The following is a 72,089-nucleotide window of genomic DNA, read 5'->3' as shown; positions in this document are numbered from 1 at the left end:
TGCCTATCAAGAAAGCTAAGTGTGAAATAGAAGGCTTAAAAGATTTTATTACAAGTCAAATGTGAAATAGAAGGCTTAAAAGGTTTTATTACATACAAAGAGGAAATGCCTTAGAGATTTCCTAGAAGCCTTCTTGGAAGTAGCACACTATTACTATAATTAACAAGACACACAAATTGATAAAGGACCTTAAAAATATACAAGAAGAGGATGTTGGGAAGACTGCACTTCATTTTGGTAAATTTTTGGTAACAACTTGCGCCCAACTCAATTCCATGTCTCTTCTCTATTTAAACATTTTAAATTTGTGCATGTATTTTTTTCCAAAGAAAATTTGTCCATATTATGAGTGCCATTGTTCTCGACATTGAATTTTAAGTGCTTCTTCATGGATTTAAATTAATAACATAAGAGATTTGTTTTAAAAAAAGTAGGATTCTTAAAAACAAAAATGTAATACTATGATTTAATACTATTTTTTGCATTCTTAGTACAACATTATAGAGTCATAAAATGAAGTTTTTCATGTGGAATGACAGTGCTAGAAAGTAAACTTTTGATTCTGAAACGATATTTTCATATAGTAAACTTTCCATTAGGGAAGGATTTTTGGGCTTTGTCCAAAGACAAAAAAAAATCTAAAAAATTAATGAAATGGGTGTAAGAACAAGATGAGTTAGAGGTTTTATGGCCGATGAGGTGAGTACCAAATTGGATTGCTATATGTTGTGTACTATGGTGGACAACCTCATGCACACAAAGAATGATCTTGCACCTTTCATTGGAGGAGCAAAGCATGGTGAGCCACTCAAATTGTTGTATTAAACCCACTTTTAAAGAGGAGCACAAATGTTGTGTAGAAAATGGAAAAATACAAGTTCAAATGTTGCAGCGGCAAGTTGCAAGCAGGCTTTATAATGGTGGAGAAGGGGGCATGCTATGGAGATTGAATTGCCATCTCTTGAAATAGGGCTGGCATGGTGTGAGATTCGAGCAATGCAATGGACTTCATGGTTATTAACTCAAGAAGATAATGGTCCATCTTACTGACAACAAATTTGGCTAAACCAAACACTCTAGCATGAGAGCAACGGTTGTATATAAAAAAGCGTTTATCTTTGTATGAGGCTACTATAGTTCACCTTACAACAGTTGGTCATTAAGGATATTATTTGGGCAAAAGGTAAACTAATTGGAAATTATTTGCTCATATTAGAACTCTAATACAATAGTGCCAAAGATTTAACAATAGGTTTCATGATGATGTACGAATTTTTACATAGAGCTCCAATTGCAATGAGACTTGAAAAAAGAAGGTTTAGGCAACTAAAGACTTTTGAACATATGAATCAAATGCTTAAGTTAGACAAGGATAGCCTTAAAATGGCTCAAGATAGAGAATAAGTTATACAAATCCATACTACAGAAAGTTGGAATTAGCAGAAAAAGAGAAAGTTCATCTTAAGGTGCTAGAATCTTCAGAAGCGCTAATAATGTATAAACTTCCAAAGTTGTCTCCTAGGTATTGTGAACCATGCCTATTACTTAAGAGAATTGGAGAACTTGGTCACAAATCAACTCTTTTAGAAGGATATAGAGTACATCCAATTTTTCATATAAAGAGACTTAGGTATGTATCTATGTGTGTGTGTGTGAAGACTCGACAAAACCCCATTTCATAGTGAAATGAAAACAATTTTGGTAATATGAGGCATTACAAAAAACTGAGAGAGGAGCACAATTTGCAAAAGACTTATAGAATGCATGACTGTATAGATAAGTTCTGCTTTGATAAGTTGTCACAGGAGAGTCTGCATACCTACTACCATCCAACAAGAAAAATGATAAGAACCATATTTTAACTTAGTTGGGAAGATAGGTGTCATAACCCCTCCCTTGTTATCAGGATCACAATAAAAATAGTTGCTCATGCTATAGACTTATAAAGCTAATTTTTGACATTATGCATTAAGTGTAAAAATAATTGGGGTGAGTTTAAGGAAAAGTAAATAAATGGTTATGTAAGGCGAAAAAACTTAGTGTATTTAGGTGCGTGAACATAAAGGAGGAGGGTAGAAATTAAGGATTAGAGCAATAAATGTAATTTTAAGATTTAGAGCATTAGGGAAGGAGAATTTATAAGAAAGAGGAGCTTAAAGGAATTTCAAAGGTATTTAAAGAATTTAAAAAAAGAAGAAATTTAAAGAAAGAATTTTTAAAAAGGAAAAGAAGGGAATTTTTGAAAAATAGGAAAGAATTAGGAAAAATAGAAAGGATTTGAAGGAATTAGGAAAAATACAAAGCAATATAGAGGAATAGAGAACAAGTAGGGGGAAATAGGAAATTACGATAAGAACTAAAGAAAAAAGGGAGGAAATTGGGAGAATAGCAAAAGAAAAAGAAAAAATCTAGAAGAAATTAGAGAAAAAAAGGAAACAATAAGAGGAAGTAGGGAGCAATTAAGGAAAAATAGGAAATTAAAAAAAAAGGGGGAAAGAAGAGGAAAAGCAAAACTTGGGAAAAAATATGGAGAGGAAAAATAGGGAGAGGAGAAGTTTGAGAGAGTTGAACTTAGGGAATTTAGAAAAAAGAGAGAGGAGTGATTAGTGAGAGGAGAAAATAGGAAAATTAGAAGAACTAAGGGGAAATTTAGAGAGAGAGAGGAGAAACATAGAGAAATATATTAAAAAGGAAATTAAACAAAATAGGGAGAAAAAATAATAGGGAAAATTTAGGAAGATTTAGAAAAAATATGAAAATTTTAGGAAGGTTTTAGAAAAATATTAGGAGAAAAAATATTTTAATTTAAAAACAGGTTTAAGATTCGAGAAAAAAGGGGGGGAGGGGGGCAAGTTGAGAAAGGGTGTGAGGGAAATTAGAAGAAAGAGAGGGGAAGGGTAGAGAGTGTGGTAGGAAGTTTCATTTGAAGAGAGAGAGAGGGGAGAGATAGTTTAAAAAGTTTTACCAAAGGGGTAACAATGCAAAAAATGTAAGTTGCATGGAAAAAAGCAAGAAAAGGATAGTGTGTGCATGTGTGTGTGTGCATGCGCGCATGCATGGTGATAGCAGGAATTCTAAAAAATCTCTATAATATGGACATAAAGAAAGCAATGTCCTACTTGGTAAACTTCATCTAGGGAAAATAAAACTGGATGTATGCCACCAGTATGGATTGAGCAATGCAATAGCAGACATGTAAAGGCCAAGTGGTGGATATATGGCCAAGATGGGCGCACAAGCTGGGTGGGTGAAAGTATGTCCCCTAGCCATAAAATATGATGCTAAGCTTTGTCATGGAGAGGGAGAAGTTTTGATTTCTAAAAGTTTACATGCAAATCAACAACAAGACCAATATAAAGATAGAGCATGCATGAGGCACGAAAGATCCCTCTCTATGTTCCGAGGCAAGAAAAAAGAATCATCAGCATCATATGCATGTGCAATCAATGGCTTGCTACCATGTATCTCCAAACCATGCAAAGCCCTGAGGCTTCTTTCAATAGACCACCTTCGCTCTCCTAAAATGCACGGAGGACTGAATATCCTCAATATACACATGCATGTTCTAGCTCACAAAGGGAAACTGATGTTGCAATTTATGCAAGGTGATCAGCCATGGATTTGTATGATAAGGCATTTGATTTTGCACTTACCTTCCTCTGCTTTTGGTCACTGGGAGCCTACTCAATGGGCCTTTTTGTTTGGCCACATTGAAGGCAAAGTAATGGGATGTTCGTTTGTACGGGCTTACTTTCTGATTGGAAGCATATACTTTCCCAACTTAAATGGAATGGGAGAGATACTCGTGCAAGAAACTCATTGCGTGCTGAGAACCTTCATTGGTCTCGCCTCCTTTGGCTTTGCAAGAACCCTATCATTCTTACTTTCATTGCTCTAAAGGAATTTCGTAGGTGAATGATGAGAATGATCCTACTGGTATGGTCATCTCTTTTCCAACATCAGTAAGACAATATGCTTTGGGACAGCACTATAGACCATTCTGGCATTTAATATCACAGATGCTCCGGGATTTTTAGCCAAGTCCATGTCTTGAGGTTGGTGATCGCCTCAAAGATTGAATTCTTTGTTCGGATAATCATGTTCGTCGTGGGGTATGGCTAGCTAACATCACGGTTGCATCTTTGTACAAGGTTTTGTTGTTGCCTCTGATTTCTTCTCATGCCAATCGTATATGGCATCTATAGCACACACCCCTCAATGCTTGCGAAAACGATTGCAACAGATATGTTTCAAAACTCCCTCTTTGGGAGAAATTCTTGTTATGGCAACTTTTGATTGGGGTTTTTCCTTTTGGACATCCTCACATTGCACCTGCCATGTGTAGACGATGTCTGTCCTTGAGGGAGTCTATGCCTCCTAGAATTGCCCTGATTGGTAGGATTTCTTGCTTCTGTTGCAACAACGGCTTCGGGTTTGTTTTTCTCCAGTGCTGCTTTTGGAAAGCATTTTTGGCTGTTTGGCTTTGACCCAGACAGTCCTAGTTGAACTCATTGAACCTGCATCTTTACTAATGAAAGATACTATATATCTAGAATGTCTAGTCAAATGGAAAGAGTTAAACATGGGGAAAGGTTAGCAATCTTCATATGACATTTTCCAATTTCGCTTTTTGAACATCAAACATAATCATGGAATTCTAGGGTTCAATTATGGTAAGATGGGGAACAATGAGGGCTTAATAGGACTTCGATAATCTAGGCAAAGACCTAGGGACATTCCTATCAATATGGATTTTATATAATGAAGGACATACTCTCCTCATCACCCCAACCAACTCTTTTGGGCGTTGAAGCTAAGGGCTAGACTGGAGTGTGGATCTCATACCCGATGTCAATGGTATCAAAGCTAGAACACATGTGGCAATGGGCAAAGGATTGTGTGAGCAACGTTAGGCTATGAATTGTACAAGCATGGAAACCTTGCAAAAGTTGGCAAAAAAATGGCTCATCATGATTGGTGGATTTGGCATGAGGTGAGGACAACTAACCCAACGATATGCAACATGCTAGAAACTAGCATTAACCATCATAATCATGTACTGTAATGTAGACACCTACATCTATCAACCTGACCCTACATGGTCAAAGTTGTTTGTAACCTGACCCTATGTGGGTAGTCATGATTTGACATGTTCTTTTTACCATGATGTAATCGGGGCCCTACTATGGTCTCATGCATCAAAAGGGATAGAGGCAACCCATGGAAATTGGGGGATGCAATAGCTAACCTTGGCGCCCACAATAGTTAGTGCTAACATAGCGTCTACTCCCTTCATATGCTTGAAAAGAACCTGCTGTTTCATTAACCTGCTGTTTCATTTTACAAACAAGCACAAGACAAACCTGCTTCTTTCCCTCAGATGCTTACCCATAATGCTTATCTGGAGCTTGGCATTTATAGGAAAAAATTGTGTCAATATTGACCAGTTATTCTAAAGCAAAAATGTCATACTAAGCCAACAAAATGCCATTCTCAGAGAATAATACCATTCTTTAGTCAGCCTTACAATCCAACTTAGACATCCAGTTCCAGTATTCAAATTTTCACCATCCCAAAGGGAAATAAGCCACCATTGCCAAACCAAAACCATTCTTTAGTCAGGCTTTCAATCCAACTTAGACATCCAGTTCCAGTATTCAAAATTTCACCATCCCAAAGGGAAATAAGCCACCATTGCCAAACCAAAACGATGCTAAAAAATGGAACAAGTCCAAGAATGTAAGTTACACAGCAACACCATTGCAAAATGCCCAGATTCGGACAAAGTCAGCATATCAAATGCTTGAATGAAGCTTCCTAGCCTAGCAAAGTAGAAATTCGAGAGCAATAGCAGACCCCATGTTCTCTCTAGCATCTTCAAATCAGAAACCGAAAGACATACCCCATGCTTCACATAGCATCCCATCGACCTATTCAACAAGTCCAAATGTTTGACCCCCCATGTAAGTAGAGACAGTACTATATCGTCAATTCCAAGGACAAGACTTGTTTGTTGTCCGCCTCGTGTGTGCCTTTAGACAAACCTGGCTGATAACAACAGACCTCAGGAAAGTTATGTACAATATTTTACAAACTAACCCTCCATCAGGCATTTAGTATCATATTGATGATTTGCTTTGACAGCTCAAGAGCTGTCCTCCATGCAGCACCAAGTATTGGCATAAATATGTGATTTGCCAGTTGCCATTCAACCACGTGCTTGGTCTGCTACTGGAAATAACCATACAACTCTAGGTAGCATAAACACAGATTCCATGGATGAGAATTGCTTGTTGTTGGCCCTGTGAGAAGTATCCGGAAAAACCTGAAAGGTATGAGAGCATGTGCACAATGAACAGGAAAGGAAGCATACTGCCCAGACTGAGAGAGAATTTCCGCATGATAATGGACCTTCAAATCCAGCCACTGCTCACCATCTCTAGACCCCTGCTGAGAAAGTGTGTACTGTCAGCACCTGCATTTACAAAGAGATCTAGAAATGAAAGTAATAAAGCTTCGACATACCTGTAGACTCCAGGATCTAATGTAGTTCTTAGAACCATCTTGTCTTATAGTATAGTGATTGCACATAAGCTGCTCACCACCCAACATTTCCTTAGAAGGGAAATATCATCAATTGCTTGCTGTGCAAGTATGTAGATATGCATCATCAAATAATTACCTGATGATCCTCCCCAAGATCAATTTTCCACCAAGCAGATGGGCGCCCTCCTTCGAAGCATGGCCCCGCAAATGAAGTGCCCTGCAATTAAAATTCAATTTTCAACTGCAAAATACCATAGGTCTGTTTCCAGTAATTAGACACATAATGATAGAAACCTGATATTGTCTTGAAACCAAGGATTTTGAATCCGTATATCGTGAAGGAGGGCTGCTGGCAATGACAGAAATATTCTGCATGAATTGCCATAGCAAAATCAACGTTCATAATGCTGTCTTTTTTCCAAAAGGGCTCCTTAGATAAACATTTGACAGGTTCCCTACTAAGAATCTGGAGGACATCTATGAATCCCAAACAAAGACATGATAGTAAAACCACATGACCCTATGACTGCCCAAAATATGTGTCAAATACCTTTAATAAAGCAGGGTTCATCCAGGGATGAGCACCATAAGATGTTCCAGCAAAATAAATGACACCATTACGATCACCATCACAGATGTACAGGAGTTCTTTCAACTTGGAAGAGCGATGGCTGAACCTGAGACTGTTCTTGGAAAATTGTACGAGCCTATCTTGTCTGTTGACACTAATGGATATAGAGAAACCCCTGCCATGTGCGATTCAATGCAGTTGAAGCAGACTGCTTGCTAGCATCACTGGCACATGATGTCATTATGCTACGTTGAGCTTTAAAAACTCTGAAAAAGATTCTGCTCTGTACCAGCTGACAGAACAGTTGGACTAGCGTTTGTATATCCATGTCAGAGAGTAACTACTACACAAGCAAGCATAACTTACTCCTGACAGCAAGTGGAGTCTTTCTCAGGTGCAAGGTACTCCAACGCCTCCCTAACCTGCAGGCCACGTGCTTATGTCAATTGGAAACTTAAAAAGAGCAAAGCCACATTATTCCTGAAAGCGATCTGTTTGTCACCAAAAAATGCTCACCAACTCTTTTAATCTGGGAACATGGAAACAGAGAGTGCAAGACTCCAGCTGAAACAGGAAGCTTTAAATGGTGAGCCTTTTTTTACAAGAAAAAGAAGAACAATATTCAAGCTGAAGACAAAACAAAATTTGTTACAACAACCCATCTTTCACCTCTTGAAGCAGTGACAATGGAAGAAGAGCAAAACGGACATAAGAAAGCATCTCATTCAAACCATCTAACCGCTCCCCAAACAAAGCAAGTACATTCTGTTCCTTGAGGTAATCACACGCCTGCCTCCATCCATTGACTTCACCAACACTAGAGGCCCACAGAACAGTAGCATTAAGCACCCTCTCTTCTGACGTTACACACAGATCTGGAGCCTGAAATTAACACACGTTTAGCCTGTGAATTTGTCAAACAAGAGAACACGGTTAACAACTTCAAAGAGCTTCAAACATAAGATTAAAGAGATCAACACACCTGAAGGATTTTCTTGAATGTTGAAAAATCCAGCTCCTTAAACTCAATAGTATGAGACAAGCACCGTTCAAAATGCTTGGCAAAAAACTCCACGCATGCATCTTGCAGTGACTCGCAAGCTTGCAAGGAAGAAGCCACCTGCAGAATTGGACACACACATTCCTGCACCGCAGAAAAGATTTGGTCAGCATTTGAGTCCTCGACTCAAATTAACACTGCTATCAGCAGTGTAGCAGTCGGCATTTTGTGGAGCTCCAAAATCTCCTCAACCAAATTTGCAGGACAAATAGGCTGGTGAAGACGTTGATTCGAGATGACCACGGCAACCCTGCAGGTTATGTAAAAAAGCACATCAAGTCAACCACTAGCAGCCATAATATGTATCGTTTGCTTCTTGAGGATTCACATTGGGGCAAACCTTAACCTGAAGCATTAAGTTACCTCAGACATTTTCCAGAAAACAAAGACATTGCAGAAGAGCTCAAAACAAGATACACCAAGCTACAGTGTCCAAAGGACACAGCTGCACACTAAATATAAGACTCCTCATTCACAACTTATCAAGTCCTCTCCATTTTGCCATTGACAGACATATATAGCAATTTTTGAGACATGTTTGTAGGATAGGTAATAAGCTCTACATCCTGTGCTCAAAAATTGCTTTTACAAACCTTAATGATAATGAGTTGGAAGAAATGACATGAAAGATGAACAAAGTCTAAGAATCTTTCATTTATGCTACAAAAGAAAAAATGAATGGACACCTCTGAGAGAAATTCAAGTAATTGCTGTGTGCAGGCCTGCTGGAGTAGAGGAATATTAAACTGATCAGCAAGTAGCAGGAGAGATAGCAACCAGGATTCAATATCATCCCTCCCACTCAAATCAAGATTAACCGTGTACATGAAGCCAAGCATAGCCAAGAACACATCTGGTTGCACATCTCTAATGTTGATCTTGGCCATGTTGCTTTCCCACATTCCATTGCTAAACATCTGCAAGGAACATACAGAAAGTAGCATCAAAAAGTAATCTCATCTCAAGATAAAGGACTAAAACTGTACAGAACAGGGCCGAAGACATGCCTGTTAAGATAAAAGAAAGGCTCATTTTGATACTACAAAGCCACTCTTTCAAGATGGCAGCAGAGCCTTGCTTTCAGCCATGCATGAGACCTTCCATAAACTTAACACAGCATGACACAGAATACATAGCTTGATACAAATTGTGGCAGCCCTGATGTCATGCTGGAAATCGCAATAACTGCATATTTTAATTGCAAAAACTAGACATCAACTTATCGTAAGACCTATAGATTGCGGCAACTGACTGAGACTTCAAATGACTAGTATAAGCCCTCCTTTGCTATCAGATTAAACTAAGCCAAGTATATTGAAAATGACAGTGTAAACCACATCTTTGGAACTTAGCCAATGACACCCCTAAGTGACAGTCTTACAAAAAAGGAGCACAAAGCCTAAGCCATTGTGCATCAATTGGATCGCAGCCTCTATCCCCATAGTAAATGTCTGCATTACTTGAAGCACTAATTGATATATCCATATCTCATGTTATGTTATGGTACAAAAGGAGAGAACTATACGACCAAACCTTATTATCCAAATTGCAACACACACAAAGTTTAAGAACACTTCTCTCATAACTTGCAATCACGTTAACATGTAGGCATAATTGCGTGATTACTTCACATACGAGTACCTTGATTATAACTAGCGATGTCGTGACACGTCAAGTTGAAATTACATAAAAACTCTACATCGGGTCTCATTCTATGTAAGTGTCAATCCTAAAGTAATCATCGTACACTGGGCGCCCTATCTTGGAAGGATCCATTCTAACCTCTACCGCCGAATATTCATCCAGCCCTCATCTCTTCAGTCACATTCTCTAAGCGTGTAGCAGACCATAACTCCCACAAAATGCTTAAGGCTTTACTCCTGAGAAAAACCATTTTAGAAGCTTCACAAAACAAGTCGTACCGGGAATCTGGATTAAAATGCAACTCATACCTTTGCAAAAGGAATGCTCCACGCACTCAGGACCAGCCTATGTGCCCGAGCGACGACATCATATCCGTCTAGAAGAATTTCGACATCAGCAAATTCTCCATTCACAAAAAGATCCCTTAGTTTTGAAGAATCTATTGGAATGTCAGCTGAAAAGCCCAATTGAGGGTCTCCGAATCCCCCAGCGGACCTGTATACAACTACTACACTGTCATCCCGTCCATTGGCATGCTCGTTCAAACTGGAAGATTGCAGCTCAGCGCATTGGGTAGCCAAAGTTTCGACACCAAATTCTTCACAAAGCTCTTGCACGGCCGCTAGATGTGGTCGAAACACCTACCCAAAAAAAATGTCGGCTTGAAACTTCTTAACAGCAAAGACGTATAAATTTCCCTGGAGCTATCGTAAAGCGAAAAGAAATCACCTGCGTTCGACCCGTGTAAAAGAACCGAAGTAAAGCGTGTAAGACGGGATATACAACTGAAGGAAGCATAATCACATCGTCCACAATCTGGAAACTTCCTGGAAACTTAGTACAACAGCAAGCCAACACAAGCCTATGAGCTGGTACAATTCTTTGATCTGTTCCTACACGGAACCGCAAATCGGAGAGCACCGGATTCTCGAGAAACTGCGCGAGCCCCGAAGTGATTGAGTGATGATCAAGCGTAGCCGAAAAGGGAACACTCCTTGCATATGGCAGCACCCTGATGTTCCTATAGCCAACATGCTTATCCCAGCTGCTGAGGCCAACGTACCGAACTTTGCGATTAGGATTGGAGTCGGCCCATTGAAAGAAGATCCCCTTGCCAGGATCGCCTTTACCGACGGTGATGAGGCCATCGAAGATACTAATCCAGAAGCGCTCGAAGTGCGAGGGGCAGACAACCATGCCGGGGACGTCGACGACGGCGGAGCCATCGACCTCGATTTTGAGGCGGCGGTTGCGGTGGCTACCGAGGACGATGGCGTAGTTGGGGCCGGAATCGGTGCGGTAGTGCTGGGAGCCGGCTTTTTCCTTGAAGACGACAGTGACATCGTTATCGGCGCAAGCTTCGAAGGCGATGCAACCACGGCTAGGTTCAGGGAAGAGGAGGTCGTCATCGACGAGCCAGGCGCATTCGAAAGGGGGGACGACGAGCAAGGTACTGGAGGACATGGCTATGGCGATTAGGGTTAGGGCAAGAGCTTTGTGTGAGTGTGAGTGATAGCACAGAGCTAAGCTTCAACAGAATGAAAAAATATATACAACAACAAAGTTTTCATCAGATATCAGATACAGGGAAGAAGAAGACGATGACCTGGCTCCCACGTGGCCTCATCGCCTTCATTGCCTTCCACGCTGGCTTACACCCTGCCTCTTCCCTTGCCTCCATGTCAGCATTCCGTCCTTCCACCAGATATGCATTCCAGCCTGGCTTCCATGTGGCTTCCCTTCATGCCCGCCTCACACCTGTCCCATCCAGGTCAACGCACCCACTTGCATCAAATATTCGCATCTGGATCTCACTACTTGAGCTTTACAGTGTATACACCATGGCCATCATTTTCTAGATCTCCCCTCCTTCCCTCCCAAGCAAACATCAAGAATCGTGGCCCCTAGAGTGACCATCGGCAACATGGATCCTTGACGAGCAAGATTGCTCGACGCCCATTTGGCCCAGATGCATCTAATGCACCATTGGCATGCAACACTGTCTAAACACCCCTAGGCTGGGTTCATCAGTTGTCCAGGAGCCGAAGCCTCCTTCTTGGAGGACTGCCACCGCCTCTATGATGCTCAAACAAGACAATCATCACTATGATGCTCAAACGAGACACATCATTTGCTTATGACACCTTTAACACGTCCTTCCAAGAGGTTATTCGCCATTGCAGTCTGCCAAACCCTCTAATTGGTTCAACGTATTTTGACCAATGGGAGGGGGGGGGGGGGGGTTAGAGACGAACTCTACTTCCTTCGGACATGTTCGAGCTCAAATAGCCTTTTGCCATGAATCGATGTAATCGATGCCCTTATGTGTCCACCTGGTCTAAACTGACGAATGGGGGAAAATCCACAACGGTTCCTATATCTATCAGCAAGTTTTAATGTATGGGGTTCATGGTCCAAGATGGACGAGGTAGTTTGGATGCCCAAGATTTAGTCTACCGTACCTTTGCGATTTTGCCTATCCTACTTTTACACATCCGAGGATATTTTGCAACGTCCGTCCAACTCCTCCCACAAACCCTACTGTCCAACTTTGGGCAGCTGGTGTGTAAACACTCTAATTCCCAAATCCCTACCTCCAACCGCCATCGCCATCCAAATTTTTATACCCCACCACACTTGCATATATCCAAGGTATCTTTCAAAGTCTATCATTGCCCCTTTGAATTTTATAGCTTTACCATGCCGAACATGCATCATTGTGTCACAACTCGCCATGCCTCCATAAAATCTAAGGTGTAACTCTACAAACGCTCCCATTATGCTTTCATTGTAGGCCTCTCTCTTGATTTTGACACTAGCGAAAGGGACATGAGTCCTTTTTGGGAAAATGGCTCACAACTTGCTCTTGACTTCCCTATTTATCTCATTCAAGTAATTCCACAAGTAAGGTAATTCCACAAATAAGCACTTAATTATGCATGATTAACGCATCTTACCTTTCAACCCGCACTATCGAATCATACTTACCTTGTTTATTTGCAAGAGGGGCATAATCATGCTTGGAATAGCTTGCTTACACACAATACCTCCAATCGCCAATGTAGGTCTATTTCTTTGAGCTGATGTAAGGCATCGTTTTGTAGAGGTAAAGGGGTTGGGGTAATACTAAATATAAATAACTCGAAGAGAGGATGGGCACCTCTTGCTTATGTTGCATAATACAATTATTTAAATTTCCATTTTTTGTTGAACTAGCACATATGTGGACCATACTTATTTTATTTGTCAAAAAAAGGCAAATGGGCCAAGAAAACACGACGAAAGGAGACATAGGTGAGCCAAGAAAGGAGACAAAGATGGGCCAAGAAAACATGAAGAAGGGAGATGACGGCAACAACAAGACCAAGGAAGGGGCAATATGAGAGCGAGAGGATTGTGTGGTTTGGGCAACTGGCAAGCCATGTGGGTGACGTTGGCAAGAAATAGGAATAGCGAGTAAGCCACATGGATCAATTAGGTGTGGGAACTTTAGGATGAGTCTCCATGCCTCTATTTTGGAGGAAGTCCATGAAATGAGAAAAATTCAATCCAAGAGGTGACCTCTTAAGTATGTCCACATCTGTCCTGTTCAAAATTCACTTCTTGATATTCATTGTGATTTTAGGTTGTTATATATGTTTCACACACACACACGCACACACACACACACACACGCACACACACACGCACACGCACACACACACGTGCACGCGCATGCATGCAAAAATAAAAATTGAAAAGACATACCAGGATACTATACTAACTTCAAAATGGTATGCAGAAAAAATGTGGAGATTGCAATGCAACTACAAAAGACCATGACCGAGTGTGTGTCATGGCATGTGAAGGATCAGACTCTACCCTATGATTTTTTGCAAAGTTCAATGAACATTTCTTATTACAACACAAAAGGCAGATAATTTTCACATTACGTCCGTTGAAAATGAAGTTTTTATTCCACAAACAATTTACGTGGATCAAATATTTACTTGAATTTTGGTGAAGTAAAAACTATGAAACATATTCTAGATGTTTAGTATTATGCCTCGCGTTCATGTATGATTTTCTTCATGTCCTTATGGGTGATGAAATTCATACAATATACCATTATCTAGTGGTTTTGTTTTTGGCAACCGTATATAAAGTTGATATAAACTTATAGAGTTTGGTGCCTTTTAAAAGGATTTAGCCTTTGATTCTTCATGGATTGATGGATTTCTTAGGCGGGCTAAGTTGTTAGCCGGAGTTTCGATAACGGTATTAAGATTTGTAGTTAAAAAGGACTAAATCGTTTGAGTAAATTCTTGATGAGCAAAGAAAGAATTTATCCCTCAAACAGTTTTTGGATTTTTAATGGGAATGGCAAGTCTAATTGCATTCCTATTTCTTTCTTTGCGATCGACGTGATAAAGTTTTTAGGGGGCTATTTTTAGAGTCGTTTCTTTAGCCATATATAGGTGAGCTTTGTGTGGAGCTTCTAATTATTACCAATGAGGTTTAAGCTTAAGACAAAGAAATTAGCCCAGAATTTCATGTACACTAGAATTGTGTGTATGACTAACTAATGATTGATTTGTATTTGCTTTTGATTTTCAATCGTTAATATTATGCATCTTTTATCGTTTAGGCAAAAAAGCAATGATCTTCTAGTTTCTTTTTAAAAAAAGTCTATGCTGTGGATCTTTGGTGAACTTCTATGTGTAATAGTAAAAGATTATGGTTTGCTCAACGTCTAGAGTGATCCAATCCCTAAGTTTCATCCAAGACATCCCAAGGGGCTTTTCATGGGAGAGTCCTAAAGGTGGTGACATGAAAATTTCGAATAGTCCTCCACAAAAACCCATGATTTTGAGTCATCTGACAAGTCCTCCATAATCCAAGCCAAGAGTATAACCATCAACCTAGGGAGCATCCACTGAGTCGTGAGGCAAGATGAGCCTTGGAACTAGAATCAGATGAAGAAGACCTACCTATGATAGGAGGCAGGTAAAAAATGGATGGAACTTGCTTGCCAATTAGGCTAGGTGCACCCATGAGACTAGCACCAATCGATGGAAGGTGAGCCCGATTGGAAGATATATTAGAGCCCTACACACCACCTATGGGTGTTCGACAATGTAGTGGTTGAGTACTAGCTTGAATAGCTAGAGGTGCATGGAGTTAATTTTCACCTTTGCTTTAGATGCTGCTCTAGAGGGGTCTAATGGATAATTTTCCCTTGACTTAGTTCGTCGATGGATAGTACATGTCCTCTCTTTGGCACATTTGATTCTGGTGGTTTGGCTGCAGTTAGGAGTGCTTAATTCTTTGCTAGGAATTAATTGGTAGGCCGGTTTGCCGTGGCTCTCTTCATGCTGCTCTATAAACGTTCATTTGCTTCAACTCATGTCTCTAGCATGTTTTGCCTCTGCTCTTGAGGTTTTGTGCGAGCTTCTTACAGGGCCCCCAGCTCTCTTTTGGTGGTCACCTTTTGCCTTTGCCCTGCTCATTTCCTGCTGAGGCAACATCCAAAGCTCCTCGCATGAGCTCTTACTTCCAAGGGGTCTTCTTTGCCTCCGAGCCTAGGCGATTACTGCTAAGTTCGTGGGTTGCTCCTTTTTCTGATTCTACGAGCTGGCATTGGTCTCCTTCTTCCCCCCCGCTGCTAGTTCATGGCACCTCATGCATCCTTCGTGTTCTCTAATCAAGCCTCTCTTACCCGACTTTACTCTTCTTTCGTCTATATACGGTTTCTTCTGGCGGCTACCCAATGGACATGATTGCGCCTTGGTTCACATTCTTCCCTAGTCTGCTCGTTCTCCTCTCCTTCTCGAGGCTAGATACCTTGTTTCCTTAGAGAACTCTCGTCGATTCTTCAAGGTGGTGGTCTGGTGCTGTGACAGCAATGCTGAAGGTTTGGTAGTGAAAGGTTTCTTCCCGCTAAGTTCTAGCAGTCCCATGCATGACTTCATCGGCTCAATAGTTGCTTGACTCTCTCCAATACCGTGGGTGACCTCATGTTTTAATTATGGTCTACCTTTCATTTTTTCTGTTTAGGTGATGTGGTCATGTTCATTTTTTCGTTGTCTGAGTCTCTCTTTCTTCAGTCCTTATTGGCGTGTCTTTCATATCTGCACCTATCTTTATGTCGTCCTTTAGGTGCTTGCATTTCATCGTGTTTTCATTTGTTGGTTTTTTGACGTGGTTAGTCTGTACTAGTATGCAACCCACGCATTGCTGCAGAAGAGAGAGAGAGAGAGAGCTCCTTTTGGCACATGCATTGATTGGTTCTTAAATTGCTAATCAATTAACCTTGCATACTTGGATTGGCTTTTGAAATTTTGGCTAAGTCTTAACCCATGGCTTTATCTCCTTCTTTAATTCCATCTCCTCCTGTAATTAATTCCATCGACCTTCCATCTCCTCCTTTAATTCCATCGGCTAAGTCTTAATCCATGGCTTTATCTCTTCCTTTAATTCCATTAACCTTCCATCTCCTCCTTCCTCCCAAAGGTGAACTTCCATCTCCTCCTTTCCATTGACCTTTTATCTCCTCCTTCCTCCCAGACTTGCCTCTTGTCTTTTCACCTCCTCCCCTCTCCCAACCTCCATCCAAGAGCTCCTTCTTTGTGACATGTGGCAACCTCTTCTCTTCTAAGCTGCCACATGTCCTTGCTTTTTTTTTCCCCTTTGTCCATGGTTAATAGGTTAAAGATGTAGTCGTTTTGGTCATTGCATGCGTACTGTTTTAATCTATTGTGATAGTTGTAGTTCCGTGCATATTTGTTGATTTTCCTATCGTTGGGCTGACCATCTCTCTTGCCCTTTAGTCATTAGTTCAAAAGATACTTTTATATGAGCATTTGCCATTGAAAATACAGTTGAACAATAGATGTGATGTCATATTAGAAAATACATCTTATCCAGTGGTGACACTACACTCACCAACTTCTAGATCAAATCAAACAACAAAATGGCATTGGACAAGGTACATTTGATGACGCATAGAATTGGGCATCCTTAGAATTATTTCATTGCAAGGTCGAATCACATGACAAGACGAAATCAAATAGATGTTCACTAGACGTAAGATCGTTATGTGTGAATTTTGTGATATTTAGTTGTGACATGGATAACGACTAGGGAGATGCATTCTAAACATTCCTATTGTTCTAACAAAATGTTATGTTGAATGATGGCAGTTTAGTGTCTCGCCTTCAATGAATATGTCAAATTTCACAAAGATTGACGAGTATAATGGGGTATTTATATCACTACTATTATTTTGATTGATATCTAGGTTTTTGGAAATTTCTTTAAAGACAGTATTAGAAAAACAAATTTACCATTCAATTGAAATACCGGATGATAATTTGAAGCATTGTATTATTATACAACGTGATGCTTAGAATTTGATTTGTATTAAATCAATAAGTTGAATTAAAGTTCAATAGTTTACATATTGGTTTGCATATTTCTTGTAAACACACACACAAAGGTTACCAACTTCATAGAGGTACCCGCTCTTGCAGTAAGACAAATGATTTTTTGAAAAAATAATAAACAAACCAAGAAACTAAAATAAATGCACATGTATGCAGTGTCATGGTTGGCATGCGAATTTGATGTCTTTGGGGTATGATACGCATTTACCGACCCCTTTCCTAGGTGTCTAGGTGTTCTTAATCTCATCATATATCAAACCTAGAGTTTCATAAGAAAGTCCAAGAGCTTGTCTTAAAAACTTTCAAAAATGACCTTGAATCTCCACTATTGCTACTTGCTCAACTAGTAGTAGAAGATGTTGGAGGTGGTGGCCTTCACCCCTCACTTGAGCATGGTTGGTTCGGAGCATGATGTATTTGAAAGGGAGCCCACGGTTGTGACACGTAGATTTAATGGGAGTAATGCCATAAGCATATGTGTGGATTGGGAGGCCTTGGATATAAAAGCCTCATTGTCCTCTCTCTCTCATACCTCTCGGGACTTTTTGGGACGAGAGAGAGGCTCTATTGCATGGCTAGGGGGCGGGGCTTAGGGACACCCTATACCCAATGAACACATGGCACCTTCTGCACGAATAGAAGATTGGTGCAAACTATGGCACTTGTATCACACAGATAAAAATCTTCACTCATAAAGCTAGTGCAAATTCAAAATCAACTTGAAGAGTTGATAATGGAAGATGAGAAACCAAAAAAAAAATTATGATTAGAACTCCCCAGTTAATGGAAAGGTTTTCCGAAAGGGCCATGGAGTAAAGGACATGGCCTCTACATATTCAAGAAAAGAGAGATTATTTGGAGACACATCTCCTTGTCCAGTGGGCACTCATAGCCTAATAGGTATGGATGATCTCACTCAAGAAGAAAGAGATATTATTACACAAATACACGATATTCCGCCACCTCTCGATGGCTCACCATTAAAGGTTAGCGGAATTCCCTATGCAAACCCTTATACTCCTGAGCGACAGATGGAAATAAATTTAGCATTGGTTAATAACAAAGCATGGAGATTTGGTCATTACTCATTCCTAGCACAATTTCTATTAACATGTGGGACTCTTCAAAAAATAAGGAAGAGAATTTAAAGATCACTACAAAGATTTAGCAAAGGTGCAAGAATACATGACCGATGAGCTTGCAGTTCTCACAACAGGCTTTAATATGAGCCATTTCAATGCTGATTGATGTGAATGTCCATATGGCATGTTCTCACGAGTCACAACTTGCAAGGTAGAAAGTGGGCAAAAAGAAAAGACATATCTGGATGAAACATCAAACTTTCTACTTCCATATATAAAGTGCCTTTGCCCAAAAACAACGAGATGCAAATCATACATTCTATGGTTTGACCCTGCAGCATGATTCTTGTTGAATAACGTGAATTCCTTGATGATATGAATCAAAAAAATTCAAAATGATGATGCTGATCATGTGGTTTGTGAATGATGCATGACCAATAGTGAAGGCATCGATAGTCTTTATGTAGTTCCAACAATTCATAAAACAAGGACTAAAAAATCTTTGTCCAGACCAACATGCAAATTTCTTTCCTGGGGTGGATGCAAACGAAATCCAAGTTATACAAAAGATCCTTATGCCTGCTAGACACATCACTTTTTTCGAGGACGACCTGATGGGAAAAGAAAAAACACCTTTTTGCCCAAAGCCGGCATACTATGGCAAGGGATATGGGAGAGCCCTTGCAACCATTGGCTGGAAATACAAACCAAAGAAAAACACTCCATCTTACATCAAAGAAATATGCTTTATCTGATGATGATGACTTAGGTCAGTGCTACAATTGTGGAAATTACTGCAGACTCAGAATGATCGCGAGGACGGAGTTAGAGGTATTATTCTTCTACCACATGGTCTTATTGGTTTTGCAAAACATGAAAAATCTCAATTACTATATTTTCATATACTATTGTGAATGGAATATTAGAAAACATCTCTATAAAGAAGTTGTTTGAAAATGTGGTACAAAAATCCAATGTGAAGAAGTACATACTTCTACCAAGTGACACAAGTAAATTTGATAAAGTGGGTTTGAAGTTTGAAAAACATGACATCATAAACACAACAAACTGGCTAATTGAAAACATGCTCATAAGTTTGGGAGATAAAGTATGGAAGCAAGTAAGAAGATTATCGATGGGATTCTCGTGCTAACCTATATGGTGTAATCTTTACCTCTTTTACTTTGAATTCACATTTAAAAAAAATTTGATGATGATTGGTAGATGGGATCTGATAAAATTTTCTCCAACATTCATTCAGATTCATTGGATGACATATGTCTGATCAATGTAGCAAATGCACTAGCACTCTTTAACAAGTTAACAAATGTATCCAAGGATAACCGTTTCTCGATATATCCAACAAACTTTATGAATATCAAATTAGAAACAACAAACTTTGCCCAGAATCAGAAAGGGAAAATCTTTGGAACTCAAACAACATTTCTAAATACGTAATTATATGTCATGTCAGTTAGCTTCAGAACATATTTTATCATGAAGTATGACAAAAAAAGATAAGTTACCATTTAAAATAACAAAATTCATATGGAAACAATCAAATCAACCTAGCTCATATTCATATAAGGTCATAATATCATAGATTCAACTAGTTCTATACATATGCAATGATGAAAGAGAGATGACAAAACAAATTTGTAAACTACTAAAAGAATTCCATACAAATGGTTCCAAATACCACGACTGGTAAAAACAATGGAAAAATTGCTATCGAAGAAGTTTACAATGGCCAGATGAGACCCGATGAGACCCACAAAAAATAAAAGCAATACTAGGTAAGCAAATAGGTGCTCATCATGATAACCACAAATTAGGTAGCCAATAATGACACCTAATGTGGTTCAATTATAAAATAACTCAACTCACCTAAATTAATTTAAATAGCTTGTTGGATGCATGGAAGGTACACACACACACACACACACACACACACACACACACACACACACACACACACACACACACACACACACACACACACAGAGCCGCATGTCGGTCGGGACATTGCAAGTGTCCGCAACAAGACGGACATAACTTATTCTAATGTTGGAAGACACACGCGCGTGCACGCACACACACACATGCCAAATCAAAATTGAAAAGACATACTAGGATACTCCAATAACTTAAAAATGACATGCAAAAAAATACGCGGAGATTGCAATGCAACTACAAAAGACCACGACCAAGTGTGTGTCATGGGGTGTGAAGGATCAAACTCCACCCTATGAATTTTTTCCAAGCTCAATGAACCTTTTTGCTTACAACATAAAAGATAGATAATTTTCACATTACATCCCTTGAAAATGAAGTTTTCATTCCACAAACAATTTACATGGATCAACATATTTACTTCAATTTTGATGAAGTAAACAATATGAAACATATTCTAGATCTTTGTTCATGTATGATTCATCATCTATTGGTATATATAATTTTTTTCAATCGTATATAAAATTATGTATAAAGTTATAGAGTTTGGTGCCTTTTTAGTCTTTGATTCAGTGTGGATTGATGGATTTCTAAGGCGGGCTAAATTGTTAGGTCATTGTTTGCTTGGGTGTAGCCATTTTTTATGAGATTCAGGGACTTTTCTGTTTATAGGTATCTTGCATGACCCATAACTTTGCATTGCTCAACGGAATTTGGCAAGATTTTTCTTCAAGTTGTAGTACACATTCCAAACTTGAACATAAGAGCAAAAAATTATGGAATAAGTATTTGGAACAAGATTGTTAAAGCATTACAAGTGCTATGTTACATGTGAAGCATGCATCTTGAAGACTATAGGATATAGCAATTTATTCAAAAACATCAAAATTTTGTTCTATACATACATGCAACCAAGTAATCATTCAAAAGTACACTATGTGAGCTTCTCCTCAACCCAAGGACACACCTAAATAAGAACATTAGGCATGGGTTAATGGGCCTCCAATTTTGTGCTAAAGTGATACATACCCATTTGAGGGCACGCTCCATTTTTTTTTTTGGATTTGTTGAAAACCAAAACGGATTGAAATTTTGGAATCCAAACTAGTGGGACTACTGCATGGTGGTCTTAAAACATTGATAGTTGTTGGTATTGGTATTTAGATTTACCCTAAAATGGAAGAAGTTGGAAAAGTGCAATTTCTGCATGTGAAAAGATCTTTTAATAAATCCAACATTATTTACAATTTTGAATTGTTTCTTTTTCCATGCACGTGCTTGCTATATGGCTCATAAGCATGCCAAAGGTCATTACATTTAATAGTACATAGGATCAAACCTGATAGTGTTCCCTTTGGCGTATTTGTGTTTTGAAGCATTTTAGGCCACATTGCACTTGTTTGGGATATCCAATTCTGCTGACGTGTATCGTTGGAGGGGGGAAACCAGCGGGGCTGAAATTTTGCTACTCCAACGAATTTCAAAATTTCACATTTCTCGCCCATCAAATCTTGGAAGATTAAGTACTTGCAAGTTGCCCTCGCCCTGCAAACACCCCCTGCAACCTACACGCACCTTGACGTGACCTTGCATAGACTTTGGTTTGCCATTGTCTTCTTTCGGGTGAGTTGTCTTCTATTCTTTGCTTGCCTCACCACCTAGGTTCTCTGGTTCTATTTTGGATTGATCATGGCCATGGTGTCAATGGCAACATGCAGCTTGCCATGGCTTGCAAGAGAAGTAGACAAAGGCTACAAGACAAGAAAGCTAAAATCCAGGTCAAGGCACAAGGAACAACATGCGGGTCGAGAAAAGTGCTGGCACGGTATCGAATCGGCAAAATGAAAGACACTTTTGCAACATTTGCGAAGGGAGAAACGACGAGAAGAGAGAAGACTCCTTGCAAAGTAGTAGCAAGAAGCGGTTGCTGTAGATGCATGCACTCGATTATTACCATCAGAGCGAAGAACACGAGCTATGGTGTCACGATTGGTGGGAGCATTTGAGGCAGCAACATCAGGCCATTCAGGTGATTACCAATCTCGAGTCTTCACAAGCTTAAGCCTACACCCTAAAGTTCATAGAGTAACAACCCTACCAATACCTCGAGAGATGCACGCCCAAGACGCGATGCTCTCTAACATGAGAAATGGCCTATAGAAAGTGAAAGGGGTGCACAGCTTAGATCAACTCACATTAGCTATGTTGGTGTCCCCTGAAACAAAGGAGAAATGGCTTGGGCGTGCAATGTTGAAGATGTTAATCATCAGAAGGGCCAACGTGGCTCCAATGGTTGAACGTAGAGCAGAAGCAATGCATGATCATCCCGATCCGAGAAGTCTGTGGGCTTCAACAGAATGCAAGAAAAGGAGAGACAATATAAGTGCGAAAGTCATTGCTACAGTGATGACGTTTTGGCACAAAAATACGAGAGTTCTCCAAATAGAAGGCCATCTATAAGAAGCAGATGGGAACAAGGTGTTTGAGGAGCACATCGTACACATGGTAGATACAACACAGGTCAATGGTGCCTAAACCATCCCGGTGGTTGTTTGTAATTGAGCTTTGGGATAGTTTACTTGTTTCACTTCTTAAACCAGGCTTGGACTAAATGTGATTGTCTTAAACCAACCCGGTGGTTGGAACATCATGCAACCGTAGGCTGGTTCAGCTCAATCGCTAGTTATGTGATTGTCCTAAACCAGTGTGGTTGAACAGACATTAGTTGTTGTCCATCCCGGTGGCGTGGTTGAGCAGAAATTAATAGCAATATATTGTTATTTTACTAAACCAGCACATTGGTTGGAACATCATGCAACCGTGGCTACTTCATCTCAATCACCAGTTATGTGATTGTCCTAAACCAGCGTGGTTGAACAAACATTAGTTATTGACCAGCCCGGTGGTTGAAATTATTGTCTTAGTATTTAAATTCATTAAATTTAATTTCCTGCTATTCGGGTCATATACCACTATTTCTAGATTGAGATGGCTTGGACTTAATGTGATTGTCCTAAACCAGTCCGCCGATGCTGGTTCACGATAAACAACAAGCAGTTACTGAATAAATTGTGATTGAAATTATAAAATTCAGAAATGAAAAGCAATATATTGTTATTTTCTAATTCTGAAATTCAGAAATGAAAAGTAATATACTTGTTATTGTCTAAAATGTGGAGTTGAGACCGTCAAGCTAAACCAGTCCAATGGTTGAAATTGTGACAGTGTCCTAAACCATCCCGATGGTTGAAATTATGACTGTCCTAAACCAGCTCGGTGGTTGACTATCCTAAACATGTCCTAAACCAGCCCGGTGGTTGACTGTCCTAAATGTGTCCTAAACTAGTCCGATGATTGAAAAGGAGTAGGAAAAACAATAGCCAGGAAAATTAATATTCACTGTCTGTGCCGACTCCAAGTAATACACCCACGACCACTGAAGCATGTTCTTCTTGCATAGCTATTTCCCTCCTTCTTCTTCGGGTCGGTTTCTACGATGAGGAGGTCATCCAACATTGTTTTTAGATAGAACAAAAGCATTCCAAAGTCTTTTGGGTATGCCATAGATTCGCAGTAGGTGGATTGGTGTACAGAGTTTTGGGGCTAGATTTCATAATGGGCTCTATTTGTGTCTACACTGCACTTAAATAGGTAGAGAGTTCATTGAGCCCGTCCTTCTCATTATTCAATCCCATGTTAGTTGTCTAATCGAAATCTTTGAGTTCGTTGAGCCCGACCTTCTCATTCTTCAAGTCTCATGTTAGTTGTCTAATTGAAATCTTTCGTCTCACGTTAGTTGTCTAATCGAAATCTTTTGTCTCACATTAGTTGACTAATCAAAATCTTTCAGTCTCACATTGGCGATCTAATCAAAATCTTTCATCTCACATTAGTTGTCAAATTGAAATATTTCGTCTCACATTATGGTCCTTGGCGTGGATCAAAGGACACTATCTAGTCACATAGCTGAGAAAACATTACCCAAGTAAACTCTAGAGAAGTTTAACAATTCAATAGATTACATCTCAAAGACTCCTTTCCTTCAGATTACATAGATTACATCTCAAAGATTACATAGATTACATCTCAATAGATTACATAGATTACATCTCAAAGACTCCTTTCCTTCAGATTACATCTCAAGGACTCCTTGTTGAGCTTCCTGATTGCAAGATGGGCCCTCCTTGCTACTTTCTAGAATGAGGTTGGTCCCTTTTGGTAGGGGCCCGTGGCCCCTTCCTTCATGCCGCTTCCTCTTTCCTTGATTTGAGCTTCCTAGTTACAGACTCGGCCATTCTTGCTTCTTTCTTGAAGGGGGTTGGTTCCTCCCTTCAGGCTCCTTTTCCTTGCAATCAGGATCGGTCTTGGCCTTCTTTAATTTGAGCTCCTTGTCTTTTGCATCTTTTGCCCAAATGGCAAACTAAGCTACACCATCTACTTTCTCGTCATAGATAGCTATAGCAGGCAGGCACATTTGATTTGTACCTGGGCAATGGAAAATGGCATTCTCTACATAGCAATTTTGTATGCACAAACACCCCAAAGCATAAAACGTGCACAGGGTGGTAGCATGCAGGCCATCGGATCATGCAGTCATCTACGATGGGGGTATGTTAGACCATGCATTTTGAACCTTGCTGCCTAGTAGGATAGGCATTCGATTTAACTATTGCGGCTGTCAATATCACCGTCTTGCTCTATACATGATGAAGTTGCTTCTTGATTCCTTCCTCCCTCATCCTAAGGCTGCAAATGTTCTCCTTCATCTCCTCCACTCTTTGCTCACTCTATGAAACAGCTTCATCTGAATCCCTCAGCATCTGTTGAAGCTGCTTAAATTGCTCAAAAACATCAACATGGACTGTTTCCAAGACTTCCACTCTAGTTTGGAAATCTCTCAGGATGACGGATTGATTTTCATAACTATCAAAAGAGACGGCAAGCTCGTGCATAGCCCTATCGTAGTCTTGTTGTAGGGTATTATAGCTTACTCTTTGGACTTCCAATAGCTTTGGATGGACAAAAGTAGTAGAGCCTAATCTACCTTCACAACCACCCTCATCCACGTTTAAATCAAGTGTACAACACCATCAGAAGGCGAAAGGCATTCATTGAAACTCCTTGTCTCTACACATTCAATTCATACACTAGCCACATTTCCTCCAGAAGCCTAACAACCTTAGCAAGACTCAGTCAACATGCAACAAGTGAAAAACATTTTTTCATTTTTATGCACACATCTCTAGCAACCCCTTCTCTTCTGCTGTGACATTCATGTCCAACAGCTAAAGAAAAATATCAGCAAACCACCTGGATCAAAAACAAAGCAAGCTTGTACTCTATGCCTCTGCTTTTCCTTTCCTGGATCAAAAGGAAAACTTTGAACCCTCCATTGCCAGATATGCATAATCCACCATCCCCCTGGATTAAAAGGAATCAACAACACACCAAATCGATATAGCCACTAGCTCCTTCCATATACCCACATCCTCACTAAGCCTCCAGGATCCCATAGCTTATCCTGCCAAGACATCACACAACTCCATTGGCTATTAGCCATCACACTTGTATCATGAGTCTTGTTCACATGAGCCACATCTTTTGAGGTCACTACCTCACACATAGATATCACAAGCACAACCAGCTCATAATCTGTGATTAGGGACTTCTAAACATACCCTATTGCCTCAACCTTGTAAGCTACAAAACTTAACCCATTACATGAATTATCAAGATCATCCAGGAGCAAAAAAACATCCTTCACACTTGTAGAATGTTCAAACATATCAGCACACTCTTTGCCATGCATCCTGTGCTCACTGATATCCTCATTCTCTGAACAATCATCAGAAGTATATATTTTCTTGTCATTACCAACCACACATGCAAAATCCACGAGGGTATCATCTAGTAAAGCATCTAGCTGATCATCAACCACACTATCACTGCCATCCTACTCAACATGCATACTGGTGTTTACATTCTCTTTCGAAGAGATCAATGCTAACATATCATCCAGTGCATCATCAAGAATGCAATCCAGCTCATCATCTGAATCACCATCATCTTGTAAACACTGAATCTTAACCTCATCATACACATCAAAGTCTACATGCACACAATCAACACTTGCTGGCCCCACCCAAACTAAGAGTTTTAAGTGTAGGTCTTTCACTTTATCAGTAATAGCCACATCAGCTTCATCTTTGTCACACATGATTGAGCTCTCATCTTCACTGCTAGTTTCACCTCTCTCTTTCTCCTTGCTGAACTTGAAATCTCAACCCCTTCGGTATGCACAATCACACTGTCAACCACGAACTGATTGCATTCAGCCATCATAGGCACATCATCACATAACACTGGAGCATGATCATCATCTACACACACAGACTTATCCTTAGCTGCCATTAATGGGCTCTCAACCTTTCTGCCATCTATGGCAGCAACCCCTTCACTTGGGCTCTCGTCTGCCACCTCACACAGATCTGGTTGAGCAACACCCTCCTCTATAGCAACTAACAAGCCTCCATTCATAATAAGTGTTATGATTTCTAGCTCCCCTACATCATCAAAGACAACTGACTCTCTTCCTCTGATGAGATGCTCTCTTCCTCTGTCTAACTCTCTGTCTCTTTGTCAATGACTATCTCCTCAGGTTCCTCTTCCAATTCCAACCTGCAGCTCATATTACACTGCATGGGTATAAATATAATCTCTGGTATAGTCTCCATTTTGATCAGGCTAATTGCCTTTCCTTTCCCCTTATCCTCCCATTTCACACTACTAGTAGAGAGCTGATTCAAATCTTTCACCTCCATACTGTAATCACTTGATCTATCATTTGTTCTCTACTGCTCAGGATAGATATGTCCCCCTGACCTTTTTGGCTTATCAAACTGAGCGTTGATATGTTCGCACTCCCCACAATTCCAGCATTGGACATTGCCCATATAACCTTGTCCTCTCTCTACACCAGCTGAACTTCCTTCTCCTTCATCCATAGCCTTTCTCCTGTTATTTTGACCTTTGCCTCTTCCTGCAGTCTCCATCCAACTTAGGCTGAGTGTTTTCATCAGCTCCACAACTTCATGAAAATCCTTTTTCAAGGAATCATCCTGCACAGGAACAGACACCAGCTCTCTCTCTGCATATGCCTTAATCATTTCTAGGCTTCTAATGAGATTCTTAGGCTCCTCTTGCATGCCAAGCTACCTTAGTCTCTTAACTTTCCATTCTTTCTCCTTGGCCACTCTGACTGCATCCTCGAAACTATCAATATTCCTCAGCTCCACCTTCAAACAGAGTGAAGGCTTCAAGCCTAAAATGAAGCGGTCTCTCTTAATCATCTAAGGAGGTACCTCCGGCACAAGAGCTTCACACCAGAGACTCCATAATCTCCCAAACTAAATTAAGTACTGGTCAACCTCCTGCTCCTCCTCCTGTCTCACTTTGTACAGCTCTTTCCATACTTCATTAGGGCTCTTGGATTATGCAAACCGTGCAAGAAAAGCTGCTCTCACCACTGTATACTCCGGATTTTGCTGCTAAGGATGAGTAGTCCTGAAGGTAGCCACTTGATTCTGTAGTGATACTTTTGCATCTCCCTGCAAGTAATAACTCATGATCTGAAACAAAATCTCAGGGGTTGCCCTATCTTTCATAAGTGCTGTAAACTCCATCTTTTCTAGGAACCTCACTGCATTCTCATATGGCATCCCCCAGAACTCTGGAAAGTCCTGTGCCATCTCTCTCAGCTCTTCAACACTACAACTGGATGCACAACTTCACACTTGTAAACTGAAGTGCACAGGCCTCCATGGAGGCACCAAAACATGGATGGACAAAAGCAGTAGAGCCTAATCTGCCTTCATAGCCATCCTCATCCACGTTTAAATCAAGTGAACAACACCATTAGAAGGCAAAAGGCATTCATTAAAACTCCTGGTCTCTACACATTCAATTCATACACTAGCCACATTTCCTCCAGAAGCCTAACAACCTCAGAGAGACCCAGGGGACTACATAGACCAACACAAGCCCCTACTGACTGAGCTCAAGCTCACAAAGTATTCAGATTCATAAAGCATCCAATCCCACAACTCACCGGACAACCACCCACAAAGTGACCACGGTTAGTAACTCGTCACCCATCTCTATGTTCATATAATGAATCCCAGAACCACGGCTATCTCTTGCTCACAGGATTTGTGGAGCTCATGGACTCTATCACCCATCACCTCTAGCATGGTTTCTTCCTATTATTAATAACAAGTACCAGGTTCGCTACAGCTAGTAACCCTCAAGCTCCTATCGAGATCCTTGAAAACTGAAGTGAGAAAAACACTAGACATAGCTTGCCATCATTGGCGCTCTTCATTGTCAAGGTCCCTGCAGCTGCACTCGTCACCTTCATGAGATTATAGTTGCCACTTAGCTTCTCATCTCACAGAGCACACATCCCATCAATCAAGGCACTCCCGACCTGCTTTATAGAGATGCCATATCCAAGTCTAGAAGCTCTAGCTCACACAGTGTGTCTTTTAAACAGCATCACTGCCTTTACATGATAATCCAAGCACTATAGCTTATCACTTGCACATAGAACTCATGTGTCACCCTTCTCCTTCACGCTTGCATATAGTTCTTATCTGTCTTCACACAATGATGGTTGCCTCACAGCATTCCTCCTCTCACAGAACATACACATTGTCATGGTTCGCTAGCCACCTACACAGTCGCCACCACCTCCATCACAAAGCTCCCATCCATAGCTCTCTCTTGCTCCTAGAGCTCTCCTACTCTCTATGTCAATCAGTAGAGTTGCTCATCCACAACAACCAGCTACACCCAGCCCGAGCAAAATCTCATCTACTCACGTATCATGGCAATAGTAGCTTCTTCCTCTCACCAAGTGCACACCTCTCCCATGATCGCCCAAAGTCCTCCCAGCTTCCATTGTAGAGATCCACCTCCAAAAACTCGTTGCTTGTCACCTCCAGTTAGCCAAGGAACTCGTCCTACTGTGAGCTCACACAATAGTTGCTCGCCATCCTATCATCTCCCCCGTCGGTCATCACTGCCTTCACAAGATCATCCAAGCAACCTTCTCTCCTGACTCTCCAGCCCGCAAGCTTCATACCATGTGCCTTCCCATACAACATCTTGCCATCATCCCATTACTCCTCATTAGCCCATTACTCCTCGTCAACCCATCCCTCAGCCCAGCTCGCACTAAGCCACTATCCCTTCGATGGATCTCGAGGCCTGCAGTATAGCGACGCCCTCTTGGAAGCTCCCAGTACCTACCTCTCTCTTGCTCATGGAGCACTCAAGTATATCTGGCCTTCACGGTTCCCTTCCCCTCCACTACGAGCCTCCCTGCTCTATCAAGAGGAGTCCCCCCTGTCTCCTTATCCTCGTGCAATCCTTCTTCTCTGTTCACAGAGCTCCTTCCCCCTTCCTGTGGTCCTTCAGCTCATATAGTGGCGACTCCCCCCTTGCCCAGGAGCCTCCTATCCCTCTTATCGAGTTGCATCGAATCCTCTTCCCTCCAGAAGCAACCATGGACCTACCCTTTCAGCAACCATCACATTCCCCAGCTCCTAGCTACCACCTCGCCTTCAGAAGTTTCTCCTTCAACCTCACGTAGCCACAATTCATGCATGCCTTTGTTATTATAGCCATGTCATCACCTTATTTTCCACCACTCTTCGACCCTTCCTTCAAACCTATTATACCAAGGCCCTTAATGATCAAATCATTGACTATGTGCACACAAATGCATGCCACCAGCATTTAGTGCCATATTGCCCATACTACAACATATGGTGAACACCATCCTGACACAATGGATTTACAAGACAACCACGACAAAAAAATGCTCATGCCTTCATACAGAAAGGACTGGGGACAACCATGAAAGGCGTATGTCATCCCACAACAAAACCCCGTCACACTCTGAATATCATGCTTTGGATTATATGGTGATCCTACATGGTGATCCTACACTGCACTTCATTATCTCCCAGAAGTCCCCGTGGAAGTATCTACCATCTCAAGAAAGTATATCATCAGTGTGGAGTCCTTCATGAGGGTGTCCATAGCTCAAAGCCACTACCAACTAGCTATGCACTCACCCATCAACATGCAACAAGTGAAAAACATTTTTTCATTTTTATCCACATAGCGTTTCAAAAAAACAACCCTCACCGTGGTTGCTGCAAATTGTTCCACCATGCCTACTACAACTTGCTCCACTGTGGTTGCTCTCTACATCCTTCCTGGCTTGGAGGGCTACCTCGTTGTCTTCTCCACCCCGACTGCTCTTTGCCCCATCCTTTCTGGCCTTGAAGCTCTCTCGCAGTTCCTGCATCACCTTTTTGGTTTTTGAATTCTCTCTTTTCAGCTCCTCCATCATTTGGTCTTTTTCAATGTTCAATGCGTTGTGCAAGTTGCAGAGCCGTTTGTAAAGACCCTCCTTTTTGGCTCTCTGATCTTCAAGCTCCTTTTGCATCATTTCTAGCTCCTTGTCTGCCATGTCCCCGTCACTTCCCACTTCTTTGAGCCTATCTCGGAGCTCCTTCATGCGCTTCTTTGCTTCTTCTCTTCTATGACTTTCCATGTCGACCATTTTTGTAGCGGCCTCAACTTGCTCTTGTGCCTACAAGGCCCTTGCTTGTGCCTCATCTACCTTGGCTTCTCCACCTTCCCTGAGACTTTTCTCAAGTTGGGTTGCCTTTGCTGCATTGGTGGCTTTCTCTTGTAGAAAAGTCACCTTTTGAGACATCTGCTTATCGTATTGCTCAAAAATCCCTTTGAGGGTAGATGCCATCACATGCATTGCAACTCCAATGGACTGAGATGACAATTGGGATTATCCATCCATGCAATTCTTTAGGTTGGTTAACACGTTCTTAGACATCGCCCTTGAGAAAGATACATCACGTCCTTTCAGTTTCTCTACTGCTGCTTGAACCTACCAGAACTGCACGGTTTCTCTCGTATCAGGAAAGAAGTGAATGGTCTTCTTCAACACATCTTGGAGGTCTGTTGGCAAGCTAGAAATCTTGACTCCACCATCTTTACTAATATGAGCATTGGAGTATACATCTAGAATAACATGTCTCTTCCATTGCTTCTCGAAAAAGTGTGCTTGCAAACTGCCTCTAGAAATTCCTAGAGCATTTTCAATCATGCTTTCATTGATGGTAATCTTTTGACCTTGATAGACTAGTTGCCCCTCCTTCATGTTCACCTCCTGGAGAGAATACAAATTGGGCTTTTGAAGAGTGAGAGAGGAGCTCTGATATGTCACAATTTCAAGATTAGGGGAGGAGAGGCTCTCGCACTATGTCATGAGTTACCTTCATGGGAATTACTGCCCGGTGGTGGTGGTGGCTCTCATCAGCCACGTCTATCATGGCTAAGATTCCACCAAGCTAGCAATTAATTACCAACCACCGGAGTGGCCTGTTCACCCACCACAAGGCATCTGCTTCATGATTACCAGGTCGTCTAGGGTCGTGCCTAAGATTCCATCGCGGTGGCCTGCAATTAATATGCATGGAACCCCAGGCTCTAGCCACCACGGTGGCTCGAACTTTATAATATATAAGATCTGTGGCATTTGGCATTTTACTACGTTGCTCTCATCCACCCCTGCTCTGCTACTTTGCTCCACACGCTCTACTACTTTGCTCCACACCCCTCCTCTAGCTCTTTTCCGCCCCTGCTCTACTTTGCTCCACGCTCCCTCCTTCAGCTCTCATCACTCATCTACTCCCCTGCTCATCTGCTGCTCACCCACTCATCTTCACCATGCATATTACCAACCCCCCTCAGCTCTGTGATCCCAATGTTATCTGCCTTCTCATGTAAGGTGATTGTGTTGCCCTCACCTGGAGTAGAAATCCTAGCACTAGTGGAGACTGTTATCTACCTTCTCATGTAAGGTGATTGCGTTGCACTCACCTGGAGTAGAAATGCTAGCACTAGTGGAGACCCTTCATTCCCACAGTCAATTGCCCCACATCTACATGTCACCACCTTAGATGACATGCTCACAAAAGGCCTCTTTATGGCTGTGATGTGTGGGTTCCCCCTAGATGTCAACGAAGGCCTCAATATTTTCAAAGCAGAGTACTCTCAACTTGTTGGGGGGGCTATAATTTGAGTCCTGGCAATGTGCATGGTGGTCTTCGACCTCTCCATCGTATCCTCCTTTGGCTCCCTAAAATTTTTTAATGCAACAAGCTAGACTGGTGGAAAATTGAGTTGTACAAATTCCCTCTTGCTTAGACGAGGCTCTTAGCAATGGATGGATGTAATCTTTTGGCCTTTAAGGCTCTCAACGATCTTTTGGCTCACTGGATGTAATGTTTTGGTCTCTAAGGCTCTTAGCAATTGCTGAATTTTTATTACATTTATGTAATCTCTTTTGTTCAATTTGAGGCTCTTAGTATGCAATGTTGTTAACTTTTATATTTGAATGGTTATGGTTGCTAGCTATAATCTTTTGGCCTTTAAGGCTCTCAACAATTGTCGAGTTTTTATAAATGTAAGATCCTCTATTCGATTTATGCTTAGTATAAGTTGTTAATTTTTATATAACCTATTATTGGATGTAGATGTACATTGTAATCTCTTTTGCTCAATTTTCACTCGATAAATTGTAATTTTGTCCTCATTTATATTTATTGCAACAAGGACTAAACCACCAGTAAAGAAGGACTACAATTTCCTTGGTTTATGACCAAAATAGCACTAAAATAACTCCAATGACCCATCGTTGTGATTGCATGGAGATACATCTAGAAAAATACAATTAAACTTTTAGAAAATGCAATTGACGATATGGCCCTTGGGGGGTCCCCTCTGGGGGCAAGGGCCATATCGACATGCCATTTCTATCTAGTGGCATCCTAGATATTGTATAGTGCATGTTGATATGGCCCTTGCCCCCAGAGGGGACCCCTCAAGGGCCATATCGTCAATTGCATTTTGCTTGGTTGCACAATGGAATACATTTTCCTTGGTACACAAATGTATAACTCCAAGAACTAGCAGGGTGGCTGTCATAGATCTCGTTCTATTTGCCAGTGCGATGGTCATCATAGACCACCTGTAATACGTAAAAGTAGCTAATGGACCTATAACTCCAAGAACCAGCACGGTGCTCTCTCCAAGACAACCTTGAATTTTGGACAATGACAGGTCATTGGGCTAGAGAGTGCATTGAGGCAATGCATAGAATGATAGCTTGCATCTCATTATTATGCCAAAAACCAGCGCGATGGTCTCTCTAAGCCAACCTATGATTTGCATGGGCAAAGATGCGGCAAAAGGCTGCACGATGATAGTCAAGCCAGAGATTGCACTCCAGCGGTGTTCAAAATGATAGATTGCATCTAATTATTATGCCAGAACCAGCATGGTGGTCTCTCTAAGCCAACCTTCGATTTTAATGATCTGCATGGGTGCAGTGCCCAGTGAACAGGTGGCAAAGCTATGGCAAAAGGCTGTGCAATGATAAGTGGTCAGGTGGCTCTAGGCCAGAGACTGCGCTGTGCGAAGTAGTGCAGAGATGCCGTGTGTCAAGCTATGTAGTGTTTAGAATAAATAGATTGCGTCTCATTATTACACCAGTGCACCTTCATGACATCGAGAAAATTTTCGACTAGAGCACAGGTCCACGTAAAATTCAAATATTGACCTAGAAGCGCATTGCATCACGGCCCTTAAATGGCCCCAAAAATAGTTTTACGATTGGCTACACCCAAGCAAATGTTGACCCTGTTAGTCGGAGTTTCAATAATGTTATTAAGATTTCTAGTTAAAAAGGACTAAATCATTTAAGTAAATTCTTCATGATGAGTGAAGAAAGAGTCTATCTCTCAAACAAAATTTTTTGGGTTCATGTTTTTGGAACTTTAATGGGAATGGCAAGTCCAATTGCGTTCTTATTTCTTTCTCCACGATTGACATGATAGATTTCTTTAGGGCTATTTTTAGTGTTTTTTCTTTAGCCATGTATAGGTGGGTTTTGTGTGGAGCTTTTATTGCCAATGAGGTTTTTGGTTACCCTTGCTTTTTAACACAAAGAAATTAGCCAATTTTTTTTAAAATGTGCATCAAAATTGTGCGTAGACCACTTGTGTTTGGTTTTGATTTTTAGGCGTTAATCTTATGCATCTTTTATCATTTACGCAAAAAAGCGATGATCTTCTAGTTTCTTTAAAGTCTATTTTGTGGATCTTTGTTGGACTACCTTGACCATATTGACCTGTCTAATTGCACATTTTTCTTGATCAAATGATCTACATACTTATCTTTCTTGTCCCATTTTTGCCTGTCCTCAGGCAATGGCAGGATCTAGTGCATGTGTGGATCTAGTTGGTGTAGGTGTAGACCCTTCATCTTATGCCATGGCTTTGATGGGTCTTGTTATGGGTTCACTAGATGGTCTAGGTGTAGACCCATCTGCATACTCCCATTTGTCTTAATGTACAAGAATGGTATCCATTCGAAATTTCCATGTACCATAATTGGAATTGTCTAACTTAGCAGATGCCTCCAAATTAAGGTTGTTAGTGGTAGACATGGCACCATTGGCATTCTCCCAAGGCAAAGTCCCAAGTCAAAATTTTGTCTTCCAAAGGAAGAATGGCACTAGTCTGTTCTCCTCTTATGAAGACAAATGTTTTTCTCAAATTAATGCATGGGGAGAATGGCACTGGTGCCATTCCCCTTTTCACATAAATTTTTTTGAATTAGGACATCGCAATGCTAGAATGGCACTCATGCGATTCTCCCATCTCAAAGCCCAAATTTTTAATCATGACATTGCAGTGGGAGAATGGCACTAGTGCGATTCTCCAGTTGCAAAGCAAAAATTTAGGACATTGTAATAGGAGAATGGCACTAGTGCCACTCTCCCTCTACAAATTTAAAAATTTGAGAGCTTTGTAATGGTAGAATGGCACCTAGGTCCATTCTCCCTTTGCATTGTTGTAATTCAAAAGATTGGCTCTCTCATTTTATGAAGCTAGAATTTGCACACTTGAATGTTATTAGACTAGGCTTGTGAATCCTTTTGGCTCTAATCTGCTCGCTTTCCTATTTTCCGTAATTGAAATGATAGGGAATGGCTACTAGATGTGGGGATAAGGTTAAGATTTTGGTGGGGAATGAAGTGGTTGCAACAGGTTAAATTTGTGTAATCGAATCAAATGGGTGATGTAGTGGTGTGAAGATTGGGGTAGGTAATGTATTAGTGATAGGGAAGATGGGATATGCAATTCTCCATAGGAAAGCCAAATTCACATGGAGAATGGCATCAATGCCATTCTCCACAATCCCACATGGAGAATGGCACTGGTGCCATTCTCCCCCCGCTACAAGGACAACTTTGTTGGTCTTATTTAGTTGTAGTTTGTTCATAATTAATTTCCTGTCATCGTAATGAGAGGGGATGGCTACTATCGGATGCATGAATCAGGTCATTACGATGGTGAAAATAATTCATGCTTTAGAAAAAGTTTTATCAAATTGCTAAAATTTTTAGGGAAATAATTCATGCTTTCATGAAAATTTTGTATAAACTCATTCATGCATTCTAGAGATTTGCACCAATGCCATTCTTCCCCTCTAGAAGGACATATTTGATGGTCTTATGAAATTCTTTGGTTGTAATTTGTTCATAATTAATTATCCGTAATCGTAATGACAAGGGATGGGTATCAGGATCGGGGACAAGGTCATGATGATGGTGGGCAATGAAATGGTTGGAATTGGTGGAGTGTGTGCAATAGATCCGGAGGCCTACTATAGTGGTATGAAGATTAGGATAGAAAATGTATTAGTGATAGTGGAGAAGTCTATCAATAGTGAAATGCTCTTGCCATTTCCCACTATGGATGCAGTGCTTGTTGGTGAGGCACTTTGGAGCATTGTCAAGTGGCCTAAGGGCTCTCTAAAACATGTTGGTGATTCTTTAGATGATGCGGTAACTGAAGAAGCTGCACCAAGTGAGCCTGAGCGACCTTATGTTGAGGCAATGCCAGTTTCTTCATTGGAAACTGACGATTTCATTCATGAATCTTGGAAAGAGAAAAAGGTTGTCTTATGGGATGAGAGCAAAACAAAGACCGTGGGGGAAGGTGTGATCTTATATGTTTTCCTGGGAGACTCTATAAACTTTGACCTATTGGGTAACGATTGCATTGGTGTGGGTATTGAAAAGAAAGAACAAATTAGAGGAAGTGACTTAGGGTCTTCTATGCAAGATGTCGGCTCTCTCAGCCTAGTAAAGTGGCCCATCAAGCAGATTACCTTACTTGAAGGAAGCCCATTGCAACAATATGTGCCCATGGACCACGTTGCTCGTATAGATGAGTTGGTCAATGATCAAATGTTGAAAAGGGATGATCCAACGTCAAAGAAAAGAAGGTACACTTTCATAAACAGGGTGCCTAAACAAAGAGAGCCTCCAACACCAATGTACAAAATGTCACTAGATTCAGTGCAGTAGGTTTCTTCCATCGATTGTTGTGGGAGTAGGTGTTGCCAACATGCAGAGCGAGATCTCTTAATGAATCTAAGGAAGAACTTTTGGGGCAGCTCCTTGGAGTCTCGTACAAACTTTATATACGATGTGTTGTCAACGGCTTGGCATCATGACTACACAGGGAGGATATGCTACAACTTCAGGATAAACGGTCGGGATGTCTGTTGTAGAGCATGGTATGAGATGCATGGATTCCAAGGACATCATTTTATCGATACAGGGAGCAATTTGAGAGTGGTGTGCAGCAATATGTGCATGGCAATTCAGGGATTATGAGGAGGAGCACGGAGCACATAGGTATGGGAAAGGCTCTCATTCAACACTTTGTGGATAATAGCACAGAGCATATGCCTCACAAGAGTAGAACCATGTAGGATGGTTCTAGAGAGACACAGCAAGTGATACCTGAAGTGTATAAGAAGATAGATGTCCTACGTGAGGTCAACACTTCACGTAATCAACGTGGTTATCAGAGCCTATCCACATCCACAATTGGTAGGATTTGGAAATCAGACTTAAAAAATGTAGCCCTTGCTAAGACAAGTGAATTCTCTAAATGTAGCTTGTACAGTCGGATCAAGGCTCAATTGGCAGCCACAAAAAGTCAAGATGAACGCAATTTGCTGATGGAAGAGAGAAAGATGCATATGATACAACAACAAAGTTGTAGGAACTTATACTATGCATGGTGTAGGTACTCTGAGACGGATCCAAAAAAGTATGTATGCATAATCCATGATAAGATGGACCAAAAAAGATGGCAATTCCAAGACTTCGGGTGAGGTCCAAGGACATCGATTCTGCATGGCAATTACAGGTTTCACTCATTGGAATGATTACCCATGGGCATGGAAATGGTCATTATGGACACTTCACCTCAATGGTTTGTGGCCATCTGATCCCAACCTGACGATTGGATCGCTCTCAATTTGTTTGCGCAACCTTGAGAGGATGGATATGCATGACCTTAGAGACCTTGCTACCAATGGGATTCCTAGAAGCAATGCTCGCCTTTTGAATGCTCTATGTTCAAGAAACGCTTTGGACTCCCATTACAGTTCTAAAGGTGCACATGTTTCCACAAGTGGAGCTAGCTTGTCTGAAAATGTAGATGTCATGATCACAAATGCAAATCTAGAAACTGTATCGGAAAGTGACCCGAAGTCTGTCACGGAGGCCATGACAACTTTCATTGCAAGGGCTACAGACACATGTATGAATTTTTTTCTGTCAAATACAAGAGAAAACCCACCCTTTTTAGAGGGAAGTGTTGCTATTGAGCCACCATTCCAAAAGTTGCCAGAGAACTTGCTACTCCAACTAGATAATTATGGGTCTAAGAACAAAAATAGATACTTGTTTGCATACCTTTCTCTTCTTGTAGCAAGGGGCATTTTCAAGATAGTTCAATTGGGCTTCTTGATGGTAGGGCACACACATGAGGACATTGATGCAATGTTCAGCAGGTTTTCTGAGAGCTTGTGGGTGGGACAAACATTCACTTTCCCGCATCTGATGGATACATTCAAAAAATGTACATCATCTTCACCGGCACCATTTGTTCTTACACGGGTTCCTAACTTCAAGGATTATGTGGATGGCTACCTATGTGATGGGCAAGAAATCCTAGTTGGGCATGCAAAGCCATTACAATTTCGATTTTACATGCAAGGTGACAGACCAATGATGCAGTACAAGGTGCATCCAAAATCACCGAATTGGATGCCCATTGAAGGGGGAATTGAGCTATGGAAGAAAGATAGCGAGGGTCGATCATTGTTGCCAACAGGTTGTCCGGATATACTGCCAATGGCTGCATTTGTGAGAGATCACTTGCAAGTAATATCAGGGATAAAGGATTACATTAACTTTTGGGAGAGATGTGCAAGTGGAAAGAATGCGTTGTATGAGTCCTACATTAGGACAATGATAGACTATTGCAAAACCATGATCGGTGAGCTCGAACAAGAAAACATCTCAGAGATAGGAGTGTACAGAGAGTTTTGGCCAAGAACATAATCTCCTGATGAGGAGGATGATATAGATGCTTGCATTAATGATTTCCAAGGCTATGAGGAATGGAATGATCACTATTGTGGGCCTCTAAAAGGTAAGCCGAGGGAAGAGTTTAGACCAATGGTGGATGTTAAGCAAGGTGACCTCGTCTTGGTGAGGCCATCAGATCCTATATACCCCATATGGCTTGGGGTTGCCATATCAAGTGCCGAGATGGATGCTACTTCTCCTAATTTCAAGAAATTATTAATTCAGTATTGGGCACCATCAGTTAAGAGAAAGGGGCTCAGTGATGCAGATGCCTATGTTGATTGCTGGAATAAGTATTGGGCAGAGAATAGGTTGGATCCACAGGTATGGGAGTATATTGATGCAATTGTCTGGTCATGGACATCAAAATCCACAAATAGACCCAAGAAGATCAAGATTCCACAGAGTGTATGTATCAAAGAACAGGAGAGCTTGCTTGGTATCAGAGCATAGAAAATGGTGTCGATTTTCTCCCTCTTAATCTCCCAAACTTCCATTGTAATGTTTGTTTTCATGTGATGTTTCTCAATTGTTGTTATCTTGTCAATGGCTATTTGCATATTATTAATATGACAATTTTCAGAAGCTGACCTTCATCAACAACTGCTTTGTTTCTAGTGGAACTCACTATGCATAGTGTTTGTTAACACCACCAACTTGTGTTTATTAACACCTCAAGTAAATATACATGTTGTCCCTAGACGGTGTTTATTAACACCACCAAATACATGATTTTCAAACTCTGCCACAAATGCTTTGTTCCGGTTTTTATACGCAATGAACTGTTTCACAACCAATGAAGTTTTTCATAATCATTGGAATTCCAAATATAAGCATATTAAATATTGGTAAAATTCCCACAATCAATGAAAATTTTCCCAAATTTAATGAAGCCTTTCCCAATTTTAATGAAATCCTTCCAATTTCGAAATTCCCAAAATGCAACTTTTGTCCCACTTTATCTAATACTGTGTTTTATGGTGATTATGGATTTTGTATTCAAAATTCATCAAACTAGAAAGCTAAACACAAAAAATATATAAACAACTAAGGTCTATTATTGATACATTGTAAAACCCTAATTGAAGCTATATCCAAATTATCTGATTCTTAATCAGTAACTCCCATGGCAAAATCAATGACTCGTCCAAGTCAAGTTGAGAGGTATACCTCTAGATTTAGAGAAACCTCTACCATTCTTTTAGGACTTAAAACCGTATATTTTCAATGGGGAATAGAAAGAATAAAACATGGATGGGATAAATAAATTCTTGCAAAAAATGGAAAGAATAAGAATTCCATCAACTCAGGAACACCCCTCTTAAAAATCAGGTCATGGATGCTAGTCTTTCCCTTGGAAATGAGGCTTATAAACGGTCGGTGAGCCTTAGAGAAAATGATAGGATCCCTAGGTATTGTATTGAGTTTGAACAAGATTTCCTAATAGAGTTTTACTTGAAAATGAGCTAGAAAGGGCTTGGGAATCTTGGGACAATTCTAGCATTGGTAAGAACACTTTAGTCCAGTACATGGTGAAGTATAGGGATGTAGTCCTTAAGTTGAAGGGAATTGATGAATTCCAAAAGATAAGGGGTTTTTGAGAGGTATGAAAGACACCTACAAAGTTGACATGAGAAGAAATTCTCCCAAGACATTTAAATAAGCAATTAAAATTTCCCAACTATATGATGACACTATGGGGAAATCCAACGTTGGAACTTCAAAACAAACTGGTTTTGTTCCTAAGTTCAACAAATTCCCCAATCTCAAAACGAAGGGGGAAATTCAAGAAGGAGGCTTCTCAAGCACCACCTAGGAAACCTCAAACACAAAGATTTCCTTTTCGGAAGAAAATTATGAAAAGGCCAAGCAGGAAAATCTTTGTTTTTGATGTTTAGGCAAAGATCATGCTTCTTGGAACTACCATAAAAATAAACAGGCATGAGTTAAAGCCCCAAAAAAACCTCCACAAACACAAATACATGCGTGTAGGTGTTACATCTTAAAGGTACTGAAAAGTACACTCAGGTAGAGGTTTATCATGAGGATAGCACCCACATGCACTATCTATCATCAACAATGTGGTAGCCCACTTTTGGTACTCATGATTGTGTAGCTTGGTGGTGACTCCATGTGTCATGGGATCTTGGAGGAATCCTGACAGAGACTCCCTTCCTAAACAACTCCTTGTGAGAGCTTTGCAATGCACGAACCTATCACTTGTGTCACGCAAGTGTGACAATGTGATTCCAAAATAGAGATGGAGAGGGGAAGTGGAAGGGGATAGAAGAGAGGAGAGGAATGTGGAAGAGAGGGGGAGAGTGAAGGGAGGGAAGTGGAAATCACAAGGCAACACACAATGGAAAAGAAAAAAATCTCAACAAGAAGATGGAGAGAATGAGAGAGCCTATATTCCCAAAAGTTACATTTAATATACAATGAAGACCAAAATCAAAATTTTGGCCTTTATACATTCCACCTTTTGAAGGCAAATCCAACCTTGTTCTTTATTTCTCACCTCTCTCTCTCTCCTTTTACAAATTCTTGGGCCCATAAGGCTCCAAGGTGGATATTATATTGTCTATCTCTTATCCTCTCTTACTTTTTTGCTTTATCTTGGAAAACATTTGGTGCTTGCATGCACTGTTAACCATGACTATAAAGAATTTATGAGGATGCATGGAAATAATATGGTGCAAAAAGTAAGAGTAATGATTGATGATAGTGCAACACATAATTTCTTAAACTATTCATTAGCTGAGAAAGTGTAGTTGCCAGAGAGTTTAAGTGCCCATAAAAATGTGGTCTCTCTAGCAAGGGGCAGTGATAAGAAGGTTTGGGACACCATGATTCATGGTGTGGAGGTGGACATTCAAGGCTATCAAGATGCCTTGGATTTCCAAATCATGCATCTCAATAGAACATATGTTCTTCTTGGTCGAGAATGGTTGTATAGTCTTGGGCATAGTTTGCAGTGGAGTTATTTAAATAACTCCATTAATATTTGCAAAAGATGGTATGGCCTTCCAGATTCAGCGAGAACATGATGTACCCAACTCTCCCCTTATTTGTTTGATGGAATTGGAACGACTTCACCAACAACAATGTGAGGTATATTTTTGTGAGGTATATCTTTGTGAACTTCACCAACAACAATGTGAGGTATATCTTTGTGAACTTACTTTTATTGATGATTTTATTTCTACTTCATCTAAAAAGAGTAAACTTTCTCTTGGTGTTAAAAATTATGAATCTTCTTTTAGTGATTTAATGGGTTGAATTTAAAGGTGGCTTTTTGTGTGATTTGCCTAATGGTTTACCTCTAGAGAGAGATGTAGATGATAAAATAGACATAATTCCTGGACCTACCCCTATTTGTAAGCCACCCTGTAGACTTAGCCAAATAGAATAATGTGAGGATGAAAGGCACTTAATAGAATACCTTAGAAAGGGACAAATTCAACCTAGTAACTATACCCAACCTAATAACTATACCTTGGTCTTCACCTGTTTTATTGGTAAATAAAAAGGTGGTACTATGAGTTTATGCATAGATTACCCAACCTTAAATAAAATCACAAAAAAAAAAAAGTATCCTATAGCGAGCTCTTTGATCAATTGCAAGGGGAAAAATATTTTACTAAAATAGACTTAAGATCATGATATCACCAAGTACAAAATAGAGAAGAGGATGTCCCTAAGACATCATTTGGTATTAGGTATGGACATTATCAATTTAGAGCAATGCCATCTTGTTTAACAAATGCTCCATCAACTTTTATGACACGTATGAATAGTGTCTTGAGGCCATATTTAGGAAAATTTTATGTAGTATTCCTAGATGATATCCTCATCTATAGTAAAACAAGAAAAAAGAATCTGGAACATTTGATAAAAGTGTTCCAATGGCTTAGAGAGAATTCTCTTTTTTTTAAAGAATCCAAATGTGAATTGTTTGCAAAAGAAGTTATTGTATGGTGCCAAATTTGAGATGATTTTTTATTAGGAAACTATTAAGTGGATTTGTAATCAGCAAGAGCTTAAAGGAAGAAAAGCTAGGTGGGCTGAAATAATGCAAGAGTTTGATATCCAATTGACACATTAGAAGGGAAAGTTTAATGTGGTACCAGACTCCATAAGATGAATGCAAATTGTTAATGAATTGAGTTTCACTCAGTTCAAAAATGATTTCCTAGAGTCCCTAAAGGGAAAATGTGAGTCTGATCCTCACTTTTTGAAATATGGAAAGCAATTGAGGAGATTTCATTGAGGAGTCACGTGGAAATGGTGACACCCCACAGGTTGGTAATAAAGGATTCAAATGGAAAAAATATACTATAGAAGATGGTTACATGCTCTACAAGGGTAGAGTATGTGTCCCCAATAATAATCACATTAATGTCATGATGGTCCAAGTGCTGAACACCCAGGAATTCAAAAGACGTATGTGCTCCTGAAGAGGCATTTATTTTGGCTTGGAATATTTAGGACGTCCAAGATTATGTATTGAAGTGCCAAAAATGCCAGGTCAATAAGGCTAAAAGCCTTAAGGTAGGAGGTCTCATACACCCATTGGAGATTCCATTTGGCAAGTAGGAAAGTACCTCCATGGAATTTATTGTTGATTTACCTAGGACAGAGAGGGGGCATGGCTCTGCGTGTGTAATTTTGGATAATTTGACCAAGATGGCTCACCTATTCAAACGAATGATGCAGTTAAAACTCCAAAATTAGCTAGCCTACTTGTGGAGCATATTTATAGGCTACCAATTGATATTATTAGAGATTGGGATATCAAATCCAACATCAATTTTTGGAGGGCTGTATTAATAAGGTTGGAAACTTCTTTGAATATGAGCACGCCAATCATCCATTGAGTGATGGTCAAACTGAAAGGGTCAATTAGGCCATTGAAGATAGTTTGAGCATATGTAAGTAAATGGCAAACTAATTGGGAACAATGTTTTCCCATATTAGAATATGCATATAATAGTGCCAAGCACTCAGTTACAGGTTTTAGTCCATTGATGATGATGTATGGATTTCAACCTAGAGGCCCAATTGGAGTGACTTAAAAAGAAGAAGGTTCAAGCAGCCAAAGACTTCCTTGAGGATATGAATCAAATGCTAAAGTTGGCTAAAGATACCATTAGAAAGTCTCAAGATAGAGCACGAAGTTACGAAGGCCCACACTGTAGAAGGTTGGAGTTCGAAGTAAATGAGAAAGTCTACCTAGAAGTGCCTGAATCTTTAGAATCCTTAAAGACATGTAAATGTCCAAAGTGGTCCCCTAGGTATTGTGGACCATTCACAATACTTAAGAGAATTGGAGAACCTACTTATAGATTAGCCTTACCAGAGGGATGTAGAGCTCATCCAACTTTTCATGTAAGTAGGATAAAAAGAAAATTAGGAGATGATGATAATCTCATTGGAATTGAAGTCCTAGTTGAACTAATTGAACCTCCTACTTTACCACATGATAGACCTGAAGAGAGTTCAACATGGGAAAGGGTAAGCAATCTCCAGAGGAGGTTTCCCGATTTTGATTTCAAGGACATAAACCATTCTTAAGGGGAAGAGAATGTTACGTCAATCATAATCACAAAAGCCATATCTTGATTATGGTGAGATGGGAAACCAGAGGGCTCAATGACATCACTTGCAATTAGTGGGGATTTGAGAACACTATTTTTTCACATTCCCCTCACAATGGACCATCAATAGGACGAGCTGGACTTACATTCTGGGTAGACGGCTGTATCCCAACATTGAAATACTTGGGTGCATGGAGGACGCCCTTTATATTATGATCAATCTGTGGCTGAGTGGTAGAAGCATCACAACTAAAGAAGATCAAGCTCACATCGCTATTGGTTAAGACAGTCGGCAAAACCATGGCTTTCCACATGTACTACGCACGCCTTGCATCCATCCCCCTTCCCCACGAAGTAATTACCCAAGTGGCAGACGGATAATACTGGCCAGATTGCAGCATCCTCAACACGCATCTACTAAATGGCATCCCCAACCTGCATTTCAATTTGAACTTCCAATACATGAAAGCACGATAAAAAATATTAGCACTAGTCAGGAACACTGGATTCTTGATCTCATCTGCACCATATCTCACGTACAACTCTATGCCTGCTTGCAGATCCTCTGAGCTGACATTCTTCCAAACACTCTTAAAATGTGGTTGCCCATAATCCTTTATACAATATCCTAACATCCCGTGGAAAGTATGCATATGACGCTGCTTGAGTGCACGTGCTTGAGTGCACGGCAAATAATCACTCCACCCTCTGGCCTATCGATATCCCAACCTAGGTACCTCTGAATGGACTTGTTCACCACTTGGATACTCATAGAGGATATCCGGATCACCATTTACAGGTGTAGATGAGACAGTGCTCCTCCTCTCTCCATCGCACAAAATCTCGACATGCAAGCTTCCTCCAAAAATTGCTCAATATGAGAGTGCAAAATCATTGATGTCACTACCACCTATAATTCCAATGGTGACACACAGTTTGAATATTTTTACTTCAGCCATTTTCTTCATAGATGACTTCAATGACCTCTGCCTCCTAGTCTTTGTCCTACAAACACACGAGAAACACCATCAAAAACTCTCCTTAATCAGAACACCACATCAAAACACCGCACGAGACAACACTGTGCTTACTCCTACTTTGCCGTCGTAACCTCATGGTCTGTCTTCCTGTCCACACGCTCATCTTCACCTTGCTTCGCTGCACGAACTCGAGCCAGAGCTTTCACCTCCATCTTCGACTGCACGCATGCCCTCCATCCTCGTAGCTGCACTCTTATTCGTCGTGTGTAGCTCCCCATCACCGTCAAGCATGTCGCGCAGGTTACAATCCATAATAGCCATGCATCATATCTCCGTCAGCCCTATATTTACCCTCCACAGCCTTCTAGATTGCTCCACAGCCTTCAAACACATGGCACGTCACCACATGTCATACCATGCAATGCCCCATTTTGTACCCCTCTAACCCCCCCCACCCTCCCCGCCTGCATAAATTAATTAATAGGGTCCTTTAACTTAATTCAATTTGGGGGTCCCTAAAGGGTCATTTTCTTGCATGTTCAATGGTTTGAATAGTAGAAAGAAACAAAAGCTGCATACCTCATGTAGTTGATGTGACTTGTAGATTCTATGGAGCTCTAGACATCGTTGCTATATTTATTAGAAGAAGTTATGTCAATCCCCTATCAATCACACCCTCACAAGAAATGCTGAAAGAAACAAGGTTTTATTTTCTAAAAATTGTATTAGAATTAGTGAGTTTTTCTTTTTGGGTGGGAGAAACAATTGTAAAATTTAGGCCAATGTCCCCTTTTGATGCTCATCGAATGAGTAATCATGGAAATGATCATGATAATCTAAAAAGGAAGAGTGTAATTGGATATGATTAAACTAAGGTAGGGCTGTAATAAATGGGGATGGGAGGGGAGGGTGAGATGTGCCCGATACTACATGCTTAGGAATAGGTTAGAGAGCCTATGACAATGCCACAAGACATGTTTGGTTTTGTTAAGGCTAATGAGCAAAGCGTGCGAAGAGAGGTGATTGGTAGAGATATGAATTGCACTTTATGCAAAAAATGGCACCTTCAATTTTAATCTCACTCGTCTTGCATTAATTTTGGTGCATGGCCTAATCAAACATTGACAAGTCACAATTTCTTGCACCATGCAATGGCTCTAACACTTGACCTTCATCGGTTTCATCCCCTAAAAACATGTCCTTTTTTGGTTTCCACACTAACATGTGCACCTCTTCTCCACACTCCATGGGTTCAAGCCTTATGTTCAAAAGTTGTTACCCCTTACTACTCCCATAAGTGGAGCCCATCACACCTTCCATGTTGCATGCAACCCCTTTGACTATGGCACACCACTTCCTATCACTTGACTCTCTACTACTATTCGATGTCCCTTCTAAAATGCTCACTACTTCCTATCGCTTGACTCTCTACCACTATTCGATGTCCCTTTTAAAATGCTCAACCCATGAGGAAATGCCTTTCTCACACCTTTGAATTAGGGAAGGTTGCTCCACCAAGCCACCCTCTTATTCAACAAACAAAGAATCTTCTAATTGACCTCGCGTGCATTCATTCCCTCTCTAGGGAAATTTTTCCGGATGGCATGTGGGTGGATATGATACTAGCAAGCCCTATCTAGAATAAATTACATCACACATCGGTGCACAATAAGCCTTTAGGAACGTCATAAAGGGGCTAAGTCTAACCAAAGCATGTAAGCTACTATTAAAGGACAAACTTGTTGTTGATGGGGTTCTAGGCTGGTGGTTGAGGTAGGTCGATGAGTGTGAGCGTGCATGAGTTTGACCACTAGCTAGGCCCCTGAAGGCACCGCAATCCAAAAAAAATTATTGGGGGAAACATGTAATGTTCACTTGGAAGGGGCCAACAATCTTCTAGCTTGGAAAGGTAATACAACCCTTAGGCTAATAAAAGCTCCTTAGCTAACCTTTTAATTTCTCCCTAGTCTACTTGACTCACCATGGGCATGCGAATTCAACAAATTATTGGAGGAAAAAGGTGTAATTTTACTCTTAACAATCTCAAACATGTTCAATCTTAGACTTTATGCAATACATTAATACCCGCTCTCATCTTTTTAATTTTCCTCTTACAAAACTTCAGGCTTTAGGGATCTTGAGCTCTTTGTGAACCCCATGACCACCTACCACCCTAGTAAAACTTCATGCGATGCACACCATTCCCCACCCACCTTTGCCATAAGAAAGTATACAACCCCACTTACATCATAGACATAGGTAGGTCTCCTTGATATTCATCGACCCTTGCTAATATTTCAAACCATCGCCTCCATATGGATGTACCTTTTACTATCTGTTTGTCAATTTGTCAACTACCATACACTTTTACATTCATAAATTTTTGTTGTACCCAAGTGAGGTCTATTAACATGTAATATTTAATATAAATAAAAGGAGATATCATTACCCTTTCTTAAAAGTATCCATTGTAAAATCTAAAGTTGACAACAAAAAGTTTCTTACTCAAATGACAACTTATACTTAGACTTGATTTTTGGTCGGAGGGGGGGGTTCAATACTAGGACTTAAGTTCAAGGGATTTTGATTGTTGGCGTGAGCAAGTAGCTAGCATTCAAGCAAATGAATGTGATTGCGAAGAGTCATCTCAATGGCCTTATTTTCTAATTGGACTTTTACCAAATGAGCAAGAGGAGATGGTAGAGAGCGAGAGGTAAGAGGTTGCCCTATACCTCCACTACATCAACTTTTGGCGGGCATGGGCGAGGGGTTATTGAATGATTGGAGTGATGTTTGATGGTCAATGTAAGCGAGACTGCAAAGCACGTGGTTTGGGGGGTATCCTTGGGCACCTCTTGAGCAGTTTTTGTATGGGGACTGTCCCCATTCAATGCTTGGGGGTATGGCGTGGCCTCTAACAATGCATTTGCACGTCTTCACGATTGTGTACGAGGCTTTCACGAATGGAACACTAAGGGCAATGGGCGAACTCAAGCTCCTTCCAATCTTGCACCCGATGGCATGCTACTCTCCACGTGCTACAATAGCTTCCCATTCGCATAAAAAAAAATCCAAAGGTTTTGGTTCCCCTATTTCTCCGCATAACAATAAGCACATTTAGTGACATGAGTGGGGAGCTTCTGAGGCGTGGAGCAAGGCGAAGGTGTGGCCAGGAGCCTTTATTTCTTGGCTTTCAGCATATCTATGTTGTACAAAGGTCCTTCCTTGGTGGGAATGCAAAAGGGGGGGGGGAGGGGGACTTGACCAAGTTGGTAAGAAAAAAGGCAAAGAGTAAAACAAGGGGATGGAAAATTGAAATGATGAAATTCAAAGGGTGACGGGGGTCAAAGGTTTGACGAAGGGGAAAGTGGTCAACCGTACTGGGCACGGCAAAGGGCCACGTGGGGGGAAAGTATTGGAGGAACGAAAGAGTCAAAGCTGGAAAAATGGTCAATGTAGAAATGTGTGTGCGCGTGGCAAACTACTACAATGCTGCGACGTAAAATTATAATGCATGCGTTGTGTTCGTTTCTCGTCTCTTTTGATCGCCGTCTCTAAGAAGGCCTTTTCACCGTTTTTCAGTTCCTCATCTCTTTCAAGTTTCATCTCTTCGCTGTTTCTCCTTCGTCCCTCATTGCTTTCCTCCTCCTCCTCCTCCACCTTCTTCCATGGCACCTCCCTTCATATTCTCCTCCCTTGCCCTCCTCTCTTCCCTCTCCTCCCTCCTCCTCTTCGCCACCTCCTCCTCCCTCCCCTCCATCCCCTTGCCCCTCCATGGCTGCCCCCTCTCCGACATCGGCATCAGAGACGTTGCTGCCATCGATTGCGGCCTCCCCAACTCCAGGAAGCTCGCCCAGGACCCCAAATCCGCCATGAAGATCGCCATGAAGCATAGAGATGCTCACCCCCTTCATCAGAAGAATACCCCCATTGAATCCTTGCAGCAGGCCCTGTTGCGGGACTCCTCTCGCCTTCGCGGTATCGACTTGAGAACCAAAGCTTCCAGCCAAGGACCAGCGCCTCAACCTGTCCTCTCGTCTTCATCCCCAGCTCCTTCTCCTCTGTTTGTAGGCGGAAAAGACTCACCTCCACCCTTTCAACCCCTCGCCGACGCTCCTGTGCCTTCGGCTTCTTCCTCTCTCCCCGTGCCTCAAAGTCTCCAGTCTAATGTCCAATCTGGAGTTACCCTTGGATCGGGAGAGTATTTCATGGATGTCTTCATCGGTACTCCCCCTCGACACTTCTCTTTGATCATCGACACGGGCAGCGATCTCACCTGGACGCAGTGTAACCCCTGCCGGGATTGCTACGAGCAAGAAGGCCCCATGTTTAGCCCCAACTCTTCCTCTTCTTACAAGAAGATAGCGTGCTCCCAATCCCAATGTCAGCTCGTCTACAACGTCAATGAGCAGCCCTGTGTCCCCCAGAACCCTCACAGTTGCAAATACGTCTACTGGTATGGCGACAAATCTAACACAACTGGGGATCTGGCGCTGGAGACCTTCACTCTCAATCTCACGAATGGACAACCGTTTAGCGTCGACGGCATTGTGTTTGGATGCGGCCATACCAACAAAGGCCTATTTCGAGGAGCAGGAGGTCTGGTGGGTCTGGGAAAGGGGCCTTTATCATTTGCATCTCAGCTCCACGAACGATACGGGCGAAAATTCTCCTATTGTCTGGAGAATCGCAACAACAATCTGAGCGTGAACAGCATCCTAACATTTGGAGAAGACGAGGTGCTGGGTGCACATCCGGATCTGCAGTATACGAGCTTTGTGAAGAATACGTCGGTGGAAACATTCTACTACTTGGAGATCGACAAGGTGAGCGTCGGCGGAAAAGAGGTCGCAATTCCGCCCACTGCCTGGGCGATCGATGCTCAAGGAAATGGAGGAGTGATCATCGATTCTGGGACAACGCTAACGTACTTGGCAACGCCAGCTTACCAGCCTATCGTCAAGGCTTTCGAGTCGCAAATTTCCTATCCCAGAACAGAAGACGCCCTACTCAATCTTTGTTACGATGTCTCAGGTGTATCAGCAGTGCAGTTCCCCGAATTGTCTATTACCTTCAAGGATGGAGCCGTTTTCAAACCCCCTCTGCAGAACTACTTCATTGAAATGGATGAAAATCTGCATACTGTCTGCCTTGCCATCCTCGAAAATCCCTCTGGTACACTCTCGATTCTGGGCAATTTTCTGCAGCAGAACGTTCACTTCCTCTACGACCTTGAAAATTCCAGACTCGGATTTGCTCACATGGTTTGTGCCGCTGATTGAGCTCCTCGCTCTAATTTTTTCTGCCCCAAATGTCATTCCATAACTTACAGATGAACACAAGTCAATACAGTTAAGGGCTAAAATGCCCAAACTGATGTATAGACTAGTTAAATAATTAGGTGGCTCCGTATTTTGTTCCATTCAGTTTTGCACAGATAAGTGCATTCCATTAATAAGCAGCAGCTGTCCAGAGGCTGCATACAGCAGGAAGGCTGTCATTGCAGGCTGCTTTTCATTCCTTCTGTACATTTGAAAGTGATTTAGTCTATTTAGCGCTATATTGCAAATCTGAAGAGAGATTTTTTTGCTTCAAGCGCTAAAGCTAAAGACAGATTACTTGAACAAAGCAGAAACTGTTGATTCTCGTGTCCGCTTCTACTCACTCCTCCACCACAGAGCGTACAATATAGCAGCACGTCAAACAGGGTCTGCTCCTCCGGTGTTCATGCACAATTGCCTTTTGTAACTTCTCTAAGAGCATGTCCCCATGGACCGGAGTATTCGAAGGAGCTGATTCATTCTCCCTATTTTTGGACCCGCCCCGATTTTCACGGAGAGGCATCAGGAAATATAGAGCGAGTCCAGAGGCACCCCCCGGAGACTGGAGATGCCAACCTGTGCCAAATGGAGCTTGCATTGAATGCGACGCTCTTGTTGGATGATCAACATATCTTGCTCCGCCATGGGGCCTGGAGAAACGGAGGGAAGATTTTACGATCTTCCAAAAAGCTAGTTCTACTGGTCCATGGGGACCGGCTCTAAGGCATTCCATTCATTGTTTCTCTAAACTTTCTCCTTTTAAATAAGGAGTTCATAGTTCAAGAAGAAAACTGAAGACTTCGTGCACCCGGAGTAGTCGAGAATCCAAAACTCCTTTTTACAAGAGAGTGCATCTATATCCATGATTTGTTTTGTTTGATGTGAGCAGTTTTGTGGGAGGCGAGTTAGTATGAGGAAAGCTATTGTATGAGAGAGAGAGAGAGAGAGAGAGAGAGAGATTTTCATGTACCATTAGACCACAAATTATCTATGGGACCATGACAAACACACATGACCTTAGGAGGAACAAGGTGCGGATCCCACTAAGGCCCTTTCATTTGGAATGCTATTGTAAGTGTGAGTGTTAGTCTGCATCATGTGTAAATGTATGCAATGAAATGCCTTGTCCATAATGTGAATGAGGTACCTACTTGTTTGTTTGGGTTGTCAAGGTTGTTCCATATATGGTCTAAATGAGAGTCATAACTTGTTGGTTCTTTGAATTCTAAGTTGTTCCATATATGACCTAAATGAGAGTAGTAACTTGTTGGTTCTTTGAATTCTAAGTTGTCCCATATATGGATAAATGAGAGTCGTAACTTGTTGGTTCTTTGAATTCTAAGTTGAAGCGAAAGTAGCGCATCATGGTTTATAGACTTAGTAATTGTGGTGTTCTTTAAGAGGTATCTATGCTAAAGTCACCACTATGGCCTGGCTTTCAACAAGGTGGTGCAATCACTAAGTCCCCATTTAGAGAAAATGTAAAGTAGCTCAAATAAATAACTTGAAAAAAGGGAAATGAAAGGTGTAAATTGAAAGGAAAGGGAAAGAGAAAAATGCAAGTGAAGGTGAATGACTATTGGGAAAGGTAGCCGAGTGAAAAGAGAGGAGGGAAAAGAGATGAAAGAGAAGATGGACCATTAAATACGAGTGGGGACTTGGCCATTTCCTCATTTAAATAGTATCACATGCTTTTAGTAAAGGTGGATCCATACAAGCTAAATGACAAAATAATTCACTATCCCTGACGCAAGGCCAAAAACTTAATCCACACAAAGTGTTAAAGTCATTTAGGATCCCCACAAAAGACAAAAACCTAAAACTAAAACTCATTACAATGGCCTAAACTACCACTAATGGTAACACTAAACACCCATCAACATGGTCAACTTGACCAAATGAACTACATTTCAAACTATGAGCCGGATTAACTATGACCTTAGACTAAGGTTAGCATGTCTATTGGGTCATTGTTTGCTTGGTGTAGCCATTTTGGGTGAGGTTCAGGGATGTTTTTGTATATATGTATCTTGCATGACCCATAACTTATGCATTGCTCAACAGAATTCGGCAAACTCTGTCTTCAAGTTGTAGTATGTTAAATTACACCGGTGCAGCAGAACAGAAAGTGAACAAAGAATAGAGAGTACACAACAAACTGGAGATAAATAAAATTTTCCTTCAATACTGATGTAGTATAGATGATGGCTCCGTCCACCCATGCGCTCCGACAGTGGAGCTTAGATGGTGATCTAGATAGATATTAGGTGAAGGGCTAGTAGCTAGAAGATCTGATATGATTTGAACTAATCTGATGCAGTTGGTGGAACCAACCAATCAACCTAGTCGATGAAGCCGTCTAGTCAACCTAGTCGGTGGAACCAACTAGTCGTCCATGGAATATTCAGGGACTCCCACACAAGCAAGAACAAGGGGCACCATGGAATATTCAGGGGCCCCAGCAAGAATAAGGGGCTCCCACACAATCACCTTTCTACCATCAACTGTCTCATTGATAGACCTCATCTGACATGCAAGTCAGGATCCATCTAGTGTCCCGGGCTCACACATGGCTTCTCCTCATGTGGGGACCTTACAACTTGAGCACCTTGGACCACTGATGGTTACCAGGAGGGTGGGGCATTGAGCATATCTAACACCCCCCCTCAATGTCCACTTGTAAGTGAACTACCTTCTCAGCCAAATGCGAGTCTCTGAAGATGACACTGAAGCTGATTCTTCCCGAGTGTCTTGGTGAAGATATCTGCTCCATTTTGCTCTGTTGGATAGTAGACCAATTCCACTATCCCGTCCTCGATCAAATCATGCACATAGTGATATTGAATCTCTATATATTTTGTGCGCGCATGAAACACGGGATTTTTAGCAATGGCCATGCAACTTTGATTGTTGCACGTTAGCACAGTTGCCTCATCCTCTTGCACTCCCATGTGCCATAAGATCCTCCTCAGCCACACTGCTTCACAAGCAACAAAACATGCTGCCTCTTCTTGTACTCAGCCTCGGTAGAAGACAATGCTACTGATGTTTGTTTCTTACTGATCCAACAAAAGATACCTGAACCTAAAGAGAAACAATATCCAGAAACAGATTTCCTGAAATCAACATCTCCAGCCCAATCTGAGTCAGAATGACCAGCCAAGGAAGTGCCCATACCATAAGTGATGCCATAATCAAGAGTGCCCTTCACATACCTGAGCACCCACATCCCTGCATTCCAATGATTCTCCCAGGGCTTATTGGAGAACCTGCTCAAAACGCCAATAGTAAAACTGATGTCCGGTCTGGTGTTGCACAGATAGATGAGACTGCCGACCAACTTCTTGTACCTCTCGATGTCTACTGGAGGTGAGGCATCCTCCATAGACACCCTCATATTTACCTCCATAGGTGTAGCTATCTCCTTGCACTCGGACATACCAAATGCCTTCAAGATCTCCCTTGCACATTTCTGCTAAGAGATGAAGATCTTGCCTGGCTCTTGCTAGACTTCAATCCCCAAATAGTAGTGCATGAAGCCTAAGTCTGTCATCAACGCCTTTCTAGTCTGCTGGATCATGTCTTCATAGTCATAAGGAGATCATCCACATATAGAACAATAATAGCAGATTTTCCACCTTTCCTGTACACGTACAAGTTAGCATCTGAGGCACATCTTTTGAAGTTTAATTTATAAAAGAATTTGTCTATCCGTTGGTACCATGCTCTTGGGGCCTATTTCAGCCCGTACAAAGCCTTCTTCAGCTTACATACCTTGTTCTCAGAATGGGGGACCTCAAACCCAGGTGGCTGAGCCACGTACACCTCCTCCTTGAGGTCACCATTCAAGAATGTTGATTTCACATCCATTTGATAAACTAGCCACTTTTTATGAACAGCCATTGATAGTACTATGCAAATAGTGGTCATTCTAGCAATTGGAGTGAAAGATTCTTAAAAATCAAACCCTTCAACTTGCGAAAATACTTGTGCAACCAATCTGGCTTCGTACTTTTCCTAAGTCCCATTGGCCTTGTACTTTACCTTCCAAACCCACTTGGTGCCAATAACCTTTCTGTTATGTGGTCGATCTACCAGCTCCCAAGTTTCATTCTTCATTATGCTGTCATATTCTACTTGCATAGTGCTTTTCCAATCTCGGTCTGCAAGTGCTTCCTCCAAACTCGTAGGCTCTTTTACTTCTGCAATAATCTCAGCCATCAAGGCCATATTGACTATGTGAGCAGAAGCCCTCCTTTTCTCCTCGATTCTCTGAGACCGCCTTGGTCCATCAGCATGCTGCTCAATAGACATAGGTATCTGGTTATCATGGTTGTAGAGCTGCCTTACCCATCGCGGCAATGGTTTTTCTGGTGGTGTAACAACAGGTTGGTGACTTATACCTTCATCATGTGATATTTATAGCTCCTGGGACAAGTCCATAGTGAATTACCTCTTCACTTGATGATAAAGTGGAAGAGCTCTTCTCTACCTCCACTGCATGTGGTTGCTCCCTAAACACCACATCGCACCTAGCTATGATCTTCTTTGCCTCTTGGTCATACAACTTATAGGCTTTCTTCTCATCAGAATAGCCTAAGAAGAATATACATTTGGTGCTTTTTGGTTGTAGCTTGTTTCTCTCTTTGTCTGGTACATGCGCATAGCATTCACACCCAAACGTTCTGAAGTGGGAGATAGATGGCTTCTTACTGCTGTAAGCCTCATGTGGTGTTTTACCTTTGAGTGCCTTTGTATAGTTGCGATTAAGGATGTAAACCGCAGTATTGACAGCCTCAGCCTAAAAGTGGTTTGGCAGTCCAGCACCTTCCAACATACAACTCCCCATCTCCACGGTGGTCTGCATTCGGCATTCAACAATCGAATTTTGTTGAGACGTATGTGGTGTCGTCGTTTGTCACTTGATCCCTTTGCTCTTGCAAAAATCTCCAAACTCTGTAGAAACAAACTCACCACCACCATTCGATCTAATTTTCTTCACTTTTCTCCCTGTTTCATTTTCAACAAGTTGTAGTCATTCTTTCAATTTACCAAAAGCTTGAGCCTTTTCGTGAAGAAAGTACACCCACATCTTCCTACTATTGTCGTCGACAATCAATAAAAAATAGGAAGATCCCCTCAAGGCTTGTGTAGGCATCTTACTGCACAAGTCAACATGCACCAACTCTAGAGGAGTGTTTGCTCTATTCTTGCTTTCTTGTGGGAATGCCTTTCTCTTTTGCTTGCCCATCATGCAAGCTTCACACGTTTCTTTGATTTCTACAACCATAGGTAAGTGAGCAACCACCTTGCTTCTGCATCTCCTTCAGCACTGCAAATCCGATGTGGCCAAATCTTTCGTGCCAAAGTCTGCTTGTGCCCACTCCAACAGTGGCTGTAAGAGCACTTAGATCATGCAGGTTGTTTCTCCTTACTCTTGTGCCAACAAGATTGCCAGCACTATCCAGAATCTTTGCTTCTGTCTTGTTAAACCTCATCTCATGGTCAAGGTCAGCTATGGAAGCAACTGATAGCAAATTTCTCTTGATTTGTGGAACATACATCACATTAGATAGTTTCTTAACATCCCCATTTACAAAAACAAATGAAACCGTACCTGTACCCTCAACAGGGCATTTTGCATTATTTCCAACCGTCATAGTGATGGGTTCTTGTAGAGGCTACATGGAACAATATAGACCCTTCTTGTAGGTCATGTGATGGGAGGCACCACTATCCAACACCCATGAATCAGTGGTTCACACTTCTTGAACTGAGGAGCACTCTTCCTCAATGGCCAGAAATAGATCCAACTCTGCTTCTGCTGTGTTAGCTGTCTCTTTCCCCTTATCTGTCTTCTTCAGGGTACCATTCTTTTCATCTACTTTCTTGACCCAGCAATCTGCAATCACATGGCCCTTCTTCTTGTAGTAGAAGCATTCTCCCTGAAAATTCTTCTTGCCACTGTTCTTCTTTTTGTCACCATTAGTAGAGGACTCACCTTTGGTGGAGGAACCACCTTTGCCTTTTGCACTAGCAGAGAACGCGGCATCCATCTCGAGCTTTAAGCCTCAATTCCTCCTCCATAAGTAAAGCACATAACTCCTCAAATGACAATGGTTGGGGTCTCACGTGAGTATTAAGCGCTATTACCAGTCCATCAAACCTTGGTGGACATATCTGGAGACACCGCCAAGCTAGCTCTTTGCTAGTCTTTTGTATCCCAGCACCAGCCATCTAGTCACGCAGATTTTTGATTCGGGCTATGAACGCCTCCACTGAGGGAGTCATCCATGGTTGCATGGATACTCTTACAATGACTATGTCGGAGATCATGAGACCAGAAGATCAACACAAGGATATGCATTTTTCCTTGGTCAAGGTGCTATATCATGGTTGTCAAACAAACAGCCAACTATTTCTTTGTGTTCGACTGAAGCAGAATATAGGGCACTCACTACAGGTGCATGTGAAGCTCTATGGATCAGAAGACTACTGTCAGAAACAGATTACTTTGATGAGTCAAAGCCCACAACAAAATATTGTGATAATCAATTGGCTCAAGCATTGGCCAAGAATCCAATATATCACTCTAGGACAAGGCACATTGATGTCAGAGAGCACTTCATCAAAGAAAGAGTGCTACTTGGTGACATCACACTGCAGCATTATGATAGCAAAGAGAATGTTGCAGACATCTTTACCAAACCAGTCGAAGAGCTCTTCAAGAAACACTGACTAGCTCTTGGTTGGATGCAAAGGAAGGACATTCCCATTAAAGGGGTGTGATGGAATGTAATGTTTAGTCCTTTTTCGATACCCCAAAATCATCATCTTGAGGGAAGGCCTACTTCATGTTGTTGACCTTGAGGGAAGGTGTTGAGAGTTCACGCTCAACATCATGTCATCATGTGTGCATAGCACCATCATGTGATCATATGTGCATAGCACTAACCCAATAGAGTGCTATAAAGGAAAGGGTTAGATGCCTTACCCCTAACCCTAAATGGGTTTGCATATATTCTACATTTTCAACTAAATCTACTGTATAGTTAGTCATTTATGGTGTGCTCTCTAGTTGTGCCCTCTCTCCTCATCTCCACTCTTCTCCTCTCTCCTCTTCATGTTTGTCAAAGGACTTAGATTTTTAGGCCAACTAGATTTTAGGGAAAGCGATAAAGCAACCTTAATGTTTTTCATCCACTTAAGTTAATACAATCTAGTCGTCAAATTTTTCTTAATCTCATTGATTTGTGGAGGGGAGGGATATAATTAATTGAATTTCCATTTAAAGTTCTCTAGGGGGACATTTAACCTCATTATTTCATGAGGAAAAGATTGTGGAGGTATTTGTCAAGTCGACAAATAGTGGGTTCAGTCTCTGAATTGGTGTCGAATCACAAATGTAGAGTTGAAGATTTTTTGAACATAATGTAGCCTAAGGTTTTATCGTATGAAGTTGTTTCCTTGCAAAGACCTTTCTCATGGAATGAGATTAAATACAAAGTCCCCAATATGCCCAAGGGAAAATCTTCTGGGCCAGATGTGATTCCCATTGACTTAAATTAGCATTGATGAAAGGTATGTGGCAAGGACATGACTATTCTATATAATCATTGTTTTCACAAGGGTTACCTACCTAGGAGCATAAATATTGGCATTGTGAAATTAACCCCTAAGGGTCAAAATAGGTCTCAACTTGGGCACTGGACGCCCCTTACTATGTTGATCTGTGTTTATATAGTTAGGGAAAAATATATGGCCAACAAGGTTAAGTTCTTTATGAGTAGAATCCTTCATGCTAGGCAACATGGTTTCACATTTTGTATAGAAATACATAGGATGTTATGATGAATGTTTCCCTTGAAATTAATTATGCTCTGAGGCATAATGAGAGATTTATTTTTTTGAATTTAGATCTTGAAAAAGCCTAAGATAGAATTGGTTGGAGTTTGAAAGGTTCATTTGGATTCAAGAGGTTTATTAGGCAAGGGTTACCTCTGGATCCTTTGCTTTTTGCCATTGCAATTGAACCTTTGCTTAGTCAGCTTGATTACTAGCTTAATTAAGTATGCATTAAAGGATTGTCACTACTAGATGGTTCTAATTTATGTACACAATTTTTTGCTAATGATAACTTGAGTATTTTTGTTCTAAGGGAGGATAATTTAATCAATTTCTTGTCTATCTTTGGGGTCATGGAGTTCTCTTTGGTCTTTGATTCAAAAATCAAGAAGGACAAAACCTTTGCAGTTTGGTTGGGGTGGGATGCCTTACCTAAATGGTATATAAGGGCTTTTTTCAGATGGATCAGAGCTAACAAAATTATTAGATATTTAGGATGCCTTGTTGGATTTGTTGCTAGGTGGGATGCCTTACCCGAATGGTATATAAGTGCCTTTTTTAGATGGATTAGAGCTAACAAAATTATTATATATTTAGGATGCCTTGTTGGATTTGTTGCTAGCTTGGAAGATAAGTTTGAGTGGTGCATGTCCAAGATGCATAGTAAATTTGCTACATGGGAGAATTCCAAAAAGTCTTTTGTAGGCAAGGTAGTTGTTGCTAAACAAGTACTGAAGTCAGTGTATGCAATTTATGCCTTTCATTTCTCTGATAATGCATTGAAGAAAATGGATAGGTATATTAGAATTTTGGATGGAGGGGGCAATGGAATGCCATAGATTGGAATTATATGGTGGCTAGTAAGGAAGAGGGTGGACCTAGGTTAGAAGGTATGGTCCAGAAGTGTAGGAAAATGATTGCTAAATGGTTCCTTAAACTTCATTACAGTCAACCATGGGTAATAATTTCTAGGTATTTGATTGACCTAAATGGTTTTAGGGGGTAAAGGCTCCTTGGCAAGACATAATTCTCTCTGATTATGAAGTCAAGGTTCCTCAATCTGAACTACTCAGTACGATGATTATCAGGTGGAAGTTTATCTTTAAGGATGTCACTTGGTTGTAGTTACACTGGGGATGCTTCACTTAGTAGGTCAGTTTGGCATTTAGAGTGGGCTTATAGAGGCTTATTTAAGCCATTGGTAATTGCTTCTTATCAACTAAAGAGGATGTGTGCAAAAGGATTGATTAAATTTAGGAGCATATGGGACCCAAGTGGTTGTAAATGGATGGGAGAGGACTCGATTGCCAAGTGACATGGCTTTTCAAGTTCTCAAAGAACAATAATGTAGGGTCGATTAAGAAACATTATAAATGAATGGCCAAGTCATGTGGTTTGTTTGGACTGAGGGGACTTGAGGGGATTTGTAAATGCTACTAGCAAAGAGATCATCAAATGCTCTTTAAATGATAGAACTTTTGGGGGATAAGGGCAAGATGAACGAAGAGCTATGGAAGGTGTGGCAAGTCATCAGGGCGAAAGTAATTAATTGCATATGGAGAAGGAGAAATAAGATGATTTTTTGTTGCAAGTAAAATCATGGGTGCTATTTTCATGAAGTGTAGTTTTCTTTGAGTCTAGCTCTCAATGCTCAGGGGGTTCACCTCGAAAAATTTTAGTGTACCACATGCATTCAAAAGGAGGGGTATTTTAATCCCACTTTTGTAAAAAAATTTACAAGGTTACAATAACAGGAGGGGTTTTTCATTCAAATTTAGAAAAAAATCAATTAGTTCATAAGTAAAGAGGGGTGGTTTTATTGGGGGGGAAATTTTAGTCGAGGGGTTTTTTTAATACCCCTTGAACGCACATGATACCTAGGATTTCTTATTAGTGCACCCCCCGAGTCTCAATGCTACTAAAACATATAGCATGTGGGTGATAACTTGTAATATCAATGGATACAGATCTTCATTGTAAGTGTCTCTTATGAGACTGATCTTTCTTCTTTCTTATACTAACATATATAGGTATTTTTGTAAAAAATCTCATTGATTCTTGATGGATGGGAGGGATCTAATTGATTGAATTTCCATGGTTATTCTGGAAATACAAGAAAGCTCAGCTTAATATGCCCCCCTAGAGAACTTAAAATCAGGATTCTTATTATTAAGAAATCTTAGCTTATATGTCCCCCTAGAGAACTTAAAATCAAGTTTCCTATTATAAAGAAAGCTCATCTTATATACAAAAAGTTATTACAAAAGGATCAGCTTATAGACAATAATCTCAGCTCAGTTGGTGTGCTAGTATTTTTTCGACATAAGAAAGCTTTGTTTAGTTGGTGAGCTAGGTATCCAAAAATTATTACTTGACACTATGCTGAGCAGGTGAACTACCCAGCGTTTTAAAAAACAATCTTAATCTCATTTTGGTCGTACCTCACGTTGCAAAAACTCCTACAAGATCATTTCCATGGCATAGTCAACCTAGCTATGTGGCCCATATAGAATCCACAAATAAACATCATTGGTGTAGGACTCAAGTACAGTTCTCAAGTGGACCGAATTAGGGATATTACCCTTCCAATTAAGAAAAAGGCCCTTTGAGCACATATAAAAAGTTATAAGTTATAAATCATATATTTTAGAGTCTTAAAATTATGAATTTAATTTTTATGAGTAGACAAATAGTAATAATATATATTTAGTCTTAGTAGATTTTTTCAATTTTTAGTGAAATAATAATTAATTCTCATTGATGAAGCATCTGATGAGAGCCACAAAAAATGATAAGAAAACTTTAGGGAGAAGAGGTATAATAAGCTATGTTTTGATGGAACCGTGGTATTTAATTATTGGTTCATTGTTTTTGACTTGGTTTCTCAATATTTCTAATTGTGCTTACTTAATACAATAGACAATCTATAAAATTGATTCTACTAAATAGCTAACAAATTGCATTCGACTAAATGCTCTTAAACACTCCAAAATGAAAATAAAGAGATAGCACTAATTTGCAAGGTGGTTTGTCCACCACACCCTCCTTGAGTCTATTGATAATCTTGAATCTCTAAAAAACCTTGCTCATATGTTTTTGCTCAAAGAAAGTGCAACTCTTGATATGTGAAACACCTCTTATCTAAGTGCAAACTTGCGTTGCTTTTTGTTGTTGCTTGTCTTACTTGTTTGGATCATCTCAGATATCCTCCTTTTCCCTCTTCCAATATGACCTATTCACATAAGGAGGCCTTGGTTTTCCTTCCCTCATTGCATTTTGGATCTCTGATTGGTGATGTTTCATTACATTGCACATATGTGATAGCATGTGCTCTGTATCAAACTCCAATAAAGAGGCACATGGACCTCCATGTGGAGTTGTTCATAGTTTTTCTTTAGGAGACTATAGAGTTTATTTGGGCATTGGATGTGAAAGTTTTAACATTTTTAAAAATGTTGTCCAAGGTCGATTCACTTGCAAAAATATCTTTGAAGGATTACTACAAATGGATTTATTTGGAGAAACGCCCCATGAAGAGGGTCTCTAGTGGGTCCTTTGTTGTGGCATTGTTGTTGGAAGGATGGATATTCACTACTATAATTTGGCATTACATGGCATGAGTGATTGCAATGGCAAGACATTGGGGGGATGGAATACATATGAGTACTTGTGACCTTTCGAAGAAAGAGGAAGAAAGAGAAAAATATAAAGTGTAAGTTAATAGGGAGAAGTTGTTATTATGGATTGATGTAAGATCCTGTTGGTATTAGGGTTAATAGAGTAAGTATAGTGTATTCTCATTCTCCTCCTTATGTTCCATATTTACTATGATCAGACAATGCCTTTGACATGCCCTGTTTGTAATCCAACCTTTTGCATGACATTTTGGCTTGTGTATTTGCATACAACTCTCATCAAAATCCATTTGATGGATTTCATTACATTGAAGGCTTTTCTTGGTAGTTTCTTTGAGCCCAATAAGGTTGCAGTGAGTTGGAGCTTTATTTGTCCGAGTCATCAAATTGAGAGGAGATTGATAATACACCATACAAACTCCTAAAATGAGGACTATGGCCGAAGTCTATGATTATTGCACTTTGGGTTCTAGGAAAGTCCTCTAAATTAAAACAGATATCACATTGGAAGGCTCAAATGGTTAAGTCGGTACTAGTTCAGAAGCATAAAAAAGAAGAACAATAAGAACAAGTAAAAAGACATTACAATAACAGGAGGGGTTTTTTAATTCAAATTTAGAAAAACAGCCATTAGTTCATAAGTAAAGAGGGGTAGTTTTATTGGGAATGGCTTCTATCCTCTTGTTGGACTTCATCCATTTCTCAAAATTTTCTTAGCAATCACGTATCAGCTATTGTGCCTCAGAGAGGCATTGTTTCTCTAGCAAGTGTTTGTATATTCATCCCGAATTTTGGGCATTGTGGCACTACCTTGGATAGGGGTCCTTAGTGATTTCTTGACTGCTTTGAGAGGAGGACTAATCAAACCTCTATTTGAGAAAATACCACCAGAAGAAGATGATGTCACGAGGGTGGAAGTGTCTTAATCAGACCCATCCTTTATGGTGACCCTATCATGGCCAATTCTAATTTTAGAGGATCATTTAACATTTCCATGCATAGATGGAGTTACTTCTCTAAGTTGTGATGTGCTAGCCTTATCTCTTTTGGCCTACTTATGAAGTTCCTTGCTAAAGGCCTTATCTTGAGCCCTTGTAATTACATTTAAGGGCACCAAGGACACTTGGCCTCTTTCAATGCTAAAAATATTAAGACTTGCATTCTTAGGTGTAGTAGCTAGCACTACTGGTATCTTCCTTGAGAAATTATTATAGAGTTGGTCAACTCCACACCCATGACACAATGGTTCTTCCCAATTACTAGGTAGTTCCTCCACCAATACTTGATTCATGGTCTCCTTGACTTCACTTGAAGTAATGGGCTTCAAAGTATGGGATACTTTTGAGGAGGCGGATCTATTCTTCCCTCCTTCAAGGGCCTTTTCTTTCATGTTGTCATCTAAGCATACAACAACATCACTACACAACTCAAATGATGCGGTATTCATGGTTAAGATGGTCATGAAGCATATAGTCCCACAAACCTATGAGGAAGCATGGAAATAGTTTTGCATCAAACACTTATTTCATTAATTTTGGACTCATATGTCTACTCTTGGACTAATCCCAAAAATCCTTCCCAAATGAAAAGTTTACTTTATAAAAATCTCATTCGAGAATCAAAAGTTAACTTTTTGGCACTGTCATTTCCACATAAAAAATCTCACAATCTGTCTCTATAATAGTGCACTAATAACGCAAAAAATTTGATTAAATCCTACTTTTATACTTCTTATTCTTAACAATCCTATTCACGTTTGAAAAAAATCATGAGTTATTAATTTAAATCCATGAAAAATCACTTTCAAAATAAAGACTTATTAATATAATTTAATCCAAAAGAATGCACTTAAAATTTGATGTAGAAAACTATAACACTCTTGAAGTCCCAAAAAATTTAAAGGTTAAAATAGACAAGAGACATGGAAGACTCTTTAAATGTGCTCCAAAAATAGTAATAGCTATGCTTGCAATTTTACATTGTCATATGTTTACAAGAAATATTGCTCTCGATGAATCTTTGTACAAAGGAGTCTAACATGCAACCTTTTCAATAACTCAATCCTACCTTTACAAATAGGCAATCTATAGCCTATTACCCACAAGCCAATGGGTAGGATGAGAGCTCCATCAAACTGATGAAAAAAGTGTATAGAAGAATAGTAACTAGTCACCTAGAGGATTGGGATCAACACTTGGATTCATTGCTATGGGCACTTAGAATAGCACACAAGGTTGCAACTGGATTAACACCTTTCAGATTGGTGTATGGTTGTGAGGAAGTTGTCCAACTCTGAGTCTAATGCAAGGGGCATGTGCGAGTGGAAAAAGGGCTCTGTCTGACACGTGCGACATGAATCCTACCGTCCGACGTGACTCCAACTCCACTCTGACGAGTCTTTTTAAATTTTCTTGACAACACAGTTGATCCAACTAAGACATCCGATTCTGATCCACTTCAGGCAAAAGAAAAGACTGTGCATCTGATCCGACCATTGATTCGACATCCGACCTAGCTTTGACGTTCAAGCGAGACCCCACAGTTCCCCGACTCTCCACCAAAACCAACACAACCTATGCCATGAGTAGTGGATTCTCCACACCAACCACACCGCCCAAGGACGTATGGGGTATCAACCCAATTCCTATTGATAAGCCTTTTCCCTCAGATAAGGCTCTCACTCCCACAATCAATGTCCTCACCGACCCCTACCCAACAAACTCCATCATGGAGTATGACACCCGCAGTGCCAAAGATGAAGCTATTATGGTTGTGTATGGCCATAGTATGGGATACACCGTTAGTAGGAGAAGAGTTGTTAGCTAGCTCGGGAGAGCCCAGATGTGCCAAAAAAATTCAATTGAATCCTCAGGCAAAATCAATGCTTCCAAAGACAGAGACCTGAAAAAAACCAGAGGAGAACATTGCCAGTATATTGCTCACATCGCCTCCTAAAAGCCCCTTTGAGACCTTCTCCCCTACACAAGATGTGACCACTTTGCCAACAATAGGAATAGTCTCTAGCATGGAGCCAGAACATGCCCCCATAGTCTTGAAGAACTATTTTGATAAGCAGAGAAAGGTACAGATGTAGCTGCAAAAGCAAGTGCAGAAGTTAACAAAAGATAAGAAGGCAAGACATGAGTATATGTTTAACTAGTTGGAAATGTAGAAGAATTTCGACAACACTTAGTTGGAACTAGAGACAATCAAGAAGAATATTCCCAATACAAAGAAGTGTAGGACAAGAAAATCTCAAAGCTCGCTGCCCAAGTGAGAGTACAGAAGGAATGCCTGCCAACTATAACAACTTGGCTAGAGGAAATGAAAGCAAAAAATTTTGTGCAACTAGATCGAATGAGTGCAGCCCACATAGACTTAAATATTGAAAATATTATACTGAAGGAACGAATCCATGCATTGGAAGGAGTTGAACAACAGCTCAAGGTCATAACGGAAGAGGTAGATGTAGTTTTCCTTAGCTCCTCCAAAATCAAAGATATGAAGAATCAATTGGTAAAGATGTCTCAAGATCTATGGTCAAATCTCAAAAAACGTGTGTTCGTAATTGCTCAAAGACCTTATGATGCCTTTGCATATGCTACATATGCATACGATATCATGGCACAGGAATGAGAGACGCTCCGATCTAAAGCATAGAATGCAAAACAGAGGCAGATGCCCATGCATGATGACACAACATTATTTTATTTCAAATCACAGTTTGAGATGCCGACTGCAACACACCCAGCAGATCCTGTCAATAGAGTTGGATGCAAAGCACACCACATTCATGGATGCCAAATACAGGGACACAGAAAACATAGCAACCCCAACCCATGCCTTAGCCCCAGTGAAGATATTGCAAAAGAATAGATAGCATTTGAGGAGGAATCCAAACGGAACGAGTACTGCAAAGAGGATGCAGATAAGGCAGACCCAATTGTTGCTAAGGGAGCAATCATAGACCTGAACTCCACCCACACCATCAAAGTTCAGCTAATGGATTACTTTGGTTTGGTTCATATACCATTTAATTCCAAATGGGTCTTAGCTTGGAATCAATGTGAGTGTCCTAAACTAGCCCGAGATGGTTGGAACATCAAGCACTATATTACTGAGCTAGATCAGGTCAAACAAGAGTTATGTGATTGTCCTAAACTAGCATGTTTGAGACAGAAATATACTTTACAAACAAAAACAATTGATGACCAGCCTAGTGGTTGGTTGAAATTTTGCTTTCGTAGTAGTTAAACTTTCTAAGTTTATTTTACAGGCTAGTTTGGGTCCTTGTACCAGTCAATTTCCAAACCGGGTTTGCTTGGACTTAGTGTGAGTATCCTAAATAAACTTGGTGGTTGGAACATCATGCAATATATCACTGAGATAGCTCAAGTTAAACAGATGTTATGTGATTATCCTAAACCAGTGTGGCTGAAACAAAAATATATTTCACAAATAGAAATGTTTGATGACCACAGCCCGGTGGTTGGTTGAAATTGTTGTGTTCATTATTTAAGTTTAATTTTTTGGCTAGTTTAGGTCATATACTAGTCAAGTTTCAAAGCAGGCTCGCTTGGAATTATGTGATTATTGTAAGAAAACAATACAACGTCTGTGCTCAACAGATAATAGGATCTCGTACGCAAGAGAGAAAATAGATGGAGAATCAAAAATTTGATTACTGTAAAACTAATACAATAGATGGCACTGCCTCCCAGCCATGTGCTCCTATGAAAGAAGCGTCGATGGCGAGCTGGAAATAGTAGAAGACGGAGGTGGGATGCTAAGGAATCAAGGTTGCTGTAGCCAGTGATGAAATGGGCTTCATGGGCTTGCTCTTATATAGCCACCACAAGTAGTCGGTTAGAGCCAATTGGGTGACGGACCTAGTCCGCCCAAAACGGTCGACTGGGGGTTGGTCCCAAAATAGGCCACTGACCACACGATAGAACCGGTGTGCAAAATAGAGCAATTGACCTATGGTTACTGTTCGGCCCAGAGCCATTTGGGATCTCATCTGGGGCTCCAAACGGGCCTCGCAACCCGAGAGTGGGCTGCCCCAGGAAATGCTCTGTCTACCCTCAGTGCGGTTAGTCATGGGATGCCTTCCTGCACTTGCATGTAGCCTAGTTGGTGGTGTGCCAACTCTATCTAAAGTCGTCCAGCCATCAGGCCACACATGGCCCCCATCTGGTGTCCAAACCAGGACCTACTGGATAACCGAGCTACTCAAATGCCTTCTCCTCATATGGGGGGCTTACAAGTAGAGTTAGCTAGTTTCCACGTAGTTACATGAGAGTGGAGCATTGATATCTAACACCCCCCCTCAATGTCCACCCGCAGGTGAACTTAATTTTTCAGCCCAATGCCAAGTCGATGAAGATGCCTCTCTAGCAAGTCTCTTCCAAGAGCCTTTGTGAAGATGTCCGCAGCATTCTCAATAGTCGGACAGTACACCAAGTCAACCTCTCCATCCATGATGAGCTCACGTACAAAGTGATATTGAATCTCAATGTGTTTTGTGCGAGCGTGGAACACAGGGTTCTTTGCAATCGCCATGCAACTCTGATTGTCACATAATAACTGCATAGGCTTGTTCTGCACTGCACCCATGTCCCCTAAAATCCTCCTCAACCACACAGCTTCGCAAGAAGCAAAGCATGCTGATTGGTACTCAGCCTTGGTAGAAGAAAGAGCAAATGTAGGTTGCTTCTTGCTGACCCATGACATAGCTCTAGATCCAAGTGAGAAACAATAACCTATCACTGACCTCCTGCTATCCACGTCTCTTGGAGTCATAGAATCCGATCAAGATGTTGCCCTTGGTATAGGTGATGCCATAATCAAGTGTGCCTTTGATGTATTTCAGCACCCACATCCCTGCCCTCCAATGGTTCTCCCGGTCGCAAAACTGATGTCCGACCGTGTGTTGCACAAGTAAATCAAACTGCCCACAAGCCTTTTGTACTTCGCTTCATCCACCAGTGGTGATGAATCCTCGTTTGAGAGCTTCATGTCAACCTCCATAGGGGTACCAACTGTCTTGCACTCAGCCATGCCAAATGCCTTCAGTATCTCTCCAGCATACTTCAGCTGTGAAATGAAGATCTGTTTCGTCTCTTGCCAAACTTCAATCCCCAAACAGAAATGCATCAGTCCGAGGTCTATCATTTCAAACTCTCTTCCTAGCAAATGCTTCGTCTGTGAGATCTTCTCTTCATGGTTCCCTGTTATGACAAGGTTGTCCACATAAAGGACCATGATCATACATCTGCCTCCTTCTCTGAAGATATACAAATTTGCATCAGATGGGCTCCTCCTCCTGAACCCGTTTTGCAGAAAGTAGGCATCAATTGGTTGGTACCACGCTCGTGGGGCCTGTTTCAGCCCGTAAAGTGCCTTCTTCAATTTACAGACTTTACCTTTTGAACCAGGGATCTCAAAACCTGGTGGTTATTCTCCTCCTTGAGATTTCCATTCAGAAAGGAAGATTTTACATCCGTCTGAAACACGGGCCAACTTCCCTGGGCAGCTAAAGCCAAAACACTGCGAATTGTGGTTAGTCGAGCTGTGGGAGCAAAAGTATCTTGATAATCAAAACCATGTACCTTGGTCTTGTACACCCACTTGGTGTCGATTACCTTGCATTTTGGTGGCCGATCCACAAGGTCCCAAGTGTTGTTCTTCATTATGGAGCCATACTCTGACTGTATATAGCCTCCATTCACCTAGCATCACCCTGTGCCTCTTCAAGACACTTGGGTTCTTCAGCACGGATCACCTCTGTCATCAATGCATAGTTGACCAAGTGTTCCTGCGCCCTTCTTTGCTCCTCTAATCTCTTGGACCGGCGGTGTTCAGATGATTCCTTCGCAAACAGAAACACACTACCAAATCTTCTTGCTAGAGTCCAAGCTTTGATACCATGTAAGAAAATAATACAACGTCTGTGCTCAACAGATAACAGGATATCGTACGCAAGAGAGAAACAGATAGTATGGAGGATTAAAAATTTGATTACTATAAAACTGATACAATAGATGGCACTACCTCCCAGCCATGCGCTCCTGTGAAAGAAGCTTTGATGGCGAGCTGGAAATAGTAGAAGACGGAGGCTGGATGCTAAGGAATTAGGGTTGCTCTGGCCAGTGATGAAATGGGCTTCACGGGGTTGCTCTTATATAGCCACCACAAGTAGTCGGTTAGAGCTAATTGGGTGACCGACCCAGTCCACCCACAACGGTCGACTGGGGGTCGGTCTCGAAATACACCATCGACCACACGATAGAAGCGGTGCGCAAAATAGAGCAACTTAACTATGGTTCCCATTCGTCCCAGAGCCATCCGGGATCATCTAGGGCTCCAAACGGGGCCCCGCAACCTGAGAGTGGGCTGCCCCGAGAAATGCTTCATCTACCCTCAGTGCGGTCAGTCATGGGATGCCTTCCCGCACTTGCATGTAGCCTAGTTGGCAGTGTGCCAACTCTATTTGAAGCCGTCCAGCCATCAGGCCACACATGGCCCCCATCTGGTGTCCAAACTAGGACCTACCAGATAACCGAGCTACTCAAATGCCTTCTCCTCATATGGGAGGCTTACAAGTAGAGTTAGCTAGTTCCCGCATAGTTACACGAGAGTGGAGCATTGATATCTAACAATTATCCTAAACCAACCTGATGGTTGACTTTTTTTCATTTTGTAGTAGCAAAATTCTTTTGTTTTCTGGTGGCTTGATTATTTAAATTAGCTTGATTAGACTATTTTTTTGCACATGCTTGTGTTTGTTTTCCTCACACTAGTGCAAAAAACATAGTGTTTGTTTCCCTGAAAGGGCAAGCAAGGAGCATAGGGAGGCAAGTTTCAAAAGGAGCTAGAAGGACCTGGATTTTTAGGCCAGCTAAATTTTTATGGAAAGCAATAGGGCAACCTTAATTTTTTGCATGCACTTAGGTTAATTCATTCTAGTCATCATAACTCACCTTAACCTCATTGATTCATGAAGAAGCTGAGGGATATAATTAATTGAATTTCCATTAAAAGTTCTCTAGGGGGACATTTAACCTCATTGATTTGTGAAGGAAAGATTGTGGAGGTACTTGTTGCTAGCCATTTGTCAAAGATAATGGGTTTAGTCCCTTGCGAATACCTTATGAAGATGCTCTCTTCTAAGACCTTTCTCATGGAATGAGATTAAATACATAGTCTACTCTATGGACAAGGGAAAATATTTTGGGCTAGATGGGATTCCCATTGAGTTCCATCAGCATTATTGGAAGGTGTGTGGCAAGGACATGACTATTCTCATTAATCACTATTTTGACAACAGTTACCTTCCTATCATGAAATTAATGCCTAAGGGTAAGAAAAGTCTCTACCTAGGCACTAGAGGCCCCTTACTATGTTGAATTGTGTTTATAAAGTTATGGCCAACAAGATTAATTTCATTCTACACAGAATCCTTCATGCTAGGCAATATGGTTTCATATTTGATAGAAATATATAGGATGTTGTGAGATGAGTGTCTCCCTTGTTAATGATTATGATGTGATTCACAATCAAGGTAAAAATTAAGGAGTGAACAAGATTATGACAATGTAGGTCAATGGGCAAATCTTTCCCCATATAGAGCTATAAATATTAGCCCTATATGGGGAAACACATAGGGATATATTTTGGATTTTTCTCCCTATCTATGTACTTGACGGGCTATGGGAATCTATAAATTTGCATGTTATTGCTTCTAAGACCTATGATTTCATCTATCTGATATCTATTTGTTTGAATTTGCTTACTGATTTTTGCATGATAACATCCCATGTCAACATCGAATATAGTGGCAAGCCGCAACATCCTACATTGTGCATTGCATTTTGGTATGCAGGCTAGAACTTTAAAAATACACTAGCTTTGAGTTTTAAGGGAGTTACATGTTATCAAAAAGTGTTCTTAGAGTATTTCATATGTCATGAACTCTTCTGCACCACTATAATAGGATTTTGCATCTCATGTGGTTTTTTCTATGCATGCAATGTATCTAAGTAGTTCTCTCCATCCAATGCTTACTTATATTGTAGTTATATGTTTACTTTTAGTTACATAAGATAATTTCAATGCAATGACAACATATATCTATATGAAGATAGTCAAAGATCAACCATCCTCCTTTGAACAATCATTACAATTCATTTATGTTTGCTTTATTTTATAGCAGATGTGTGAGTTGTTTATAATAGTCAAATTCATTCATTTTAAATACAGAGTATTGCCATTAGCTCTTGCTTGCATTATTATGATAAATTCTATCCCAATATACATATAGGGTAAACTAAAAATTTATCTTGTTTTAGTTCTTGACTTATCTTGTGGAAAGTGCTTTAATAAGATTTTAACTTTTTGTATTTTTTGAAAATATGCTAATTTTCATATATTAGTTGAGTATAATCACATTTTCATCGTGATTAGCATATTAAACTTTGACACATATATTATCTTTGATGAACAATTTCAAACTCTTAAGATGTCCAATGGACATCTCTATTCTTGACACATATTTTTTATATATTCAAACTTCCTTCCAAATTGTAGTACAAATGGTATTATTGTACCCTTCTTGTAATTTTCTAAGGTTTTTATTTAACTCTTTGTTTACTATCAACATCAATTACAAGTAACTTGGACCGTGACACCCATATTCCCATTGGAGAGTAACTCATTGTTATTTGTGGTGGATGGTGATAGGTATCACTAACACGTCCTCTCTTTAGAGTAAATTTGATAGTTTTGGTGCAACTTCGTTTATTATGTTTTTTTATAAA

At 40.7% G+C, this 72,089-nt stretch overlaps 2 protein-coding genes across 3 annotated transcripts; one reads left to right on the top strand and one right to left on the bottom strand.

Moving 5' to 3' along the window:
• Nucleotides 1-5,626: 5,626 nt before the first annotated feature.
• LOC147888741 (BTB/POZ domain-containing protein) lies at nucleotides 5,627-11,363 on the bottom strand. 2 transcript variants are annotated; one of them, XM_087392232.1, is made up of 12 exons: nucleotides 10,551-11,363; nucleotides 10,130-10,462; nucleotides 8,864-9,094; nucleotides 8,100-8,261; nucleotides 7,787-7,999; nucleotides 7,634-7,681; nucleotides 7,484-7,539; nucleotides 7,097-7,292; nucleotides 6,841-6,915; nucleotides 6,683-6,763; nucleotides 6,526-6,594; nucleotides 5,627-6,450 (listed from the first exon to the last, which is right to left on the bottom strand). In XM_087392232.1, exons 1-12 carry the CDS (start codon nucleotides 11,283-11,285, stop codon nucleotides 6,229-6,231), a joined length of 2,421 nt encoding a protein of 806 aa, XP_087248358.1. In that variant the 5' UTR covers nucleotides 11,286-11,363; the 3' UTR covers nucleotides 5,627-6,228. The 2 variants fall into 2 exon arrangements, with proteins under 2 accessions (XP_087248358.1, XP_087248359.1); XM_087392233.1 differs by having other exon boundaries at nucleotides 5,629-6,447.
• A 37,753-nt stretch (nucleotides 11,364-49,116) lies between these two features.
• Nucleotides 49,117-51,044, top strand: LOC147888740 (aspartic proteinase nepenthesin-1-like). Its single transcript, XM_087392518.1, has one exon. It carries the CDS (start codon nucleotides 49,139-49,141, stop codon nucleotides 50,750-50,752), a length of 1,614 nt encoding a protein of 537 aa, XP_087248644.1. The 5' UTR covers nucleotides 49,117-49,138; the 3' UTR covers nucleotides 50,753-51,044.
• Nucleotides 51,045-72,089: the final 21,045 nt, after the last annotated feature.

The sequence above is a fragment of the Dipteris shenzhenensis genome, chromosome 21 (genome assembly GCF_047967505.1).
Source record: "Dipteris shenzhenensis isolate YYH24624 ecotype China chromosome 21, Dip_SZ_1.0, whole genome shotgun sequence".
Taxonomy (NCBI): domain Eukaryota; kingdom Viridiplantae; phylum Streptophyta; class Polypodiopsida; order Gleicheniales; family Dipteridaceae; genus Dipteris; species Dipteris shenzhenensis.
Note: the sequence above shows the minus strand (reverse complement) of the source record. Positions and strands in the feature narration are given on the sequence as shown.

Excerpts from the sequence above, each read along its gene's own strand:
- LOC147888740 (XM_087392518.1), top strand. The coding sequence starts at position 49,139 with ATGGCACCTCCCTTCATATTCTCCTCCCTTGCCCTCCTCTCTTCCCTC.
- LOC147888741 (XM_087392232.1), bottom strand. The coding sequence starts at position 11,285 with ATGTCCTCCAGTACCTTGCTCGTCGTCCCCCCTTTCGAATGCGCCTGG. Across the intron at positions 6,916-7,096 it reads TGAACCCTGCTTTATTAAAG|AATATTTCTGTCATTGCCAG; the intron begins GTATTTGACACA and ends CAATTCATGCAG. Across the intron at positions 6,595-6,682 it reads ATCTTGGGGAGGATCATCAG|CTTATGTGCAATCACTATAC; the intron begins GTAATTATTTGA and ends GGTGGTGAGCAG.